This window comes from Ranitomeya variabilis, chromosome 5 (assembly GCF_051348905.1).
Source record: "Ranitomeya variabilis isolate aRanVar5 chromosome 5, aRanVar5.hap1, whole genome shotgun sequence".
Taxonomy (NCBI): Eukaryota; Metazoa; Chordata; class Amphibia; order Anura; family Dendrobatidae; genus Ranitomeya; species Ranitomeya variabilis.
In genome coordinates, this window is record NC_135236.1 from 583820475 (window position 1) to 583892563 (window position 72089).

General features: G+C 45.2%; 1 protein-coding gene and 1 long non-coding RNA gene across 2 annotated transcripts; one reads left to right on the forward strand and one right to left on the reverse strand.

The window, feature by feature from the left end:
- Positions 1-8135: 8135 nt before the first annotated feature.
- Positions 8136-13307, forward strand: LOC143773862 (uncharacterized). Its single transcript, XR_013215410.1, has 3 exons — positions 8136-8341; positions 10074-10202; positions 13109-13307. It is a non-coding gene; the product is annotated as an uncharacterized LOC143773862 (long non-coding RNA).
- A 38268-nt stretch (positions 13308-51575) lies between these two features.
- LOC143776529 (protein NYNRIN-like) lies at positions 51576-55796 on the reverse strand. Its single transcript, XM_077265988.1, has 2 exons — positions 52932-55796; positions 51576-52567 (listed from the first exon to the last, which is right to left on the reverse strand). The coding sequence occupies exons 1-2, from the start codon at positions 55662-55664 to the stop codon at positions 52433-52435; spliced, it is 2868 nt and encodes a 955-aa protein (XP_077122103.1). The 5' UTR covers positions 55665-55796; the 3' UTR covers positions 51576-52432.
- Positions 55797-72089: the final 16293 nt, after the last annotated feature.

A 72089-nucleotide genomic window follows, 5' to 3' on the forward strand; every position in this document is an offset into this window, starting at 1 on the left:
GGGGTCAGCGATGCTTCTGCAGTGTAACCATAGAGGTCCTTGAGACCTCTATGGTTACTGATCCTCGGCGCCCGGCGCCCAGAGCACACCTGCATTTCTGCTGCATGGAGGCTATTGAAGCATGGCAAAAGTAAAAAAAAAAAAAAAAAGTAAAAACAAATGTGAAAAAAATAAAAAAAGTATAAAAGCTTAAATCACCCCCCTTTCGCCCCAATCAAAATAAATCAATAAAAAAAAAATCAAACCTACACATATTTGGTATCGCCGCGTTCAGAATCACCCGATCTATCAATTAAAAAAAGGATTAACCTGATCGCTAAACGGCGTAGCGAGAAAAAAATTAGAAACGCCAGAATTACGTTTTTTTGGTCGCCATGACATTGCATTAAAATGCAATAACGGGCGATCAAAAGAACGTATCTGCACCGAAATGGTAGCATTAAAAACGCCAGCTCGGCACCCAAAAAAAAAGCCCTCACCTGACCCCAGATCATGAACTATGGAGACGCTACGGGTATCGGAAAATGGCACAATTTTTTTTTTTTTTAGCAAAGTTTGGAATTTTTTTTCACCACTTAGATAAAATATAACCTAGACATGTTAGGTGTCTATGAACTCGTACTGACCTGGAAAATCATAATGGCAGGTCAGATTTAGCTTTTAGTGAACCTAGCAAAAAAGCCGAGCAAAAAACAAGTGTGGAATTGCACTTTTTTTCCAATTTCACCGCACTTGGAATTTTTTTCCCGATTTCTAGTACTCGACATGGTAAAACCAATGATGTCGTTCAAAAGTACAACTCGTCCCGCAAATAATAAGCCCTCACATGGCTATATTAACGGAAAAATAAAAAAGTTATGGCTCTGGGAAGGAGGGGAGCGAAAAACGAACACGGAAAAATGGAAAATCCCAAGGTCATGAAGTATGAAACTATGAAATACAGGACAGAGAACTATCATTCCTGGACGTATTGATTACGAAGTCTTCAAATGGTGACAGTCTGGAGACCACGGTCTATAAGTAACCTACCACCACCAACTCACTGTTGAGGTGGGTGAGTCACCATCCTTACCCTCTCAAGAGGGGTAAACTGAATGGGCCAATATCTCAGGCTGAGACAGAACTGTTCAGATGACATGGATTTCAAAATTAAGGTGGATGATCTCAGACAGAGATTTCTGTCAAGAGGATATCCTGACCGGGTGCTGAGGGAGGCATACCAACATGCTGATGGGCAATCTAGATCTACCTTATTAATACCTCGTGAAAGGGAAGCCGATCCCTTTAAATACTAGCCCTGCAGTCCTGAAAATTATACCCAGAGGGTTGCGTGTACAACTTTTTCACACTTTTCACTTGAGAGATGATAATTTGATCAAAAGACAGTCAAATGCAGCCACATCCTGCTCTCTTGAATTCCTTAAAATAATTATTGAAAGCAATGTACAGGCAATATCTGCAATTGAAAGTGACTTGGAAAAACTTGAGGAAGCTATGAAAAAGGAAAGCAAAAATGAGCTCCTTGAAATGTGGTCTAATGATCTCAATAGTGATATGGAAAAATGGGAAAATGAAATATGTCAGAACAAAATGAAAACATTTCAGAGGGATCTATCGGACTATGATGAAAATAAAATCTATAAATGGCAATGGAGGAAAAGTAATAAAAATTCAACTAGACAACTGCAATCATCATTTAGTTCCATGTCATCTACCGCGGAAGCCAGTGTATCTGTAAATAAACGGGGATCCAACATGTCAACAAGGTTTGGAGCATGAAAAAATGACCCCAGAAAACAGGCAGATATTTTTTCCAAAGCATCTAAACATAGAGAGGACAAGTTTAAGGTAATCAATCTTTCTGACCATCATCTCACAGAGACTCAGCATATGATTTTGACAAAGGGACTAACTTTTTCTCCCTCCCAATATTTAGATCCATTCATAGCCATCAAGGACCTCCTGTTGTGAATTAGACTTTTTGGCTCCCTCTTGTGGTTGCTAGTGATATGACTGGGATTGTCTTTCCTCAGTTTGGCTCCCACCTGGGCCGTTAGTCCAGGGGTGTTGCTATATAAACTTCCTGGATCCTTAGTCCAGTGCCTGGCATCGTTGTAATCAGATCCTTCTGTTTGCTCCTGTCTGCTGGTCCTGGTTTGTGCAAAATTAAGCTAAGTCTTGCTTCATTGTTTTTTGGTTAATTGCTTTGCTCTTATTTTTGTCCAGCTTGTACTAAATGTGATTCCTGACTTTGCTGGAAGCTCTAGGGGGCTGGTGTTCTCCCCCCGGGCCGTTAGACGGTTCGGGGGTTCTTGAATATCCAGCGTGGATATTTTGATAGGGTTTTTGCTGACCATATAAGTCATCTTACTATATTCTGCTATTAGCTAGTGGGCCTCTCTTTGCTAAATACCTAGCTCATTCTTACGTTTGTCTTTTCCTCTTACCTCACCGTTATTATTTGTTGGGGGCTTGTATCCTACTTTCGGGGTCTTTTCTCTGGAGGCAAGAAAGGTCTTTCTTTTCCCTTCTAGGGTTAGTTAGTTCTCCGGCTGGCGCGAGACGTCTAGAACCAACGTAGGCACGTTCCCCGGCTGCTGCTATTTGTGGTGCTAGGATTAGATATATGGTCAGCTCAGTTACCACTGCCCTATGAGCTGGTTTTTTGTGTTTGCAGACTTAGTAATTATTTCTGAGACCCTCTGCCATTGGGGTCATAACAGTATGCCAGGCCAACATTGAATGTTTAATGCATTGCAGAAGTGGGATTATAAGAAAGGAAATTCTGAGTTTTTTTTTTTTTTCCTCTCTTCCTCCCCTTTACCTCTGAGTGGCTTGTGCTTGCTGCAGACATGAATGTCCAGACCTTGATTACAAGTGTAGACCAGCTTGCTGCTCGTGTGCAGGGTATACAAGATTTTGTTACCAGTAGTCCTATGTCTGAACCTAAAATACGTATTCCTGAACTGTTTTCTGGAGACCGATTTAAGTTTAGGAATTTCAGGAATAATTGTAAATTGTTTCTATCTCTGAGACCCCGTTCATCTGGAGACTCAGCTCAGCAAGTTAAAATTGTTATCTCTTTTTTACGGGGCGACCCTCAGGATTGGGCTTTCTCGCTAGCGCCAGGAGATCCGGCATTGGCAAATATTGATGCGTTTTTTCTGGCGCTCGGATTGCTTTACGAGGAACCCAATCTTGAAGTTCAGGCAGAAAAAGCCTTGCTGGCTATTTCTCAGGGCCAGGATGAAGCTGAAGTGTATTGCCAAAAATTTCGGAAATGGTCCGTGCTTACTCAGTGGAATGAGTGTGCTCTGGCCGCAAATTTCAGAAATGGCCTTTCTGAAGCCATTAAGAATGTGATGGTGGGTTTCCCCATTCCTACAAGTCTGAATGATTCCATGGCGCTGGCTATTCAAATTGACCGGCGTTTGCGGGAGCGCAAAACCGCTAATCCCCTGGTGGTGTTGTCTGAACAAACACCTGATTTAATGCAATGTGATAGAATTCAGACTAGAAATGAGCGGAAGAATTATAGACGTCAGAATGGGTTGTGTTTTTACTGTGGTGATTCTACACATGTTATATCAGCATGCTCTAAACGCCTAACAAGGGTTGTTAGTCCTGTCGCCATTGGTAATTTGCAACCTAAATTTATTTTGTCCGTGACTTTAATTTGCTCATTGTCTTCTTACCCTGTTATGGCATTTGTGGATTCAGGTGCTGCCCTGAGTCTTATGGATCTCTCATTTGCCAAGCGCTGTGGTTTTGTTCTTGAGCCGTTGGTAAATCCTATTCCTCTTAGAGGTATTGATGCTACGCCATTGGCGGAAAATAAACCGCAGTTTTGGACGCAGGTAACCATGTGCATGACTCCTGAACATCGGGAGGTGATTCGTTTTCTTGTTCTGCATAAAATGCATGATTTGGTCGTTTTGGGTCTGCCATGGTTACAGACCCACAATCCAGTCTTGGATTGGAAGGCAATGTCTGTGTCAAGTTGGGGCTGTCAGGGAATTCATGCTGATTCCCCGCCGGTGTCTATTGCTTCCTCTACTCCTTCGGAAGTTCCTGAGTATTTGTCTGATTATCAGGATGTATTCAGCGAGTCCAGGTCCAGTGCGCTGCCTCCTCATAGGGACTGTGACTGTGCCATAGATTTGATTCCAGGTAGTAAATTTCCTAAGGGAAGACTATTTAATCTGTCTGTACCTGAGCATGCCGCAATGCGTTCGTATATCAAGGAGTCTCTGGAGAAGGGGCATATCCGTCCATCCTCTTCCCCTCTTGGTGCGGGATTCTTTTTTGTGGCCAAGAAGGACGGATCTTTGAGACCTTGTATTGACTATCACCTTCTGAATAAAATCACTGTTAAATTTCAGTATCCTTTGCCTCTGTTGTCGGACTTGTTTGCCCGGATTAAAGGTGCCAAGTGGTTCACCAAGATAGATCTTCGTGGTGCGTACAACCTTGTGCGCATTAAGCAAGGAGATGAATGGAAGACAGCATTTAATACGCCCGAAGGTCATTTTGAGTACTTGGTGATGCCTTTTGGGCTCTCTAATGCTCCCTCAGTGTTTCAGTCCTTTATGCATGATATTTTCCGGAAGTATCTGGATAAATTTATGATTGTTTATCTGGATGATATTCTGGTTTTCTCTGAAGATTGGGACTCACATGTGGAGCAGGTCAGGATGGTGTTTCAGGTTTTGCGTGAGAATGCTTTGTTTGTTAAGGGCTCAAAGTGTCTCTTTGGAGTACAGAAGGTTCCCTTTTTGGGGTTTATTTTTTCCCCTTCTGCTGTGGAGATGGATCCAGTCAAGGTCCGAGCTATTCATGATTGGACTCAACCCACATCAGTTAAGAGTCTTCAGAAGTTCTTGGGTTTTGCTAACTTCTACCATCGTTTTATCGCTAATTTTTCTAGCGTTGTTAAACCTTTGACGGATATGACCAAGAAAGGTTCTGATGTTGCTAACTGGGCTCCTGCAGCCGTGGAGGCGTTCCAAGAGTTGAAGCGCCGGTTTACTTCGGCGCCTGTTTTGTGCCAGCCTGATGTCTCACTTCCCTTTCAGGTCGAAGTGGATGCTTCTGAGATTGGGGCAGGGGCCGTTTTGTCGCAGAGAGGCCCTGGTTGCTCGGTAATGAGACCATGTGCTTTCTTCTCTAGGAAGTTTTTGCCTGCTGAGCGGAATTATGATGTTGGCAATCGGGAGTTGCTGGCCATGAAGTGGGCATTTGAGGAGTGGCGTCATTGGCTCGAGGGTGCTAAGCATCGTGTGGTGGTCTTGACTGATCACAAAAATTTGATGTATCTCGAATCTGCTAAACGCCTGAATCCTAGACAGGCCCGCTGGTCATTGTTTTTCTCCCGTTTTGACTTTGTGGTCTCGTATTTACCAGGTTCAAAGAATGTGAAGGCTGATGCTCTTTCAAGGAGCTTTGTGCCTGACTCTCCTGGAGTCGCAGAACCAGTTGGTATTCTTAAAGAGGGAGTTATCTTGTCGGCCATTTCTCCTGATTTGCGACGTGTGTTGCAGAGATTTCAGGCTAGTAGACCTGACTCTTGTCCACCTGACAGACTGTTTGTTCCTGATAAGTGGACCAGCAGAGTCATTTCCGAGGTTCATTCCTCGGTGTTGGCAGGGCATCCGGGAATTTTTGGCACCAGAGATCTGGTGGCTAGGTCCTTTTTTGTGGCCTTCCTTGTCACGGGATGTGCGGTCATTTGTGCAGTCCTGTGGGACTTGTGCTCGAGCTAAGCCTTGCTGTTCTCGTGCCAGCGGGTTGCTCTTGCCCTTGCCTGTCCCAAAGAGGCCTTGGACACACATTTCCATGGATTTCATTTCAGATCTCCCGGTGTCTCAGGGCATGTCTGTCATCTGGGTGGTATGTGATCGCTTTTCTAAAATGGTCCATTTGGTGCCTTTGCCTAAGCTGCCTTCCTCTTCCGATCTGGTTCCTGTGTTCTTTCAGAATGTGGTTTGTTTGCACGGCATTCCTGAGAATATTGTGTCTGACAGAGGTTCCCAGTTTGTTTCCAGGTTCTGGCGATCCTTTTGTGCTAGGATGGGCATTGATTTGTCGTTTTCGTCTGCCTTTCATCCTCAGACTAATGGACAAACGGAGCGAACTAATCAGACTCTGGAGGCTTATTTGAGGTGTTTTGTTTCGGCAGATCAGGATGATTGGGTGACCTTCTTGCCGTTGGCTGAGTTTGCCCTTAATAATCGGGCTAGTTCCGCTACTTTGGTTTCGCCATTTTTCTGCAACTCTGGTTTCCATCCTCGTTTTTCCTCGGGACATGTGGAGCCTTCTGACTGTCCTGGGGTAGATTCTGTGGTGGATAGGTTGCAGCAGATCTGGAATCATGTGGTGGACAACTTAAAGTTGTCACAGGAGAAGGCTCAGCGTTTTGCCAACCGCCGCCGCGGTGTGGGTCCCCGACTTCGTGTTGGGGATTTGGTATGGCTGTCTTCTCGATTTGTTCCTATGAAGGTCTCCTCTCCTAAATTTAAGCCTCGCTTCATCGGTCCTTACAAGATATTGGAAATCCTTAATCCTGTGTCCTTTCGCTTGGATCTTCCGGTGTCGTTTGCCATTCACAACGTGTTCCATAGGTCTTTGTTGCGGCGGTACGTTGTACCTGTGGTTCCTTCTGTTGAGCCTCCTGCTCCGGTGTTGGTTGAGGGCGAGTTGGAGTACGTGGTGGAGAAGATCTTGGATTCTCGTCTCTCCAGACGGAGGCTTCAGTATCTGGTCAAGTGGAAGGGCTATGGTCAGGAGGATAATTCCTGGGTGGTTGCTTCTGATGTGCATGCGGCCGATTTAGTTCGTGCCTTTCACGCTGCTCATCCTGATCGCCCTGGTGGTCTTGGTGAGGGTTCGGTGACCCCTCCTTAAGGGGGGGGTACTGTTGTGATTTAGACTTTTTGGCTCCCTCTTGTGGTTGCTAGTGATATGACTCTGGGATTGTCTTTCCTCAGTTTGGGTCCCACCTGGGCCGTTAGTCCAGGGGTGTTGCTATATAAACTTCCTGGATCCTTAGTCCAGTGCCTGGCATCGTTGTAATCAGATCCTTCTGTTTGCTCCTGTCTGCTGGTCCTGGTTTGTGCAAAATTAAGCTAAGTCTTGCTTCATTGTTTTTTGGTTAATTGCTTTGCTCTTATTTTTGTCCAGCTTGTACTAAATGTGATTCCTGACTTTGCTGGAAGCTCTAGGGGGCTGGTGTTCTCCCCCCGGGCCGTTAGACGGTTCGGGGGTTCTTGAATATCCAGCGTGGATATTTTGATAGGGTTTTTGCTGACCATATAAGTCATCTTACTATATTCTGCTATTAGCTAGTGGGCCTCTCTTTGCTAAATACCTAGCTCATTCTTACGTTTGTCTTTTCCTCTTACCTCACCGTTATTATTTGTTGGGGGCTTGTATCCTACTTTCGGGGTCTTTTCTCTGGAGGCAAGAAAGGTCTTTCTTTTCCCTTCTAGGGTTAGTTAGTTCTCCGGCTGGCGCGAGACGTCTAGAACCAACGTAGGCACGTTCCCCGGCTGCTGCTATTTGTGGTGCTAGGATTAGATATATGGTCAGCTCAGTTACCACTGCCCTATGAGCTGGTTTTTTGTGTTTGCAGACTTAGTAATTATTTCTGAGACCCTCTGCCATTGGGGTCATAACAACCTCCACCTTGTTTTTTTTTTCCAGAAAAATGATTTTAAAAAGAATACATGATAAATCAGAGTTGGATGATCTTTTTCCATCTACTCAGGAGAAGGAAGCTTTGGCCAATTTGGAAGCCTTTCAGAGGAAGGTAATACCACATCGGTAAGCCAAAAATTTCCTATGTCTTTAATAAGAAAATCAAGAAATTTCCCTCTCTCAATCTCTGTCCTGCTATTGATGTTTTCACCAAGCTTGTTACTGCAGATATTGAGAAGTTGTGCCAGAATGGATTTGGGGGATCTAATTGCAGCAGGGCAGAGGGAGAAGCAATTGACACTTTGGCTAGGGTGGAAATATAGTCATCTGGCCAAATGAGATGTATGAGAGACAAGCATTAAAATTACTTAATGATAAGAATTGCTATCGTAAATTGACAAGTAATCCAATGCATTCATTTCAGGGAGAACTAGCTAGAACATTGGAAGATGCTTTTGTCAATGGGAATATTCCCCCAAAATTTGTGGAAATCATCAAGTAAATGCATCCACGCCTTCCAACCTTATATTTGATACCCAAGATCCACAAGAATCCTTTGGATCCTCCCAGGAGACAAATAATTTCTGGCAATGGAAGTCTATGTGAAGTGGTTACCAGAATCATTGACAACTATCTGAAGCCCTTGGTAAGTGAACTACCATCCTACATAAAATATACAAATTCAGCCCTACGTAGAATTGATAATATCCATTTGAGTGATATTGCAGTAATGGTAACCGCTGATGTAGGAGCGCTCCATAGTTCCATTCGACATAAAGACGGACTTCAAGTGGCACAGTGGTTTTTGAGTTCCAGCAATATGGACAAGGATATGGTTGAGCTGTTGGTACAATTATTGGAATATTCTCTAACACACAATATCTTTACATTTAAGAATAGCACATACTTACAAGTACAGGGTACGGCAATGGGGGCCAGTTGTGTCCCCTCTGATGCCAACCTATTCTTTGGGACATGGGAAATTAGAGATTTTTGTATGTGAACCGGTACCTCGGTCCAGCCTGCTCACGGGCTGGATGAGGTACATAGATGACATTTAGTTCATATGGGAGGGATCTAATGAAGATCTGAGTTTATTTATGGATAATCTGAACAACAATGATTTAAATATCAAGCTCACTTTCAAATTTGGAAGAGATATTGAATTTTTAGATCTCGCCATTGGTGTGGATGCAAATGGATATCTATACACCAATCTGAATAGGAAACCCACTGCCACAAACTCCTTTTTGCATGCAACATCATCCCACCCACCAGTCACTATTAGGGGTATTCCCATGGGGTAATTTCTGAGGACAAAAAGGACATGCACCAAGTCTGAGGACTTTGAATTTCAATCTAGGGATCTTATTGATCGGTTTCCGGAAAGGGGCTATAGTAGGAAGAACATCAGAAGAGGATATCAGAGGGCAGTGAGAAGTTCCAGAGATGAATTACTGTATGTGGGAATGAAAAAATCTGTAATTAAAGCCAATGACCTTGAACAGATTAGAATGATCACTACCTACTATAACAAATGGCATCAATTCAGAGAAGTAATTAATAGACACTGGAATATACTCTTCACTGACCCCATTCTAAAAAAGATCTTGCCACAAAAACCACAGATCACGGCAAGGAGATCAAGGAATTTGTCTGATACGCTGGTGCATAGCCTCTATGTCCCAACACAATCAAATAGGAAATCTACTGATGCCCTTAATGCTGTCTTTTTTCCATGTGGTCTGTGCAAGGCTTGTTTCAATACAATCAAAGCAAAAACTTTTGTTAATTTTGACAATACAAAGAAATATAATATCAGGAAATATATCTCATGTTCAACCCGATGGGTCATATATCATGCTACTTGCCCGTGTGGCAAAATATATATAGGCCTAACCACACGTGAATTAAAAGTTCAAATAAGAGAACATTGTAGAGATATTGAGAAAGCAAAAACGGTGGAAGATGAAACCACCTTAAAAACCCTGCCCAGACATTTTTGGAAGTACCATGGATACAGGACTGCAGGCCTGGTAGTTAAAGGGATCGACTCTATATCTATGGGGATACGTGGTGGAGATATGGGTAAGGTTCTGGCTCAACTAGAAAGCCGATGGATATACAGATTGGGAACGTTGGCCTCCCAAGGACTGAACAAAAGTTTCGGATTGGGGGCCTTTTTGTAAAAGGGATCTGGTTCAAGTGCATACTTGTTTGATATGGTTTTATCGGTATTGGGTTTGAGTCTTGTTTTGTTTGTTTTAATTTGTTTTATCTTATTTTGTTAGACACCGCGATAATGATAGCTTCCAGCTGATTGATTTAACCATGTGCCATTGTTTTTTTGAAATGTGGATATGTTTTTGTGCCCAAAGGATTGTACTGTAGAGAAGACCATGACGTGACCACCTTCTCTGGACTAATTTAATGAAAAATGAACAAATATCCCCAATTGAAATATGGATTTTTAACTAAAGGACGAACAGAAAACCTTTGGATGTTGGGTATTGTATTCTCTCTTTTTTCATATATGGACATTGATTAAGAGTTTTAAATTCTAATATTATATTATTTTTTTGATATGTCTGGTAGAGGGTTTAATCCATTTTGTCATATAGTTTATTTGTTACAAGCTAAACTGTTTGATTGTATCACAGGTTCAACTTTTTATATGTTCACAAAGTGACATAATCACTCTTCCTAACTTGTTTTTTAACTTATTAATTTTAGTAATTTATTCTAGACCTTATTCATCACGGTCTAACTTACACTTATTATGACTTTATCACTTATTGTGCGATGACTTCACATGATAGTTTCACAGTTATATGTATTATATTTGATTGATGTCATGTCTGATTTGCACTTTATGGTTCTATAGTACAGCCTTGGTCTGTCTCTAGAAGGATATCTCTAAAAGGATAACAGCAAATATTATAGCAGAAATATGCCAGAAAAATAACCCCCTGCTATAGATGCTTCATTTTTATTTTTATTTTTGCTGTGCTTTGTTATTGCTATCAATCTGACAAGTTATCTGCTTCATCCTCAGGTATGTCCGCTGGCTGCTACCCCAATCCCCTCACCATCACCCAACTTTCCTGATCTTCCTCACCCTGCTATTTCTTCCTGGTATGTCTGCTGGCTGCTACCCCATCACCATCACCCAACTTTCCTGATCTTCCTCACCCTGCTATTTCTTCCTGGTATGTCCGGTGGCTGCTACCCCTATCCCATCACCATCACTCAACTTTCCTGATCTTCCTCACCCTGCTATTTCTTCCTGGTATGTCCGCTGGCTGCTACCCCAATCCCATCACCATCACCCAACTTTCCTGATCTTCCTCACCCTGCTATTTCTTCCTGGTATGTCTGCTGGCTGCTATGACTGTTTTTTTTCCCCTTCCCCTGCATGTTTTCTCATTTTAATTCCTTGATGCCAATACACATTTTGGCTTTATCTTTCCATTTGGATCTATTTCCCCTTGCATTTTCCCTTCTGACTTGTAATTAATCCCCTCCAGTGTCTGTGACCAGCCTTCCTGCTGCCCCTCCCTCCCGATCACACCTGGCCTATTTCCTGAGCCCTTAGCCTGTTATAAATTCAGAGACACAGGTCTGTCTGGACCTTGGTCTGTCTCTAGAAGGATGGCTCTAAAAGGATAACAGCAAATATTATAGCAGAAATATTCCAGAAAAATAACCCCCTGCTATAGATGCTTCATTTTTATTTTTATTTTTGCTGTGCTTTGTTATTGCTATCAATCTGACAAGTTATCTGCTTCATCCTCAGGTATGTCCGCTGGCTGCTACCCCAATCCCATCACCATCACCCAACTTTCCTGATCTTCCTCACCCTGCTATTTATTCCTGGTATGTCCGCTGGCTGCTACCCCATCACCATCACCCAACTTTCCTGATCTTCCTCACCCTGCTATTTCTTCCTGGTATGTCCGCTGGCTGCTACCCCAATCCCATCACCATCACCCAACTTTCCTGATCTTCCTCACCCTGCTATTTCTTCTTGGTATGTCCGCTGGCTGCTACCCCAATCCCATCACCATCACCCAACTTTCCTGATCTTCCTCACCCTGCTATTTCTTCCTGGTATGTCCGCTGGCTGATACCCCAATCCCATCACCATCACCCAACTTTCCTGATCTTCCTCACCCTGCTATTTCTTCCTGGTATGCCCGCTGGCTGCTACCCCAATCCCATCACCATCACCCAACTTTCCTGATCTTCCTCACCCTGCTATTTCTTCCTGGTATGTCCGCTGGCTGATACCCCAATCCCATCACCATCGCCCAACTTTCCTGATCTTCCTCACCTTGTTATTTCTTCCTGGTATGTCTGCTGGCTGCTATGACTGTTTTTTTTTTTTCCCTTCCCCTGCATGTTTTCTCATTTTAATTCCTTGATGCCAATACAGTTTAATTTCATCTTTCCATTTGGATCTACTTCCCCTTGCATTTTCCCTTCTGACTTCTAATTAATCCCCTCCAGTGTCTGTGACCAGTCTTCCTGCTGCCCCTCACTCCTGATCACACCTGGCCTATTTCATGAGCACTTAGCCTGTTATAAATTCAGAGACACAGGTCTGTCTGGACCTTGGTCTGTCTCTAGAAGGATGTCTCTAAAAGGATAACCGCAAATATTATAGCAGAACTATGCCAGAAATGAGCCAGAAGTGAACAGAAGGTAAGACTAACCACTGTTAATAAATGTACTAAATTTCATTCCCTTTCCGGCACACTTATTCTCATCATGCTGACATATGCTCTAACAGTTTTGGCTCCCTTACTCCTCACTCTCCTTCGCTATCCTCAAACCCCAGCACCCCCTAACCAAGTAATAATCTCTCCTTCCCTCCTGCTTCCCCACCTGACCTCCTCTGCTGACCTGCTCCTCAACCTCAGATGTCTCCTAATAAAACACAAAACAAACCGCTCACTCTCCTTCTCCCACCTGCTCTGTCTCTCTCTGCTTCTCCTCACTGCTGGCGCCATATCTCCCAACCCTGGGCCCCCACAGCTCATACCTCCTATTACCACTCCCTCCTATCGCTCCCAACCCAATATAAACACCCAAAATCTTGCCCACCTCAAATCCGTGCCCATGACGCCCACCCCCATGCACCCTCTCTCTGGATCACTATGGAATGCCCGTTCCATCTGCAATAAACTTCACGTGATTCACGACCTCTTTACCTCTCATAATCTTTTCTTTATGGGCATCACCGAAACATGGCTGACACCCTCTGTCTCAGGACTCTGAAATTTTTTTACCTTTTGTGCATTACTGCCCTTTTCCAAGATGGTGTCTTTTGTCTCATGTGCACTGTGTCTTCCTGCTATAAAACTCCACCCCAGCCTTCAGTCTGTGCTAGAGTATTCTGCCTTGCTTCCAGCTCCTGACCTCTGATTACTCCCTGGCTATATACCTGCTCCTGTGAACCTGTGTGGTGATCCTGCTACTCTGCTCTGAGTTCCTGCTGCATACACCAGTTCCAGTAATCCTCCTTCATCTGCTGCTCGTATTTACTTCCATCTGCATTTGCTGGACATGTAAGCGTTTGCTGCTCTGCAAAAACCTGAGACTATTACCCAGGCCTCCCTGGTTGAGGTAAGATATTATTTGAACTGCCTTATAAGCTTATCTATCTGTGTTTGGACTAAGACAAGGATTTATTCGTGTCAAGTTTCCTCAAGAATAACAGTGCTTCATAGACTTTCTGCTTGATTGCATTTTCCTCTGAAGTTTCCTATAGACTGCTAAGCTGCGTTTAATATTTACACCAAGTGTGGACTTGAGTTTCTCTCTGCACCTGTTTGAATCACCGTGTGATAATATAGACTTTACCACTTATAAAACTGTGTCCTGTAGTTGTCTTGTTCCACGCAAAGAGTCTCCTGAGTTATCCCCTATAATTATTACAGGATACTCTAGCCATGAAAAAAAGGAGACTGTTGGAACAAGGACTGCAGAAAGCAGACTAGAGCAGGTGTTTTTCATAATTAGATCACTGCAGAAAGATGTGGAAGGTCTGCAAAAGAAGTTTGGAAGCTTTGAACACAATCAACAAGTGTTTGGACAAGCTTTGCAGGACTTAAGCAACCGCACGGCAGCCCAGGAAAACAAACTTGCTGGCATAGAGTCCCAGTATGGACGGGCTTTTCAGGACATAAGCACGCAAATAGCTGCACAAGTGACTTTACCCTCTGGGCAACAGCCACCAGCTAGCCCACCTAAGTTGCCCCATTCAGATTTAATGGTGATTGCGACAAATTTCGTGGCTTTGTGAATCAATGTATGCTATATTTTGATGTGCATGCTGACCGTTTTCCTACTGATAGATCCAAAGTATTGTGTGTAATAATGCTACTGACCTCACGAGCGCTCGCCTGGGCAAATCCGATGATTGAGTCTCGTGACCCACGGTTAAATAACTTGGATGATTTCTTGGCCGCTATGGCATTAATGTTTGATGACCCTAATCGCCATGCAACTGCTGAATCTGCTTTGTTGTCTTTACGCCAGGCTAAACGTTCTGTTATTGAGTATGCCACTGAATTCAGGAGATTAAACAGTGGATGGGTCACCTTTAATCTCTGGGCCTGTGGATCAGGAGACCATACCCCTTGAAATTGTGTTGGAGCCTAATCATCAGGAGCAACTTTCTTTCTTGCTAATTTCTTCTCATTTTCCTGTGATTTTAGGCATTCGTTGGTTGCGTTCTCAGAACCCAATTATCAACTGGGAGACTAAGGAGATTACCTTTCCAACAAAGAGCAACTCAGCGTTAACAGAAGCTGTCCCGGAGTCCACGGCTACGGAACCACATGTACTGGTATTTTCTTTACATCCAGCATATAAAGAGTTCTCTGACATCTGTGATGAGAAGAATGCAGATCAGCTTCCTCCACACAAGCATTATGACTGTCCCATTGAGCTGCTTCCTGGGGCAGCTATTCCTTTTGGTAACGTATACCCTTTGGCAGCACCTGAGCTTCAAGCCTTAAAGGAGTATATTGATGAAAATCTGGCCAAAGGCTTCATACGTCCTTCTTCCTCACTAGCAGGGGCACCTATATTTTTTGTAAAAAAGAAGGATGGGACCATGAGACCCTGTGTTGACTATCGGGAACTCAATAAGGTAACCGTATGAAACGTTTACCCTTTGCCTCTGATTCCCAAATTACTGGAAAGAGTCCGCCATGCTAAGGTGTTCTCTAAACTGGATCTTCGTGGGGCTTATAATTTGGTGCGTATTCGTCCAGGGGATGAGTGGAAGACAGCATTCAGATGCCGGTATGGACACTTTGAATCTCTTGTGATGCCCTTCGGGCTTTGTAACGCCCCTGCAACATTTCAACACCTTGCTAATGACATTTTCAGAGATTTGTTGGACCAGCTTGTGGTGATCTATTTGGACGATATACCAATCTTTTCTGACTCTCTACAGGAACATGAGGAACATGTCAAAACTGTTTTAAGATGTCTGAAAGAGAACCATCTGTATATTAAGCCAGAGAAATGTGAGTTCCATCATTCTGAGATACAGTTCTTAGGTTATATCATCTCTCCTCAGGGGCTGAACATGGAATCTGGTAAGATTCAGGCTATCCTTGACTGGCCGGTACCCAAGAATGTTAAGGAGGTCCAACGTTTTATTGGTTTTGCAAATTTCTACCGACACTTCATTCGAAATTTTTCTGATATTGTCCGTCCCATTACTTCCTTGACAAAGAAGGAAAAGCCCTTTAAGTGGTCATCACAGGCTCAAGAAGCTTTTGATCGGCTTAAGATCTGTTTCACATCAGCACCGCTGTTGATACACCCAGATGCAACACTTTCATTCATTGTGGAGGTGGACGCTTCTGATAATGCTTTGGGGACTATTCTCTCCCAAAGAACTGGAGAGAAGGGTCTGCTACATCCTTGTGCTTTCTTTTCCCGTAGACTAACCTCAGCAGAGAAGAATTACGACGTGGGAGACAAGGAATTGCTGGTTATTATTGCGGCTTTCAAAGAATGGAGGCATCATCTGCAAGGAGCTGCACAACAGATCATAGTGCTAACTGACCATCGCAATTTAGAGTTCCTTAAATCCGCTAGATGTCTTTCTCCTCATCAGGCTTGTTGGAACTTATTTTTAAATCAATTTAACTTTGTTATCTCGTACCGTCCAGGTCCTTATAATGGGAAGGCTGATACTTTATCCCAAATCCATGCTGCGGATTCCGTACCTGGAGCCCCGTCCAAGACCATTCTATCTGATGCCAATTAAATCGGAGTTATCCACGATCAGTACTTGTGGAAGGAGTGCAGGGAGGCCTATGACGGTGATGTATTTCTGGCCAACCCACCTGTGGATATTAATCTTGTCTTTAAGGGTGGCATGTGGTTCAGAGATCGACGTATCTACGTCCCTGAGGTCGTCCGTCTGCAGACCCACAAGTTGGTACATGACTCCAAGTTAGCTGGTCACAGGGGGGTACAGAAGACACAAGAGTTCCTGAGCCGATTCTTCTGGTGGCCAACTTGCCTGAAGGATACCAAGGACTATGTTCTCTCTTGCGAGGTATGTGCCCATTAAAAGACTCCTCATGTGGCACCTACGGGTCTTCTACAACCATTACCTGTTCCGTCCCGCCCTTGGGGGTCTATATCAATGGACTTTATTGTGGAGCTGCCTACATCGGGGGGCATGAATACAATCATGGTGGTAATTGATCGCCTGACTAAAGCTGCCCATTTTGTTCCATGCACCGGTCTCCCCTCAGCTAAAGATACAGTGAACTTGGTTATACAGAATGTCTTTCAGTTGCATGGGGTTCCGGATGAGATCATCTCTGACCGTGGAGTACAGTTCACTTCAAGATTCTGGAAGGGGTTTTGCTCTGCACTCAATATTAACCCCTTCACCCCCAAGGGTGGTTTGCACGTTATGGACCGGGCCAATTTTTACAATTCTGACCACTGTCCCTTTATGAGGTTATAACTCTGGGACGCTTCAACGGATCCTGGTGATTCTGACACTCTTTTCTCGTGACATATTGTACTTCATGATAGTGGTAAAAATTCTGTGATAGTACCTGCGTTTATTTGTGAAAAAAACGGAAATTTGGCGAAAATTTTGAACATTTCGCAATTTTCCAACTTTGAATTTTTATGCAATTAAATCACAGAGATATGTCACACAAAATACTTAATAAGTAACATTTCCCACATGTCTACTTTTCATCAGCACAATTTTGGAACCAAAATTTTTTTTTGTTAGGGAGTTATAAGGGTTAAAAGTTGACCAGCAATTTCTCATTTTTACAACACCATTTTTTTTTAGGGACCACATCTCATTTGAAGTCATTTTGAGGGGTCTATATGATAGAAAATACCCAAGTGTGACACCATTCTAAAAACTGCACCCCTCAAGGTGCTCACAACCATATTCAAGAAGTTTATTAACCCTTCTGGTGCTTCACAGGAATTTTTGGAATGTTTAAATAAAAATGAACATTTAACTTTTTTTCACAAAAAATTTACTTCAGCTCCAATTTGTTTTATTTTACCAAGGGTAACAGGAGAAAATGGACCCCAAAAGTTGTTGTACAATTTGTCCTGAGTACGCCGATACCCCATATGTAGGGGTAAACCACTGTTTGGGCGCATGACAGAGCTCGGAAGCGAAGGAGCGCCATTTGACTTTTCAATGCAAAATTGACTGGAATTGAGATGGGACGCCATGTTGCGTTTGGGGAGCCCCTGATGTGCCTAAACATTGAAACCCCCCACAAGTGACACCATTTTGGAAAGTAGACCCCCTAAGGAACTTATATAGAGGTGTGGTGAGCACTTTGACCCACCAAGTGCTTCACAGAAGTTTATAATGCAGAACCGTAAAAATAAAAAATCATATTTTTTCTCAAAAATTATCTTTTCACCCCCAATTTTTTATTTTCCCAAGGGTAAGAGAAGAAATTGGACCCCAAAAGTTGTTGTACAATTTGTCCTGAGTACGCTGATACCCCATATGTGGGGGTAAACCACTGTTTGGGCGCATGGGAGACCTCGGAAGGGAAGGAGCGCCGTTTGACTTTTCAATGCAAAATTGACAGGAATTGAGATGGGACGCCATGTTGCGTTTGGAGAGCCACTGATGTGCCTAAACATTGAAACCCCCCACAAGTGACACCATTTTGGAAAGTAGACCCCCTAAGGAACTTATCTATATGTGTTTTAAGCGCTTTGACCCACCAAGGGCTTCACAGAAGTTTATAATGCAGAGCCGTAAAAATAAAACAAAAATTTTTTCCCACAAAAATTATTTTTTTAGCCCCCAGTTTTGTATTTTCCCGAGGGTAACAGGAGAAATTGGACCCCTAAAGTTGTTGTCCAATTTGTCCTGAGTGCGCTGATACCCCATATGTGGGGGGGAACCACCGTTTGGACGCATGGAAGGGCTCGGAAGGGAAGGAGCGCCATTTGGAATGCAGACTTAGATGGAATGGTCTGCAGGCGTCACATTGCGTTTGCAGAGCCCCTAATGTACCTAAACAGTAGAAACCCCCCACAAGTGACACCATGTTGGAAAGTAGACCCCTAAGGAACTTATCTAGATGTGTGGTGAGCGCTTTGACCCACCAAGGGCTTCACAGAAGTTTATAATGCAGAGCCGTAAAAATAAAACAAAAATTTTTTCCCACAAAAATTATTTTTTAGCCCCCAGTTTTGTATTTTCCCGAGGGTAACAGGAGAAATTGGACCCCAAAAGTTGTTGTCCAATTTGTCCTGAGTGCGCTGATACCCCATATGTGGGGGGGAACCACCGTTTGGACGCATGGAAGGGCTCGGAAGGGAAGGAGCGCCATTTGGAATGCAGACTTAGATGGAATGGTCTGCAGGCGTCACATTGCGTTTGCAGAGCCCCTAATGTACCTAAACAGTAGAAACCCCCCACAAGTGACACCATGTTGGAAAGTAGACCCCCTAAGGAACTTATCTAGATGTGTGGTGAGCGCTTTGACCCACCAAGGGCTTCACAGAAGTTTATAATGCAGAGCCGTAAAAATAAAACAAAAATTTTTTCCCACAAAAATTATTTTTTAGCCCCCAGTTTTGTATTTTCCCGAGAGTAACAGGAGAAATTGGACCCCAAAAGTTGTTGTCCAATTTGTCCTGAGTGCGCTGATACCCCATATGTGGGGGGGAACCACCGTTTGGACGCATGGAAGGGCTCGGAAGGGAAGGAGCGCCATTTGGAATGCAGACTTAGATGGAATGGTCTGCAGGCGTCACATTGCGTTTGCAGAGCCCCTAATGTACCTAAACAGTAGAAGCCCCGCACAAGTGACCCCATTTTGGAAACTAGACCCCCCAAGGAACTTATCTAGATGTGTTGTAAGAACTTTGAACCCCCAAGTGTTTCACTACAGTTTATAACGCAGAGCCGTGAAAATAAAAAATCTTTTTTTTTTCCCCCACAAAAATTATTTTTTAGCCCCGTTTTGTATTTTCCCAGGGGTAACAGGAGAAATTGGACCCCAAAGGTTGTTGTCCTATTTGTCCTGAATACGCTGATACCCCATATGTTGGGGTAAACCCCTGTTTGGGCACACGGGAGAGCTCGGAAGGGAAGGAGCACTGTTTTACTTTTTCAATGCAGAATTGGCTGGAATTGAGATCGGACGCCATGTCGCGTTTGGAGAGCCCCTGATGTGCCGAAACAGTGGAAAACCCCCAATTATAACTGAAACCCTAATCCAAACACACCCCTAACCCTAATCCCAACAGTAACCCTAACCACACCTCTAACCTTGACACACCCCTAACCCTAATCCCAACCCTATTCCCAACCGTAAATGTAATCTAAACCCTAACCGTAACTTTAGCCCCAACCCTAACCCTAACTTTAGCCCCAACCCTAACTGTAGCCTTAACCCTAGCCCCAACCCTTGCCCTAACCCTAGCCCTAATGGGAAAATGGAAATAAATACATTTTTTTTATTTTTCCCTAACTAAGGGGGTGATGAAGGGGGGTTTGATTTACTTTTATAGCGAGTTTTTTAGCAGATTTTTATGATAGGCAGCCGTCACACACTGAAAGACGCTTTTTATTGCAAAAAATATTTTTTGCGTTACCACATTTTGAGAGATATAAATTTTTTCATATTTTGGTCCACAGAGTCATGTGAGGTCTTGTTTTTTGCGGGACGAGTTGACGTTTTTATTGGTAACATTTTTGGGCACGTCACATTTTTTGATCGCTTTTTATTCCGATTTTTGTGAGGCAGAATGACCAAAAACCAGCTATTCATGAATTTCTTTTGGGGGAGGCGTTTATACCGTTCCGCATTTGGTAAAATTGATAAAGCAGTTTTATTCTTCGGGTCAGTACGATTACAGCGATACCTCATTTATATTATTTTTTTATGTTTTGGCGCTTTTATACGATAAAAACTATTTTATGGAAAAAATAATTATTTTTGCATCGCTTTATTCTCAGGACTATAACTTTTTTACTTTTTTGCTGATCATGCTGTATGGTGGCTCGTTATTTGCGGGACAAGATGACGCTTTCAGCGGTACCATGGTTATTTATATCTGTCTTTTTGATCGCGTGTTATTCCACTTTTTGTTCGGCGGTATGATAATAAAGCGTTGTTTTTTGCCTCGTTTTTTTTTTTTTTTTTTTCTTACGGTGTTTACTGAAGGGGTTAACTAGTGGGCCAGTTTTATAGGTCGGGTCGTTACGGACGCGGCGATACTAAATATGTGTACTTTTATTGTTTTTTTTATTATTTAGATAAAGAAATGTATTTATGGGAATAATATATATTTTTTTTTTCATTATTTTGGAATATTTTTTTTTATTTTTTTTTACACATTTGGAAATTTTTTTTTTTACTTTTTTACTTTGCCCCAGGGGGGGACAATACAGATCGGTGATCTGCCAGTTTGCATAGCACTCTGACAGATCACCGATCTGAGAGAAGTGCAGGCTGCTTCACAGTGCCTGCTCTGAGCAGGCTTCTGTGAAGCTACCTCCCTCCCTGCAGGACCCGGATCCGCGGCCATCTTAGATCCGGGTCTGGAGCAGGCAGGGAGGGAGGTAAGACCCTCGCAGCAACGCGATCACATCGCGTTGCTGCGGGGGGCTCAGGGAAGCCCGCAGGGAGCCCCCTCCCTGCGCGATGCTTCCCTGCACCGCCGCCACATCGCGATCATGTTTGATCGCGGTGTGCCAGGGGTTAATGTGCCGGGAGCGGTCTGTGACCGCTCCTGGCACATAGTGCCGGATGTCAGCTGCAATAGTCAGCTGACACCCGGCCGCGATCGGCCGTGCTCCCCCCGTGAGCGCGGCCGATCGTGCTGGACGTACTATTCCGTCCTTGGGAAGTAGGGCCCACCCCACATGGACGGAATAGTACGTCTAATGACAGAAAGGGGTTAATGTCTGTCTCTCTTCCGCTTACCATCCCCAGACAAATGGTCAGACTGAGCGTACCAACCAGACGCTGGAACAATATCTAAGATGCTATGTCAGCCATCTCCAGGATGATTGGTTGGAGTTGCTGCCGTTAGCCGAATTTTCATATAATAATTCTCAGAGCGCCTCCACTAAATTTACACCTTTCTTTGCCAATCTGGGTTATCATCCGTGTATTTTACCTAGGTCTCCAATTAATTCTCCGGTTCCTGCAGTGGAGGAAAGGCTGACTGCGATGAGACAAAATCTGGAGGTTCTGAAGGAATCCCTGACCACAGCTCAAGAACGTTACAAGAGATCGGCTGATAGATTCCGTAAACCTGTACCCATGTTCAAGGTAGGAGATTCCGTGTGGTTAGCAACTAAGAATCTGAAGTTAAACGTTCCTTCACAAAAACTTGGACAGAAATTCATTGGCCCTTTCAAGATCAACGGTATTGTGAGCTCTGTGGCCTGCTGGCTGAAGCTGCCTAGGACTATGAAGGTACACCCAGTTTTTCATGTATCTTTACTAAAGCCTGTATCTCCTAATACCTTCCAGGGATGTGTTGTTCCACCTCCGCAGCCTGTGGTGATTGATGGGCAAGAACAATTTGTGGTGGAGGAAATTATTGATTCCAGGATTCGCAGGAATCGGCTCCAATATCTGATAAGATGGCAGGGATATCTCCCTGAGGAAGACTCTTGGGAACCTGTGGAAAACATCAATGCCCAACAGAAGATTTCTCGTTTTCATCAGAGATTCCCTGAGAAACCAGGTCCAGGATCATCCTGAGGCCGCTTCTAAGGAGGGAGTAATGTCAGGACTCTGAACATTTTTTACCTTTTGTGCATTACTGCCCTTTTCCAAGATGGCGTCTTTGGTCTCATGTGCACTGTGTCTTCCTGCTATAAAACTCCACCCCAGCCTTCAGTCTGTGCTAGAGTATTCTGCCTTGCATCCAGCTCCTGACCTCGGATTACTCCCTGGCTATATACCTGCTCCTGTGAACCTGTGTGGTGATCCTGCTACTCTGCTCTGAGTTCCTGCTGTATACACCAGTTCCAGTAATCCTCCTTCATCTGCTGCTCGTATTTACTTCCATCTGCATTTGCTGGACATGTAAGCGTTTGCTGCTCTGCAAAAACCTGAGACTATTAACCAGGCCTCCCTGGTTGAGCTAAGATATTATTTGAACTGCCTTATAAGCTTATCTATCTGTGTTTGGACTAAGACAAGGATTTATTCGTGTCAAGTTTCCTCAAGAATAACTGTGCTTCATAGACTTTCTGCTTGATTGCATTTTCCTCTGAAGTTTCCTATAGACTGCTAAGCTGCGTTTAATATTTACACCAAGTGTGGACTTGAGTTTCTCTCTGCACCTGTTTGAATCACCGTGTGATAATATAGACTTTACCACTTATAAAACTGTGTCCTGTAGTTGTCTTATTCCATGCAAAGAGTCTCCTGAGTTATCCCCTATAATTATTACACTCTGACACAGCGTCCCCTGCTGCAATATGTTACGGTGGCCTCCACTTCACCCACACGCCTCGCCCTGGCAACAAACATGGTGGAGGAGTGGGCCTTCTCCTTTCTTCCAACTGTACCTTTAACCCAATCCCACCTCTACCCTCCCTTATCCTCCCCTCTTTTGAAGTCCACTCTGTCCACATCTACTCCCCCTATAACCTCCAAATGGCCATCATATACCGACCTCCGGGCCCGACCACTGCCTTTATTGACCAATTCTTCACCTGGCTCCATCACTTTCTGTCTGCTGACATTTCCACCATCATCATGGGTGACTTCAACATCCCCATTGACACCCACCACCAGTCAGCAGCCTCCAAACTCCTGTCCCTTACTTCATTCTTTGGACTTACTCAGTGGTCCTCCTCAGCCACACAGACGGACACACATTAGACCTGGTATTCACCCGTTTATGCTCCCTATCTAACTTCACAACCTCCCCTCTCCCTCTATCTGACCACCATCTACTCTTTCTCATCCCTGTCCTCCTCACCTGTCACCCATGTCCAGCAACATGCGCACCCACGCAGGAACCTCGTGCACCTAGACACCCACACACTCTATGACTCTATCCTATCACTGTCCTCTATATCCTCACTCCACGACACAGACACTGCCACTGCTTTCTACAATGCCACTCTTGCATCAGCTATTGACACGGTCGCCCCTGTCATGCATAGCAGAGTGCGACGAACCAATAGACAACCCTGGCACAATAGCATCACTAAAAAGCATCGGTAAGTATCGAGATTTGCAGAACGGCGTTGGAAGAAAATGCATTCACAAGATGATTTCACTGCACTCAAACAAGCAACACTGGCATTCAAATCAGCTCTCACCTCTGCTAAACAGGCCTACGTCACAACCCTCATATCTTCCTTATCCCACAACACCAAACAGTTGTTCAACAATTTTAACTCCCTCTCCGCCCACCACTGCCCCCTCCGAGTTCCCTAATCGTTGCTGAGGACTTTGCCATACACTTCAAAGATAAGATAGACCAAACAAGGCAAGTCTTTGTTGTCAAACCACCACAACCCTTTTGTATGAGAGACCAATGCCCAAACCCCATAACTTCACTCTCCAAAATCTCTGAAGGGGAGTTTGCTCATCTTCTCTCCAAATCACACCTCACCACCACTTGTGCACTTGACCCCATCCCATCCCACCTCCTCCCCAACCTCACCACCACACTAATCCCATCCCTAATCCATCTCTTCAACCTTTCACAAACTTCTGGTACCTTCCCCTCTGCCTTCAAACATGCCACAATCACACCTATCCTCAAAAAGCCATCCCTTGACCCAACCGCTATGTCCAGCTATCGCCCCATATCTTTGCTCCCATTTGCTTCCAAACTCCTTGAGCAGCACGTCCATGCTGAACTTTCCTCTCACTTTTCATCTAACTCTCTCTTCGACAACCTACAATCTGGCTTCCGTCCCCACCATTCCACTGAGACTGCCCTGACCAAAATTACTAACGACTTACTTACAGCCAAAGCTAACAGACAATTCTCTATACTCCTCCTCCTAGACCTGTCCTCTGCCTTCGACACAGTTGACCACTGCCTCCTACTACAGATCCTCTCTTCCTTTGGCGTCAAAGACCTTGCCCTATCTTGGATCTCCTCATACCTTGCAACCGCACATTTAGCGTTTCCTACTCCCTTACTACCACTTCATCTCGCCCCCTCTCTGTTGGAGTCCCCCAATGCTCTGTCCTAGGACCCTTACTCTTCTCAATCTATACACTCGGCCTGGGACAACTCATAAGGTCCTATGGCTTCCAGTACCACCTATATGCCGATGACACTCAGATCTACCTTTCTGGCCCAGATGTCACCTCTCTGCTGTCCAGAATCCCAGAGTGTCTATCAGCCATATCCTCCTTCTCCTCTCGCTTCCTCAAGCTCAATGTGGACAAATCTGAACTCATTCTCTTTCCTCCATCACGCATATCTTCCCTACCTGATCTGTCTATCAAAATAAATGAAATCACACTTTCCCCTGTCCCCAAAATCCGCTGCCTCGGAGTAACCCTTGACTCTGCCCTGTCCTTCAAACCGCACATCCAAGCTCTCGCCACCTCCTGTCGCTTCCAGCTCAAAAATATTTCCAGAATCAGTCCTTTCCTCAACCCACACTCTACCAAAATGCTCGTGCATGCCCTAATCATCTCCCGCCTCGACTACTGCAACATACCCCTCTGTGGCCTACCTTCTAACACTCTCGCACCCCTCCAGTCCATCCTTAACTCTGCTGCCCGACTAATTAACCTCTCTCCTCACTACACTCCTGCTTCCCCTCTTTGCAAATCCCTTCACTGACTCCCAATTTCCCAGCGTATCCAGTTTAAATGACTAACACTGACCTACAAAGCCATCCATAATCTTTCTCCTCCGTATATTTCCACACTAATGTATCAATATCTTCCCTCACGTGCTCTCCGGTCCTCCCAAGACCTCCTCCTCTCCTCCACGCTTATTCGCTCCTCACCCAATCGCCTCCAAGACTTCTCCCGAATATCACCCATCCTCTGGAACTCAGTGCCCCAACACATCCGGTTATCCACTACTTTTGGATCCTTCAAAAGAAACCTGAAAACCCACCTCTTCAAAGAAGCTTACAGCCTGTAAAGGCCACACGGCTACCTCAACACCATTGGAGCTACTGCAACCCTAGACCTACTGTTTCCTTCCCCATAATCCTGTAGAATGTAAGCCCGCAAGGGCAGGGTCCTCTTCCCTCTGTACCAGTGTGTCATTGTTAGTTTTGTTTACTGTAAGTGATATTTGTATTTTTATGTAACCCCTTCTCATGCACAGCACCATGGAATTTATGGTGCTATATAAATAAATAATAATAATAATAAAAATAATACAGCCTTACATGTATTTAGGTCAGTGTCAACCACACAATTTTAAATAGATGTTAATAGATTTATAGACACCATTGGCACCTTGATGTGCGCATGCGCCTTGTAGTCGTGGCCGGACTCTCCTACCCGTGGCAAAGATTGGGCTCGTGACTTCCGGCTGGCCTAAGCTGGGTTGAATATGCAGGTTCTGTCACTGCCGGGGGTGGGCTCCACTGGCTACAGCGCCGAGGACGCATGCGCCGTTTTTTCTTGATGTCACGTGGTGAACACAGGACCCAGTGGTCAATCTAATAGAGCCGCCCAGTGTTCCATTGAGTAGGGTGGCTCAGATCATGCGCACTTACCAAATGAGCCCCAGAACTTAGTTGTTTATTATCATTTAGGCAGTTTATGGAAATCGGAATTCCTTTAAGTGTAGAGAGATTATCGATATGATCTACATTATGACATTTGCATGGATACGATTTTAGCTGTGCCTCTCTGATCACATGACCAGATAGTTCACAAGGCATGTGATATTATGGGGAGTATAGGTAGTCCCAATTTTTGCGACGTTTGGCCGTGTGCACCATGATTGGTCCGGTTGTCTGACCCATATAGGTGCTAAATTGATTTATTTATATAAACTAATCATAAGTAGAAATGGGCATTTTATGGATTGATTTGAGTGGGTCGGACTGCCGGGCGGATCTGGGCGTTCATGACCTTGTGGAGCGCAGTGCGTTTCACTGTTGTCATTTCCAGGCATATGGGTTGAGACTGCCCGTAATGACCGGTTTGGGCCTTTTGCATTGATGGCAGGAGGAGCACATTGCGTTCCACAGCTATCATTTCCGGTCATGCACCTTGGTAGTATTCCAATTGACCGGGTAATCTCCAGGGTATTTGTCAGTACATGGAGCGCAATGCGTTCCACTTCTGTCACTTCCGGACCTGCGCATTGGAGTTGAGTGCAGTTATCAGACCGGATTAGCCATTCTTCTATAATAATCAGCTGGCATTTGTGGATAGCGATTGGCTGGGAGGGCGGTTAAATACACTCCCATTCTCCCCTTCTAACATACACAGAAAAATCAATTGAAACACACATTGGGGTTTACGCAGCTCTCGTGTGGTCCCACTGAGGTAATTATGTTTGGATAATTATGCTATTGTGGTAATAAAGTCAGCAATGATTATATGCATTTGAGCACTGTGTTGGGGTTTCTCTACAGGTCACTTTGTCCGGGATATTATCCATGACTTTTATGGTAATATCATTAGAAACATTACTGAATGCATAGTTGCTGCTTGCTACATAATATATATATATTTTTTTACTGCTTGTGGAACGATATCTGATCTGCTTTAGATAGGAGGAATTATTATAATAATTTTGTGTATTTAAAATAAGTTTTCATTTTTTATATAAATAAAATATATTTTTTAAAAACAATACATTCTGTAGCCTGTCCAGTATGTGGGAGGTTTTTGGTGGTAGATTATATTACAGGAGTTAATGCAGTGAGGAGGATAATGAGGTCCAGGATTACACTATATTACAGGAGTTACTGCATTGAGGGGGATAATGAGGCCCAGGAATACATTATATTACAGGAGTTATTGCAATGAGAAGAATAATAAGGCCCAGGAATAAATTATATTACAGTAGTTACTACAGTGAGGGGATAATGAGACCTAGGAATACATTATATTACAGGAGTTACTGCAGTAAGGGGGATAATGAGGCAAAGGCGTACATTATATTACAGGAGTTAATGCAGTGAGGAGGATAATGAGGCCCAGGAATACGTTATATTACAGGAGTTACTGCAGTGAGAAGGATAATATTCCAAAGACATACTGATAGGGATTTTAGATTGTGAACCCCATCGGGGACAGTGATGACAATGTGTGCAAACTGTAAAGCACTGCAGAATATTTTAGAGCTATATAAAAAAAATAAAAGATTACACAGGTCTGCGACTAAAAAGCTGTTTGATTATTTTCATCTAATTTCCATGTATTTTGGTGTGCTTGTACTGAAAACGAAAAAAATATTGAAAAAAATCCTGGACGTCAGGATTAGCCACAAAATGCAAAATTCTCTTCAAATTTAGTATATTTTTCTCAATTTTTGGTATTTTTTTTATCTTAGGGTTTTGAAAGTCAAAATTACTGTTAGTTAATTCACATCAATGCATTGAAGATATACAATGCCAAAAAAATATAACTTTAAAAGAAAAGAACTTTCAGAGTGAGCTAATGAAACCTGCATCAACATGTTGCAAGCTGAACGAGCAGGCTCTGACATGCCCGGGCTTGATTCAATTGTTTTATCTTGGTTCTCACCTGTTCACACTTTTTCATCTCAGTTTGTGTTAGCTCTTCATATTCAACCATGTTTCCCAAAATTAGCATTATGGCTCAGCGGAAGTGTATTAATTCGCCTGACAGTTTCTCTTACATTTGTGGTGAATATACAGTGTTGAAGCAACAGCTGAATATTACAAATTTTGTGAAAAAAGTATACTTCGCTTATTTCAGACTAAAGCTTGGAGATCAAGATAAAGCTTGGGCGCCTCATAAAGTGTGCAAACGGTGTGTTGAGGACCTCCGAATTTGGTTCAAGGGTAAGAAAAAAGCTTTTCGTTATGGGATTCCTATGGTATGGCGAGAGCAAAAGAATCATAGTGACGATTGTTACTTTTGTTCATGCGATGTGAAAGGGTATAATTCAAAATGGAAGAATTCCATTTCATACCCCAATATTCACTCAGCATTTCGTCCCATCCCCCATGGCAAAGATATACCAGTACCCAAGGCTCCTGCTACCTTGGAAGAGATAACTAGCTCCGATGAAGGTGGAGTCATACCTGAACCAGATGATGAATCAAGTTCTGACTTTGAAGATGATACAAGACCAAAATTGTTTTCCCAGGAGGAGATGAATGATTTGGTAAGAGACTTGAATCTTCCCAAAGATGCCGCTGTGTTACTCGGATCAAGGCTCAAAAGCAAGAATTTATTGTTGCCAGGAGTGTCTTTTTCATGGTTCAGACATCATGAAAACAAGTTTGTTCCTTATTTTGCCCAGGAAGATAAGTTGGTTTATTGCACCGATGTCGAAGGTTTGATGGGTCAATTCAAAATCCAATATGATTCAGCGCAATGGCGTCTTTTTATAGATTCTTCAAAAAGAAGTCTGAAAGCAGTTTTACTCCACAACGGTGCTTTTTATGCTTCCATCCCTGTAGGTCATTCTGTACACCTCAAGGAAACCTACGAGAACTTGGAATTGGTTCTTCGTAAACTTAAATATGAAGACCACGGTTAGCAAGTGTGCGGGGATTTGAAAGTCTTGTGCATGCTGCTCGGGCAACAAGCTGGGTATACCAAATACCCTTGTTTTCTCTGTCTATGGGACCGACAAAATCACTGGACCAAGAAGAATTGGCAGGCGAGGGTGCTCACAGTTGGTGAAAAAAATGTCCTCCGAGAAACTTTGGTTCTTCCCCATAAAGTTCTTCTACCACCTCTCCACATTAAATTGGGATTGATGAAGCAATTCGCAAAATCACTTCCAAAGGATGGAGAATGCTTCAAATACTTGGTCACCAAGTTTCCAGGCCTCTCGGAGGCAAAATTGAAGGAAGGTATGTTCGTCGGACCAGACATTAGAAGGCTTATAGCTGGTCAAGAGTTTATCAATACCATGACGCATCCTCAAAAAGAAGGGTGGTTTGCATTTAAAAAGGTCGTAAATACATTTTTAGGCAATAACAAAGACCCGGACTACAAAAAAATCATCGGACAAATGCTGAAAGCATTTCAAGCTTTAGGTTGCCTCATGAGTTTGAAAGTGCATTTCCTCCATTCCCACCATGACAACTTTCCTGAAAATTTGGGAGCTGTGAGTGAAGAGCAAGGTGAATGATTCCACCAGGACATTAAAGAGATGGAAAGAAGATACCAGGGAAGATGAAGCATTATAATGATGGCAGACTACTGTTGGATGCTTCAGATAGACATTCCAGATGCTACTCACAAGCGTAAATGTACCAAGAGAAGCCTCACAGGGAAGAAGAATCGATTTTAGTGTGTGTTAGTGAGCTCATTGCAGTTAAAAAATGATTTTCATGAAACATTTGTAATAAAAAATTAATTTTATGAGTCTATTTTCATTTATTTTGAGGTATTGTCTTATTTAACATAGTTACTTAAATTGTCAGAAAACGTGATGTCCTATGACAAAACGGAGGTCATTTTCGGATTCAGCGCACTTAAAAACAAAGATTACGTGGAATAACCAAAACAGCTCTTGAGAAAAATTTTTTTGCCGACCTGTGTTATTATTATAGCTATAATGAAACCTAGGAATACATTATATTACAGGAGTTAGTACAATGAGGATGATAATAAGGCCTAGGAATACATTATATCACAGGAGTTACTGCAGTGAGAGGATAACAAGACACAGGAATACATTAGATTAGACCTCACCACCACTTGTGCACTTGACCCCATCCCATCCCACCTCCTCCCCAACCTCACCACCACACTAACTCCATCCCTAACCCATCTCCTCAACCTTTCACTAACTTCTGGTACCTTCCCCTCTGCCTTCAAACATGCCACAATCACACCTATCCTCAAAAAACCATCCCTTGACCTAAGCGCTATGTCCAGCTATCGCCCCATATCTTTGCTCCCATTTGCTTCCAAACTCCTTGAGCAGCACGTCCATGCTGAACTTTCCTCTCACTTTTCATCTAACTCTCTCTTCGACAACCTACAATCTGGCTTCCGTCCCCACCATTCCACTGAGACTGCCCTGACCAAAATTACTAACGACTTACTTACAGCCAAAGCTAACAGACAATTCTCTATACTCCTCCTCCTAGACCTGTCCTCTGCCTTCGACACAGTTGACCACTGCCTCCTACTACAGATCCTCTCTTCCTTTGGCGTCAAAGACCTTGCCCTATCTTGGATCTCCTCATACCTTGCAACCGCACATTTAGCGTTTCCCACTCCCATACTACCACTTCATCTCGCCCCCTCTCTGTTGGAGTCCCCCAATGCTCTGTCCTAGGACCCTTACTCTTCTCAATCTATACACTCGGCCTGGGACAACTCATAAGGTCCTATGGCTTCCAGTACCACCTATATGCCGATGACACTCAGATCTACCTTTCTGGCCCAGATGTCACCTCTCTGCTGTCCAGAATCCCAGAGTGTCTATCAGCCATATCCTCCTTCTCCTCTCGCTTCCTCAAGCTCAATGTGGACAAATCTGAACTCATTCTCTTTCCTCCATCACGCATATCTTCCCTACCTGATCTGTCTATCAAAATAAATGAAATCACACTTTCCCCTGTCCCCAAAATCCGCTGCCTCGGAGTAACCCTTGACTCTGCCCTGTCCTTCAAACCGCACATCCAAGCTCTCGCCACCTCCTGTTGCTTCCAGCTCAAAAATATTTCCAGAATCAGTCCTTTCCTCAACCCACACTCTACCAAAATGCTCGTGCATGCCCTAATCATCTCCCGCCCCGACTACTGCAACATACCCCTCTGTGGCCTACCTTCTAACACTCTCGCACCCCTCCAGTCCATCCTTAAATCTGCTGCCTGACTAATTAACCTCTCTCCTCACTACACTCCTGCTTCCCCTCTTTGCAAATCCCTTCACTGACTCCCAATTTCCCAGCATATCCAGTTTAAATGACTAACACTGACCTACAAAGCCATCCATAATTTTTCTCCTCCGTATATTTCCACACTAATGTCTCAATATCTTCCCTCACGTCCTCTCCGGTCTTCCCAAGACCTCCTCCTCTCCTCCACGCTTATTCGCTCCTCACCCAATCGCCTCCAAGACTTCTACCGAATATCACCCATCCTCTGGAACTCAGTGCCCCAACACATCCGGTTATCCACTACTTTTGGATCCTTCAAAAGAAACCTGAAAACCCACCTCTTCAAAGAAGCTTACAGCCTGTAAAGACCACACGGCCACCTCAACACCATTGGAGCTACTGCAACCCTAGACCTACTGTTTCCTTCCCCATAATCCTGTAGAATGTAAGCCCGCAAGGGCAGGGTCCTCTTCCCTCTGTACCAGTCTGTCATTTGTTAGTTTTGTTTACTGTAAGTGATATTTGTATTTTGATGTAACTCCTTCTCATGCACAGCACCATGGAATTAATGGTGCTATATAAATAAATAATAATAATAAAAATAATACAGCCTTAGGCCGGCGTCACACTTGGCGTAAGACAATACGCCACGTATTATACGTCCGTACTACGGCCGTAATACGGAGAAATGTTCCCAAAATTTTGATCCGTAGTCAGGGTGTATCAGCGTATTTTGCGCATGGCATCCTCCGTATGTAATCCGTATGGCATCCGTACTGCGAGATTTTCGCGCAGGCTTGCAAAACCGACATCTAATGGATTTATGTGCTCAAATGTTCGTGAAAACATATATACAGTATATATATATATACAGTGGGGCAAAAAAGTATTTAGTCAGTCAGCAATAGTGCAAGTTCCACCACTTAAAAAGATGAGAGGCGTCTGTAATTTACATCATAGGTAGACCTCAACTATGGGAGACAAACTGAGAAAAAAAAATCCAGAAAATCACATTGTCTGTTTTTTTATCATTTTATTTGCATATTATGGTGGAAAATAAGTATTTGGTCAGAAACAAACAATCCAGATTTCTGGCTCTCACAGACCTGTAACTTCTTCTTTAAAAGTCTCCTCTTTCCTCCACTCATTACCTGTAGTAATGGCACCTGTTTAATCTTGTTATCAGTATAAAAAGACACCTGTGCACACCCTCAAACAGTCTGACTCCAAACTCCACTATGGTGAAGACCAAAGAGCTGTCAAAGGACACCAGAAACAAAATTGTAGCCCTGCACCAGGCTGGGAAGACTGAATCTGCAATAGCCAACCAGCTTGGAGTGAAGAAATCAACAGTGGGAGCAATAATTAGAAAATGGAAGACATTCAAGACCACTGATAATCTCCCTCGATCTGGGGCTCCACGCAAAATCCCACCCCGTGGGGTCAGAATGATCACAAGAACGGTGAGCAAAAATCCCAGAACCACGCGGGGGGGACCTAGTGAATGAACTGCAGAGAGCTGGGACCAATGTAACAAGGCCTACCATAAGTAACACACTACACCACCATGGACTCAGATCCTGCAGTGCCAGACGTGTCCCACTGCTTAAGCCTGTACATGTACGGGCCCGTCTGAAGTTTGCTAGAGAGCATTTGGATGACCCAGAGGAGTTTTGGGAGAATGTCCTATGGTCTGATGAAACCAAACTGGAACTGTTTGGTAGAAACACAACTTGTCGTGTTTGGAGGAAAAAGAATACTGAGTTGCATCCATCAAACACCATACCTTCTGTAAAGCATGGTGGTGGAAACATCATGCTTTGGAGCTGTTTCTCTGCAAAAGGGCCAGGACGACTGATCCGGGTACATGAAAGAATGAATTGGCCATGTATCGTGAGATTTTGAGTGCAAAACTCCTTCCATCAGCAAGGGCATTGAAGATGAAACGTGGCTGGGTCTTTCAACATGACAATGATCCAAAGCACACCGCCAGGGCAACGAAGGAGTGGCTTCGTAAGAAGCATTTCAAGGTCCTGGAGTGGCCTAGCCAGTCTCCAGATCTCAACCCTATAGAAAACCTTTGGAGGGAGTTGAAAGTCCGTGTTGCCAAGCGAAAAGCCAAAAACATCACTGCTCTAGAGGAGATCTGCATGGAGGAATGGGCCAACATACCAACAACAGTGTGTGGCAACCTTGTGAAGACTTACAGAAAACGTTTAACCTCTGTCATTGCCAACAAAGGATATATTACAAAGTATTGAGATGAAATTTTGTTTCTGACCAAATACTTATTTTCCACCATAATATGAAAATAAAATGATAAAAAAACAGACAATGTGATTTTCTGGATTTTTTTTTCTCAGTTTGTCTCCCATTGTTGAGGTCTACCTATGATGTAAATTACAGACGCCTCTCATCTTTTTAAGTGGTGGAACTTGCACTATTGCTGACTGACTAAATACTTTTTTGCCCCACTGTATATATATATATATATATATATATATATGTATGTCATTGAGACACATATATATATATATTCTGTATTTAGATTTCATTCAGCGCGATATCTGGGACAAGCCGGTAATTCAATTGCCGGCTTCTCATTTCTCCTGAACAAACCCGACATGATATGACTGGTTTACATATAGTAAACCATCTCATATCCCCATTTTTTTTGCATGTTCCACACTACTAATGTTAGTAGAGTGTATGTGCAAAATTTCAGCGCTGTAGCTGCTAAAATAAAGGGTTAAATGGTGGAAAAAATTGGCGTGGGCTCCCGCGCAATTTTCTCCGCCAGAATGGTAAAGCCAGTGACCGAGGGCAGATATTAATAGCCAGGAGAGGGTCCATGGTTATTGGCCCCCCCCCTGGCTACAAACATCTGCCCCCAGCCACCCCAGAAAAGGCATATCTGGAAGATGCGCCTATTCTGGCACTTGGCCACTCTCTTCCCACTCCCTGTAGCAGTGGGATATGGGGTAATGAATGGTTAATGCCACCTTGCTATTGTAAGGTGACATTAAGCCAGATTAATAATGGAGAGGCGTCAATTATGACACCTATCCATTATTAATCCAATTGTTTGAAAGGGTTAAAAAACACACACACACATGATTTAAAAGTATTTTAATGAAATAAACACAGCGGTTGTTTTAATATTTTATTGCTCTCTCAATCCATTTGCAGGCCCTCGCTTGGCAAAATAATAAATGCACAAGATACATACCTTCTGATGTCCGATCATGTCCCACGAGGTAATCCATCTGAAGGGGTTAACTAATATTACAGGCACGAGCTGCGATAAACCACTCGCTCGTGCCTGTAATCCCCCGGGTGCTGAAAGGAAAGCTGGATCTGTACTTACATTGAGTCGCGGTGATGCGCCCCTGCTGGATGTTCTCATGAACTGCAGCCTGGGAACTTTTTCCCACGCTCCAGGTCATATGAGGACATCCACCAGGGGGCGCATCACCGCGACTGAAGGAAATGTAGGTCAATGACCTACATTTCATTCATTCGCCGGGGAATTACAAGCACGAGCACACAGCTGCATTAGCAGGGCTCCTGCTTGTAAATTATTTTAACCCCTTCAGATGGATTACATCGTGGGACGTGACGGTTCAGCTGAGGGTATGTATCTTGTGCATTTATTATTTTGCCAAGCGAGGGCCTGCAAATGGATTGAGAGAGCAATAAAATATTAAAACAACCGCTGTATTTATTTCATTAAAATACTTTTAAATCATGTGTGTGTGTGTTTTTTAACCCTTTCAAACAATTGGATTAATAATGGATAGGTGTCATAATTGACGCCTCTCCATTATTAATCTGGCTTAATGTCACCTTACAATAGCAAGGTGACATTAACCCTTCATTACCCCATATCCCACCGCTACACGGGAGTGGGAAGAGAGTGGCCAAGTGCCAGAATAGGCGCATCTTCCAGATGTGCCTTTTCTGGGGTGGCTGGGGGCAGATGTTTTTAGCCACGGGGGGGCCAATAACCATGGACCCTCTCCTGGCTATTAATATCTGCCCTCAGTCACTGGCTTTACCATTCTGGCGGAGAAAATTGCGCGGGAGCCCACGCCAATTTTTTCCGCCATTTAACCCTTTATTTTAGCAGCTACAGCGCTGAAATTGTGCACATACACACTACTAACATTAGTAGTGTGGAATATGCAAAAAAAAAGGGGATATGAGATGGTTTACTATATGTAAACCATGTCTCATATCCTGTCGGGTTTGTGCAGGAGAAATGAAAAGCCGGCAATTGAATTACCGACTTTTCACTAACACCGCTGCGTATTTCTCACAAGTCACACTGCTGGTCCGTGTGGAATCCGTATTCTTCTCACCCCCATAGACTTTCATTGGCGATTTTTTTGCGCAATGCGCTGACAAACGCAGCATGCTGCGATTTTGTACGGCCGTAGAAAGCCGTATAATACTGAACCGTAATATACGGCTGATAGGAGCAGCCCCATTGAGAATAATTGTGCCGTTTATTTTGCGAGTTTTATGGACGTAATTTCTGCGCTCTTACGTCCGTAAAACTCGCCAGTGTGACGCCGGCCTTACACGTATTTAGGTCAGTGTCAACCACACAATTTTATATAGATGTTATTTAATAGATTTATAGACACCATTGGCACCTTGATGTGCGCATGCGCCTTGTATTCGCGGCCGGACTCTCCTACCCGTGGCAAAGATTGGGCTCGTGACTTCCGGCTGGCCTAAGCTGGGTTGAATATGCAGGTTCTGTCACTGCCGGGGGTGGGCTCCACTGGCTACAGCGCCGAGGACGCATGCGCTGTTTTTTCTTGATGTCACGTGGTGAACACAGGACCCAGTGGTCACTCTAATAGAGCCGCCCAGTGTTCCATCGAGTAGGGTGGCTCAGATCATGCGCACTTACAACATACAGCTATGTGACCAAATGAGCCCCAGAACTTAGTTGTTTATTATCATTTAGGCAGTTTATGGAAATCGGTATTCCTTTAAGTGTAGAGAGATTATCGATATGATCTACATTATGACAAATGCATGGATACGATTTTAGGTGTGCGTCTCTGATCACATGACCAGATAGATCACAAGGCATGTAATATTATGGGGAGTATAGGGCGTCCCAATTTTTGTGACGTTTGGCCGTGTGCACCGTGATTGGTCTGGTTGTCTGACCCATATAGGTGCTAAATTGATTTATTTATATAAACTAATCATAAGTAGAAATGGGCATTTTATGGATTGATTTGAAAGATTTGTATATGCTGTGATATGGGACAGTTAAATGCCCTATGACCTTTTGTAACTTGTGTGGGTCGGCCTGCCGGGCGGATCTGGGTGTTCATGACCTTGTGGAGCGCAGTGCGTTTCACTGTTGTCATTTCCACGCATATGGGTTGAAACTGCCCGTAATGACCGGTTTGGGCCTTTTGCATTAATGGCAGGAGGAGCACATTGCGTTCCACAGCTATCATTTCCGGTCATGCACCTTGGTAGTATTCCAATTGACCGGGTAATCTCCAGGGCGTTTGTCAGTACATGGAGCGCAATGTGTTCCACCTCTGTCACTTCCGGACCTGCGCATTGGAGTTGAGTGCAGTTATCAGACCGGATTAGCCCAATATCCATTCTTCTATAATAATCAGCTGGCATTTGTGGATAGCGATTGGCTGGGAGGGCGGTTAAATACACTCCCATTCTCCCCTTCTAACATACACAGAAAAATCAATTGAAACACACATTGGGGTTTACGCAGCTCTCGTGTGGTCCCACTGAGGTAATTATGTTTGGATAATTATGCTATTGTGGTAATAAAGTCAGCAATGATTACATGCATTTGAGCACTGTGTTGGGGTTTCTCTACAGGTCACTTTGTCCGGGATATTATCCATGACTTTTATGGTAATATCATTAGAAACATTACTGAATGCATAGTTGCTGCTTGCTATATAATATATATTTTTTTTACTGCTTGTGGAACCACATCTGATCTGCTTTAGATAGGAGGAATTATTACAATAATTTTGTGTATTTAAAATAAGTTTTCATTTTTTTATATAAATAAAATATATTTTTTAAAACAATACATTCTGTAGCCTGTCCAGTATGTGGGAGGTTTTTGGTGGTAGATTATATTACAGGAGTTAATGCAGTGAGGAGGATAATGAGGTCCAGGATTACACTATATTACAGGAGTTACTGCATTGAGGGGGATAATGAGGCCCAGGAATACATTATATTACAGGAGTTATTGCAATGAGAAGAATAATAAGGCCCAGGAATAAATTATATTACAGTAGTTACTACAGTGAGGGGATAATGAGACCTAGGAATACATTATATTACAGGAGTTACTGCAGTAAGGGGGATAATGAGGCAAAGGCGTACATTATATTACAGGAGTTAATGCAGTGAGGAGGATAATGAGGCCCAGGAATACGTTATATTACAGAAGTCACTGCAGTGAGAAGGATAATATTCCAAAGACATACTGATAGGGAACTTAGATTGTGAACCCCATCGGGGACAGTGATGACAATGTGTGCAAACTGTAAAGTACTGCAGAATATTTTAGAGCTATATAGAAAAAATAAAAGATTACACAGGTCTGCGACTAAAACTAAAAAGCTGTTTGATTATTTTCATCTAATTTCCATGTATTTTGGTGTGCTTGTACTGAAAACGAAAGAAATATTGAAAAAAATCCTGGACGTCAGGATTAGCCACAAAATGCAAAATTCTCTTCAAATTTAGTATATTTTTCTCAATTTTTGGTATTTTTTTTATCTTAGGGTTTTGAAAGTCAAAATTACTATTAGTTAATTCACATCAATGCATTGAAGATATACAATGCCAAAAAAATATAACTTTCAAAGAAAAGAACTTTCAGAGTGAGCTAATGAAACCAGCATCAACATGTTGCAAGCTGAACGAGCAGGCTCTGACATGCCCGGGCTTGATTCAATTGTTTTATCTTGGTTCTCGCCTGTTCACACTTTTTCATCTCAGTTCGTGTTAGCTCTTCATATTCAACCGTGTTTCCCAAAATTAGCATTATGGCTCAGCGGAAGTGTATTAATTCGCCTGACAGTTTCTCTTACATTTGTGGTGAATATACAGTGTTGAAGCAACAGCTGAATATTACAAACTTTGTGAAAAAAGTATACTTCGCTTATTTCGGACTAAAGCTTGGAGATCAAGATAAAGCTTGGGCGCCTCATAAAGTGTGCAAACGGTGTGTTGAGGACCTCCGAAATTGGTTCAAGGGTAAGAAAAAAGCTTTTCGTTATGGGATTCCTATGGTATGGCGAGAGCAAAAGAATCATAGTGACGATTGTTACTTTTGTTCATGCGATGTGAAAGGGTATAATTCAAAATGGAAGAATTCCATTTCATACCCCAATATTCACTCAGCATTTCGTCCCATCCCCTATGGCACAGATATACCAGTACCCAAGGCTCCTGCTACCTTGGAAGAGATAACTAGCTCCGATGAAGGTGGAGTCATACCTGAACCAGATGATGAATCAAGTTCTGACTTTGAAGATGATACAAGACCAAAATTGTTTTCCCAGGAGGAGATGAATGATTTGGTAAGAGACTTGAATCTTCCCAAAGATGCCGCTGTGTTACTCGGATCAAGGCTCAAAAGCAAGAATTTAGTGTTGCCAGGAGTGTCTTTTTCATGGCTCAGAAATCGTGAAAACAAGTTTGTTCCTTACTTTGCCCAGGAAGATAGGTTGGTTTATTGCACCGATGTCGAAGGTTTGATGGGTCAATTCAAAATCCAATATGATTCAGCGCAATGGCGTCTTTTTATAGATTCTTCAAAAAGAAGTCTGAAAGCAGTTTTACTCCACAATGGTGCTTTTTATGCTTCCATCCCTGTAGGTCATTCTGTACACCTCAAGGAAACCTACGAGAATTTGGAATTGGTTCTTCGTAAACCTAAATATGAAGACCACGGTTGGCAAGTGTGCGGGGATTTGAAAGTCTTGTGCATGCTGCTCGGGCAACAAGCTGGGTATACCAAATACCCTTGTTTTCTCTGTCTATGGGACCGTCACTGGACCAAGAAGAACTGGCAGCCGAGGGTGCTCACAGTTCGTGAAAAAAATGTCCTCCGAGAAACTTTGGTTCCTCCCCATAAAGTTCTTCTACCACCTCTCCACATTAAATTGGGATTGATGAAGCAATTCGCAAAATCACTTCCAAAAGATGGAGAATGCTTCATATACTTGGTCACCAAGTTTCCAGGCCTCTCGGAGGCAAAATTGAAGGAAGGTATGTTCGTCGGACCAGACATTAGGAGGCTTATAGCTGATCAAGAGTTTATCAATACCATGACGCATCCTCAAAAAGAAGGGTGGTTTGCATTTAAAGAGGTCGTAGATACATTTTTAGGCAATAATAAAGACCCTGACTACAAAAAAATCGTCGGACAAATGCTGAAAGCATTTTAAGCTTTAGATTGCCTCATGAGTTTGAAAGTGCATTTCCTCCATTCCCACCTTGACAACTTTCCTGAAAATTTGGGAGCTGTGAGTGAAGAGCAAGGTGAACGATTCCACCAGGACATTAAAGAGATGGAAAGAAGATACCAGGGAAGATGAAGCATTATAATGATGTCAGACTACAGTTGGATGCTTCAGAGAGACATTCCAGATGCTACTCACAAGCGTAAATGTACCAAGAGAAGCCTCACAGGGAAGAAGAATCGATTTTAGTGTGTGTTAGTGAGCTCATTGCAGTTAAAAAATGATTTTCATGAAATATTTGTAATAAAAAATTAATTTTATGAGTCTATTTTCATTTATTTTGAGGTATTGTCTTATTTAACATAGTTACTTAAATTGTCAGAAAACGTTATGTCCTATGACAAAACGGAGGTCATTTTCAGATTCAGCGCACTTAAAAACAAAGATTACGTGGAATAACCAAAACAGCTCTTGAAAAAATTTTTTTTGCAGACCTGTGTTATTATTATTGCTATAATGAAACCTAGGAATACATTATATTACAGGAGTTAGTACAGTGAGGATGATAATAAGGCCTAGGAATACATTATATCACAGGAGTTACTGCAGTGAGAGGATAACAAGACACAGGAATACATTAGATTACAGGAGTTATTACAGTAAGGAGGATAATGAGGCCCAGGAATGCATTATATTATAGGAGTTTCTTCAGTGAGGAGGATAATGAGGCCAAGGAACACATTATATTATAGGAGTTATAACAGTGAGGGGATAATGAGGCCCAGGAATTCATTATATTACAGAAGTTACTGCAGTGATGAGGATAATGAAACCTAGGAATACATTATATCACAGGATCTACTGCAGTGAGGAGGATAATGAGGCCCAAGAATGTATTATATTACAGGAGTTTTTGGAGTGAGGGGTTAATGAGGTCCAGGAATACATTATATTACTGGAATTACTACAGTGAGGAGGATAATAAGGCCCAGGAATATATTATACTAGATGGAGGCCCGATGCTAACGCATCGGGAGGGCAGTAATGTTACGATGGGGGCATGCATGCGACACTGTTGTTGCCTAATAGCATTCTGTGATAATCTAATGACTTTTGCATCAGGGGACTCATGTGCTTGACGCCTACGCTTATATGCATTGTTTTTGTCCCAGCGATGCTGTTGCTCTTCAAGAGTCTCATTTGCCCTTTGATGCTTTCCTTTCATTATCATTGGCGGACTTTTTATGAGGAGCCATGTTGGCATTGATATTTGCTTTTTAAAGGAGTTTTCACATGAACAAAAGTTCATTTCAAAAATTGTCTGTGTCTGACCGTGTACCGAACATGCCACAGCTCCTAGGTAGGGGAGGAAGTAAAAGACAATACTGACATTACAACAGGAGATTGCAGAGGATACATTTTGTGAGGTAAAATATTTTTAAAAACAGTCAGTGAAATATTTTACCTCATAAAATGAATCCACTGTGATCCCCTGCTGTAAACTTAGTATTGTCTTTTGCTTCCTCCCCTGCCCAGGAGATGTGGTATGCTCTGTACACAGTCAGACACACTCACCCTATTTTCTGACCATGTACAGAACATACCACAGCTCCTGGGCAGGGGAGGAAGCAAAAGACAATACTGACATTACAGCAGGAGATCGCAGAGGATACATTTTGTGAGGTAGAATATTTTTAAAAACAGTTAGTGAAATATTTTACCTCACAAAATGTATACTGTAATGTCAGTATTGTCTTTTGCTTCCTCCCCTGCCCAGGAGCTGTGGGATGCTCCGTACACGATCAGACACAGTCAATTTTTACAATGAACTTTTGTTCGTTGGAAAACCCTTTTAATGTGACCGGCTTCCTCTGCCTATAGACATGTCGCACATCTGCCGCTGGGATCAGCTGAATAATTCACTGCACCTGCACATAATTTGCACAGGTGCAGAAAATCAGACCGCCACCATCTTTGTGCAGACAGATAGCGGCAGTCACATTAAAACTGCCCATGCGCTCCTCCTTTACAAAGATGGCAGCAGTCATTGAATCTTTCGGCTGATCCTGACGGTGTTGTGTTCGTGATGGTGTTCCGCTGGTGGTACCGCACAAGAGGCTGTGTGAGTGTGTGAGTGAGTGTGAGTGAGTGTGTGTATGAAGGTGAGTGTGTGTGTGTGTGGTGCATACATGTACAGTGTGTGTGGTGCGATGGTGTTCTGCTGGTGGTATTCCACAATAGGTTGGCACCAGCAGTACTTTCCATATGGAGACACCCATCACTTGGGTGTCCCAATATGGTGGTCGGTAAACTACCTCTGCTTGGAATTCTGGGATACGGTGACATCTGGACAGAACAGGAAATGAAAACATTGCAATTCAATTATATAAATAGACTAGATGGAGGCCCGATGCTATCGCTTCGGGAGGGCAGTAATGTCATGATGGGGGCAGGCATGCGGCGCTGTTGTTGCCTAATGGCATCCTGTGATAATCTAATGACTTTTGCATCAGGGGACTCATGTGCTTGACGCCTATGCTTATACAGTATGCATTGTTTTTGTCCCAGCAATGCTGTTGCTCTTTAACCCCTTAAGCCCGTATGACGTACTATACCGTCGAGGTGGGGTGGGCCTTAATTCCCGGTGACGGGATAGTACGTCATACGCGATCGGCCGCGCTCACGGGGGGAGCGCGGCCGATCGCGGCCGGGTGTCGGCTGCATATCGCAGCTGACATCCGGCACTATGTGCCAGGAGCAGTCACGGACCGCCCCCGGCACATTAACCCCCGGCACACCGCGATCAAACATGATCGCGGTGTACCGGCGGTACAGGGAAGCATCGCGCAGGGAGGGGGCTCCCTGCGTGCTTCCCTGAGACGATCGGTACAAGGTGATGTACTCACCTCGTACCGAACATCTTCTCCCTGCAGGCCCCGGATCCAAAATGGCCGAGGGGCTGTATCCGGGTCCTGCAGGGAGCACTTCCGGGTCGGAGCAGGCTGCAGATGAAAGCTGCAGCCTGCTCCGATGAAAGTATGATCGCCGATCTGATAGAGTGCTGTGCACACTATCAGATCTGCGATCTGTGATGTCCCCCCCTGGGACAAAGTAAAAAAGTAAAAAAAAAAATTTCCACATGTGTAAAAAAAAAAAAAAAAAAATTCCTAAATAAATAATAATAATAAAAAAAAAATATTATTCCCATAAATACATTTCTTTATCTAAAAAAACCAAACAAAAACAATAACTAGTTAACCCCTTCAGTAAACACCGTAAGAAAAAAAAAAAAAAAACGAGGCAAAAAACAACGCTTTATTACCATACCGCCGAACAAAAAGTGGAATAACACGCGATCAAAAAGACGGATATAAATAACCATGTTACCGCTGAAAACGTCATCTTGTCCCGCAAAAAACGAGCCGCCATACAGCATCATCAGCAAAAAAATAAAAAAGTTATAGTCCTCAGAATAAAGCGATGCCAAAATAATTATTTTTTCTATAAAATAGTTTTTATCGTATAAAAGCGTCAAAACATAAAAAAATGATATAAATGAGGTATCACTGTAATCGTACTGACCCGACGAATAAAACTGCTTTATCAATTTTACCAAGCGCAGAACGGTATAAACGCCTCTCCCAAAAGAAATTCATGAATAGCTGGTTTTTGGTTATTCTGCCTCACAAAAATCGGAATAAAAAGTGATAAAAAATGTCACGTGTCCGAAAATGTTACCAATAAAAACGTCAACTCGTCCCGCAAAAAACAAGACCTCACATGACTCTGTGGACCAAAATGTGGAAAAATTATAGGTCTCAAAATGTGGAGACGCAAAAACTTTTTTGCTATAAAAAGCGTCTTTTAGTCTGGTTTCACACTTGCGTTTTTATCTGCATGCGTTTTTTAAAAAAACCGCATGTGTGAAAAAATGCATGTAAACGCGGTAAAACGCATGCGTTTTTATAGAAAAACACAAGAAAACAAGAAAAAAACAAAAAACCCTAACCCTACCCCTAACCCTACCCCTAACCTGAAATACGTGGCACTGAAATACGTGGCACTGAAATATACGTTTATATACGTATATACGTATATAAGTGCCACAATATTTCAGTGGCCACGTATATAAGTGCCACGTATTTAAGTGCCACGTATTTAAGTGCCACGTATTTAAGTGCCACGTATTTCAGTGCCACGTATTTCAGTGCCACGTATTTACGTGCCACGTATTTACGTGCCACGTATTTTTCAGTGCCTGAAATACGTGGCACTGAAATACGTGGCACTGAAATATCGTGGCACTGAAATATCGTGGCACTGAAATACGTGGCTCTTAAATACGTGGCACTTATATACGTGGCACTTATATACGTGGCACTTATATACGTGGCACTTATGACTGTCAGAAAATGTTCAGTAAACGGTTAGGGGTGAGGTTAGGGGTAGGGTTTCAGGTAGAATTGGGGAGTTTCCACTGTTCAGGCACATCAGGGGCTCTCCAAACGCGACATGGCGTCCAATCTCAATTCCAGCCAATTCTGCGTTGAAAAAGTAAAACAGTGCTCCTTCCCTTCCGAGCTCTCCCGTGCGTCCAAAAAGGGGTTTACCCCAACATATGGGGTATCAGCGTACTAGGGACAAATTGAACAACAACTTCTGGGGTCCAAGTTCTCTTGTTATCCTTGGGAAAATAAAAATTTGGGGGGCTAAAAATCATTTTTGTGGGAAAAAAATATGTTTTATTTTCACGGCTCTGCGTTGTAAACTGTAGTGAAACACTTGGGGGTTCAAAGTTCTCACAACACATCTAGATAAGTTCCTTGGGAGGTCTAGTTTCCAATATGGGGTCACTTGTGGGGGGTTTGTACTATTTGGGTACATCAGGGGCTCTGCAAATGCAACGTGACGCCTGCAGACCAATCCATTTAAGTCTGCATTCCAAATGGCGCTCCTTCCCTTCCGAGCTCTGTCATGCGCCCAAACAGTGGTTCCCCCCCACATAGGGGGTATCAGCGTACTCAGGACAAATGGGACAACAACTTTTAGGGTCCAATTTATCCTGATACCCTTGTGAAAATACAAAACTGGGGGCTAAAAAATCAGTTTTGTGAAAAAAAAATAATAATTTTTATTTTCACGGCTCTGCGTTATAAACTGTAGTGAAACACTTGGGTGTTCAAAGTTCTCACAACACATCTAGATAAGTTCCTTGGGGGGTCTAGTTTCCAATATGGGGTCACTTGTGGGGGGTTTGTTCTGTTTGGGTACATCAGGGGCTCTGCAAATGCAACGTGACGCCTGCAGACCAATCCATTTAAGTCTGCATTCCAAATGGCGCTCCTTCCCTTCCGAGCTCTGTCATGCGCCCAAACAGTGGTCCCCCCCCACAAATGGGGTATCAGCGTACTCCAGACAAATTGGACAACAACTTTTGGGGTCCAATTTATCCTGATACCCTTGTGAAAATACAAAACTGGGGGCTAAAAAATCATTTTTGTGAAAAAAAAAAAATAATTTTTATTTTCACGGCTCTGCGTTATAAACTGTAGTGAAACACTTGGGGGTTCAAAGCTTTCAAAACACATCTAGATAAGTTCCTTAGGGGGTCTACTTTCCAAAATGGTGTCACTTGTGGGGGGGTTTAATGTTTAGGCACATCAGGGGCTCTCCAAACGCAACATGGCATCCCATCTTAATTCCAGTCAATTTTGCATTGAAAAGTCAAATGGCGCTCCTTCCCTTCCGAGCTCTGCCCTGCGCCCAAACAATGGTTTACACCCACATATGGGGTATCAGCGTACTCAGGACAAATTGCACAACAATTTTTGGGGTCCAATTTCTTCTCTCACCCTTGGGAAAATAAAAAATTGGGGGTGAAAAGATCATTTTTGTGAAAAAATATGATTTTTTATTTTTACGGCTCTGCATTATAAACTTCTGTAAAGCACTTGTTGGGTCAAAGTGCTCACCACACATCTAGATAAGTTCCTTAGGGGGTCTACTTTCCAAAATGGTGTCACTTGTTAGGGGTTTCAATGTTTAGGCACATCAGGGGCTCTCCAAATGCAACATGGCGTCCCATCTCAATTCCAGTCAATTTTGCATTGAAAAGTCAAATGGCGCTCCTTTGCTTCCAAGCTCTGCCATGCGCCCAAACTGTGGTTTACCCCCACATATGGGGTATCAGCGTACTCAGGACAAATTGTACAACAACTTTTGGGGTCTATTTTCTCCTGTTACCCTTGGTAAAATAAAACAAATTGGAGCTGAAATAAATTTTGTGTGAAAAAAAGTTAAATGTTCATTTTTGTTTAAACATTCCAAAAATTCCTGTGAAACACCTGAAGGGTTAATAAACTTCTTGAAAGTGGTTTTGAGTACCTTGAGGGGTGCAGTTTTTAGAATGGTGTCACACTTGGGTATTTTCTATCATATAGACCCGTCAAAATGACTTCAAATGAGATGTGGTCCCTAAAAAAAAATGGTGTTGTAAAAATGAGAAATTGCTGGTCAACTTTTAACCCTTATAACTCCATCACAAAAAAAAATTTTGGTTCCAAAATTGTGCTGATGTAAAGTAGACATGTGGGAAATGTTATTTATTAAGTATTTTGTGTGACATATGTCTGTGATTTAAGGGCATAAAAATTCAAAGTTGGAAAATTGCAAAATTTTCAAAATTTTCGCCAAATATTCGTTTTTTTCACAAATAAATGCAAGTTATATCGAAGAAATTTTACCACTAACATGAAGTACAATATGTCACGAGAAAACAATGTCAGAATCGCCAAGATCCGTTGAAGCGTTCCAGAGTTATAACCTCATAAAGGGACAGTGGTCAGAATTGTAAAAATTGGCCTGGTCATTAACGTGCAAACCACCCTCGGGGCTTAAGGGGTTAAGAGTCTCATCGGCCCTTTGTTCCCTTCGACGTTGGGCCTTTGCTGCTTTCGTTTCATTGTCATTGGTGGACTTTTTATGAGGAGCCATGTTGGCATTGATATTTGCTTTTTAAAGGGTTTTTCCCACGAACAAAAGTTTGTGGGAAGGGGTTTTCCCACTGTTTGGGCGCATGGCAGAGCTCGGAAGGGAAGGAGCATGTTTTGACTTTTCAATTCAAAATTGGCTGGAATTGAGATCGGATGCCATATCGCGTTTGGAGAGCCCCTAATGTGCCTAAACAGTAGAAACCCCCAACAAGTGACACCATTTTGTAAAGTATACCCCCTTAGGAACTTATCTAGATTTATGGTGAGGATTTTGAACCCCCAAGTGCTTCACAGAAGCTTATAATGTAGAGACGTAAAAATAAAAAATCATGTTTTTTTTCACAAAAATGATTTTTTTGCCACCCAATTTTTTATTTTCCCAAGGGTAGCAGGAGAAATTAGACCCCAAAAGTTGTGCAATTTGTCCTGAGTATGCTGATACCCCATATGTGGGGGTAAAACACTCTTTGGACACATGGCAGAGCTCAGAAGGGAAGGAGCACCATTTGACTTATTCAACGCAGAATTGGCTGGAATTGAGATCGAATGCCATGTTGCGTTTGGAGACCCACTGTTGTGCCTAAACAGAGGAAACCCCCCAATTTTAACTTCAACCCTAACCCCAACACACCCCTAACCCTAAGCCCAGCCCTAACCACACCCCTAACACAAACACATCCCTAACCCTAATCACAAACCTAACAACTCTAAGCCCAACACACCCCTAACCCTAATCCCAACCCTAACCATAACCCTGACCACACCCCTAATCCCAAACGTAAACATAATCCCAACCCTAACCCTAATCCAAACCCTAAACCTAACTTTAGCCCCAACCCTAACACTGACTTTAGCCCCAACCCTAACCCTAACTTTAGCCCAAACCATAATCCTAACTTTAGCTCTAACCCTAATGGGAAAATGGAAATAAATACATTTTTTTATTTTATTATTTTTCCCTAACTAAGGGAGGTTTGATTTACTATTTATAGCGGGTTTTTATATCAGGTTTTTATGTTTGGCAGTTGTCACACGCTTAACGATGCTTTTTATTGCAAAAAATAGTTTTGGCATCGCCACATTTTGAGAGCTATAATTTTTCCATATTTTGGTCCACAGAGTCATGTGAGGTCTTGTTTTTTGCGGGACAAGTTGACATTTTTATCGGTACCATTTTCGGGCACATGACTTTTTTGATTGCTTTTTATTATGATTTTTGGGAGGCAGAATGAACAAAAACCATCAATTCATTAATTTCTTTTGGGTGGGGTGTTTATACCATTCTGCATGTGGTAAAATTGGTAAGGCAGTTTTATTCTTCGGGTCAGTACGATTACAGCGATACCTCATTTATATCATTTTTTTATGTTTTTGCACTTTTATGCAATAAAAACTATGTTATATAAAAATTAATTGTTTTTGTATCACATGCGCCAATTAAGATCATTACTTATGGGATGAATAAGACACTAGGGACATTCACAGTACATCGGCCCCCCGAGGAAGCTGTATCGAAATGCGCGTAGAGGCACGTTTTTCCATCTATGGACACTGACATGGGTGAGATCTGATGATTGAAATATTAATTCTCTAACTACGTATAACAATCTAGTGGTCACTGACTCTTAAAATTTATGATACCCTTACTATTTCTTGTATGTAGTATTAGGGATTTGGTACCCCATATCATGCAACATTGCATTGCCACTTAATATGGCACTATATATATATATATATTTTTTTAAAGGGGTTTCTTATATCTTTGCGATTACAATGCCATGATGTTCTCAACGTGACACTTTTTGGGTGTACCGGAACCTTATTTGATTTTTTCTGTTTTCTGACAATTGCTCTGTGATCAATGTCATTGTTTTGTACATTTTTTAACTATTGCGCCATGAGAAAAACTTTTTTATGAATTAATTGGTGGTTGTTTAGCTTCATATTTTTTGTATTTTATTCTGAGAGCTCTAACTTTTTTATTTTTTCGCTGATGATGCTGTATGGCAAATCCTTTTTTGCAGGACAAGATGACGTTTTCAGCGGTACCATGTTTATATCCGTTTTTATGTTCAGCGGTATGATGATAAAGCATTGTTTTTTGCCTTGTTTTTTATTTATTTTTTACGGTGTTCACTGAAGGGGTTAACTAGTGGGACAGTTTTATATGTCGGGTCGTTATGGACGCGGTGGTAAATATGTATATTTTTATTGTTTTTTTTATTTACATAAAGAAATGTATTTATTGGAACAATATTTTTTTTCTTTATTTAGAAATATTTTAAAAAAATATTTTTACACAGTATGATATTTTTTAAAAAACTTTAAAAAATCTGACACTTTGCACAGCACTTTCAGATCAGCGATCTGACAGGCAGTGAAGGAGGCTTGCCGGTGCCTGCTCTCAGCAGACACAGAGAAGCCACCTCCCTGCAGGACCCGGAAGGACCCCACGGCCATCTTGGATCTGGGGGTCTCCATGGAGACCCTCAGGACAATGCAATCACATTGCGTTGTTCTGAGGGTCTGAGGGAAGCCCCCTCCCAGCGTGATGCTTCTCTATGCTACCGGAACTCTGCAATCTTGTTTGCTCTCAGTGTTCCGGGGGTTAAAGTGCCGAGAACGGTCCGTGAACTCTCCTGTCACTTAGTGCCGGGTGTCAGCTGTGACAATCAGCTGACACCCGACCCTGATCAACCGCACGTCACCCATGTGCATGGCCGATCGGCTTCGATGTACTATCCCGTCCATGGTCATACAGGCCCAGCCCACATGGATGGGATAGTACGTCGGATGTCAGAAAGGGGTTAAAATCATTTTTCCAACTGGTATTATAAAGTATTCTAATTTACTGAGATAACAACCTTGGAGTTTTCATTATCTGTAAGCCATAATCAACAACATTAAAGGGAACCTGTCACCTCCCCTTAGTCATTTGTAACTAAAAGAGCCACCTTGTGCAGCACAAATGCTGCATTCTGACAAGGTGGCTCTTTTAGTTATGCTGCCTGCACACGCTGAAATAAACGCTTATAAAATGCGTCCCTCATACCCTGAAATCGTCCCGGGGGCGGGTCTTTCCTTCCTAACCAAGCTGCAGCACAGCCGTCACTCCGGGCCAGTGGGCGCCGGCTCCTCTTGCTTCATTATCGTCCCCGGCGCCTGTGCTGTAAGTACGAAGGGCAGCGCAACTGCGCATGCCCGGAAAAAACTTACTGCACAGGCGCCGGGGACGATAATGAAGCAAGAGGAGCCTGAGGGGGGTGACAGGTTCCCTTTAACAGAAATAAACATTTAAAATAGATCCCTCTGTTTGTAATGACTCTATATAATCTATGAGTTCCTCTTTTTGAAGTGAAGTAAATTACGGTAAGTTTTTGATGATATTCTAATTTAGTGAGAAGCACTTGTACATGCACACCGGTGTATACACACACCAGTGTATATACACAAACACACACCAGTGTATATACACACAAACACATATCAGTGTGTATACACACACACCAGTGTACATATACCTCAGTGTATACACACACACATACACCAGTGTATAAAGACACACATCAGTGTTTATACATACACCCACACATCAGTGTATATACACACCCACACACCGATTTATATATTTAGATTGTGAGCCCCAATGGGGACAGCGATGATAATGTGTGCAAATTGTAAGCGCTGGGGAATATGCTAGCGCTATATAAACATAAAGATTATTATTTATTATTTACTAGCTGAAGAGCCCGGCGTTGCCTGGGCATAGTAAATATCTGTGGTTAGTTATAGCACCTCACTTCTCTTATTTTCCCATCACGCCTCTCATTTTCTCCCTCACACCTCTCATTTTCCCCCTCACTCCTCTCATTCCCCCCCTCACTCCTCTCATTCCCCCCTCACACTTGTCATTTCGACCTCACATCTGTCATTTTCCGATCACTCCACTATTTTCCCTCACTCCTCTCATTTTGCACTCACACCTTTTCATTTTCACCTCGCACCTCTCATTTTCCCCTCAGTATATACATGTTTGTCATCTCTCTTATATATAGTATACACCTGTATGTCATCTCCTGTATATAGTATATACCTGTATGTCATCTCCCCTGTGTATAGTATATACCTGCTGTATGTCATCTCCTCCTGTATATTGTATATACCTATGTGTCATCTCCTCCTGTATATAGTATATACCTGTATGTCATCTCTTCTGTATATAGTACATACCTGTATGTCATCTCCCCTGTATATAGTATATACCTGCTGTGTCATCTCCTCCTCTATATACCTATGAGTCATCTCCTCTTTTATATAGTATATACCTGATGTATGTCATCTCCTCCTGTATATAGTATATGCGTGTGTCATCTCCTCCTGTATATACCTGTATGTCATCTCCTCCTATATATAGTATATACCTGTATGTCATCTCCTTTTGTATATAGTATATACCTGTAAGTCATCTTCTCCTGTATATAGTATATACCTGTGAGTCATCTGCTCCTGTATATAGTATATACCTGTGTGTCATCTCCCCTGTATATAGTATATACCTGCTGTATGTCTTCTCCTCTTCTATATACCTATGAGTCATCTCCTCTTTTATATAGTATATACCTGATGTATGTCATCTTCTCCTGTATATAGTATATGTGTGTCATCTCCTCCTGTATATAGTATATACCTGTATGTCATCTCCTCCTGTATATAGTATATACCTGTGAGTCATCTGCTCCTGTATGTCATCTCCCCTGTATATAGTATATACCTGCTGTGTCATCTCCTCCTCTATATACTGTTGGGGTGGTCTGCAAGTCAGACCAGTCAGGAATATTGGATGGCTGCCAAATGAGTCGATTCTCCGGAGAAAGTGATGGACATAGACAGATGTGGTATCTGAACATTGCCATATTTATTACAGGAAGGGCATCCAGTTATATACACGTTTGAGTAGGCGTATGCATTATGTCCACCAATCAGCTGTTTATTACATATGAAATCGTCCTATAATTTATCAGGTCTAATTCCTAATAAGGACATCTCTGAGCAGGTGACTATGACATAAGGGGTAACTCAGGTTTATCCATGTCAGGTGCTAAGGGTCTAAGTCTTATCTTTATTAGACCTAGCTCTGGTCAACAACTTTAATCAGAAGTCAGCAGGTATGACTTAGCAAAGCCTCAGACATGTCAAGACATATTCTGTCAGCCTAAGAACCCCATATGTGAATTATAGGCCACATTAAGGTGGTCCCTGATTTCCCTATCAGTCCCCCCTTTTGAGATTAGATATGATTCTACCCCTTACCCATAGGTGCTGTCACCGGCCTAGTGCCAATGTCGGACTTTCTTGTCAATTCTTCAGCCGAATCCCCCATAGGCTGGGGAGATCATATCCTATTCTCAATTACAGAATTTCATATATTCATTAGTGTCAAATTTTATGTGTGTGATTTAACTGATGGCATCTTTATTTGTCTGTGGAGTGATTTACCAGGTTTGTCAGTGCTTCCCTAGTATATTTTAGAAATCTTTGTCGATTATAACAAATGTAATGTATCCAGTCCATATTTTTCACAAAGTCAAGTCTAAGTGGGGCTATTTTATTATCAGCGTCGCACTGGCTTGTCCGAGCCGTTTGTCTTCTCTGGGGAAGGGTCATCAGCATCATCAGGAGCAGGATGGTCACTCTTCCGTTCCAGGATCTTGCAGTGGCTTGCATGGATCCAGGTGGGCTTCCCCTCAAGCTTTACTGATGTGGCTGTGGTGAGGAGGACTTGGAAGGGTCCGTCAAACCTCGGCTCCAGAGGCTTCCTTGTGTGTCTTTTGACCACCACCCAATCTCCAGGCTGTAGAGAGTGGGTTCCCTCTCGGCTCTCTGGGTCTGGAATAGAATCAAACACTTGTTTATGCACGAATGAGAGCCTCTTTTGAAGGCTCTGGACATAGCTGGTGAGGCTGTCACACTGAAGCTGCAGTGTCTGTGGGAAGTACAGGCCTAGTCTTGGTGCTGACCCAAACAAAACCTCAAAGGGGGACACCTTTGTCTTCCTGTTAGGCGTGTACCTGATGGAGAACAGAGCTAAAGGCAAACACTCTGTCCATGGTTTCCCCAGTTCCTCACTCGCTTTCTGGATTTTTAGCTTAAGTGTACCATTTAGCCGTTCTACCTTGCCACTAGCTTGTGGTCTGTAGGGGGTGTGAAACGCCTGTGTAACCCCTAACATTTGCATGACATTTTGCATTACCTCTCCAGTGAAGTGGGTACCTCTGTCAGATTCTATGGTTTCAGGCAGTCCGAATCTACAGAAGACTTCTGACATCAATTTCTTTGCAGTGGCTCGTGCAGTAGCTTTTGGCATCGGGAAAGCTTCCGGCCACCCTGAGAAGAGGTCAACACACACAAGACAATATTCATACGTTCCTACCTTGGGAAGCTGTATGAAGTCAATCTGCAGTCGTTGAAACGGGTAGAGGGGCTTAGGTGTGTGTTTTTGTGGTACTTTCACTACACTGCCTGGATTGTGTTGTGCACATGTGAGACATGCCTGTGTAAACCTAGTAGCAACCATTGTGAAACCAGGTGCGACCCATTGCTTCTCCACCAGAGCACACATGCCGTTCTTAGACAGGTGCGTTGGACCGTGGGCCGCTTGGGCCATTGCAGGATACAGAGATCTTGGCAGACACACCCGCTGTCCCACCTTCCACAAACCTCCGTGCTCCTGAGCTCCAGCCTTCGACCAGACCTTTTTCTCTTCCCCGGTTGCTTGCCGAGTCAGAGCCTGTAAGATACTCAAGTCCAACTGGTTACACTCAGTGCTTACCATGATCAGTGGGGTGGCCGCAGGGGTCTCGTGTCGCCGTGGTTTCCTTGCAGCTTCCTTGGCTGCTCTGTCTGCTTTGTCGTTGCCTCGTGCTTCGTTGGTCGCAAGCCTGGTGTGTGCCTTTACCTTAACTATGGCAACCTCCTTTGGAAGTAGTAGTGCATCCATTAGCTGCTTGATGAGGTGCCCATGCTTAATAGGAGTACCTGTTGATGTAAGAAAGTCTCTTGCCCTCCATATGGGGCCGTAGTCATGTGCGACTCCAAAACCGTACCTGGAGTCTGTGTAAATGGTGTAGCGTTTACCTTCAGCCCCTTTAAGCGCTTCAATGAGTGCCGTCAGCTCCGCCTCCTGCGCCGACATATGAGGAGGGAGTGGTTCAGCTTTTACTACCTCATGCTGTGTGACCACTGCATACCCAGTGTAGAACCGGCCATCCTCTCCGATGCTCCTTGAACCATCTACAAAAAGCTCAACATCTGGATTAGTGAGAGGTACATCAGAAACATGTGAAAACCCTGCAGTTTCTTGAGCCATAAGGGCTATACAGTCATGCTCATGGTATGCATCAAATAGCTCTTCTTCTGTCAAATTTTGCAAAAACAGTGGTTTTCCTTGGCCTATCTCCTTTTCCCCCCCTTTTGAATCCACTACATCAATTGGAATGAGAGTAGCTGGGTTCAAAGTCATACATCTTTTTAAGGTGACATTGGGAGGCATTAGGAGTGCACATTGTAGTCTGAGGTGTCTGGCTACAGCAATGTGCTTAGGTTGGACCTGGCTGAGTATGCTGTGTAGATCATGTGGAGTGTAGACAGTGACTTGATAGTCAAGCACAATCTCTGATGCCTTGTCTAGCAGAAGTGAGACTGCCGCTACTGCTCGAACACATGATGGGGCTCCTCTAGCAACAGGATCTAACCGGGCAGAGTAGTATGCAACAGGCCTGTTCTGCTGGCCATGTTTCTGAGCTAGGACACCTGTAGCATGTCCCTGCATTTCTGTGCAGTACAAAAGAAAAAGTTTCGCATAATCTGGGGTGCCTAGGGCTGGAGCAGAGACAATTGCTAGTTTTAGTGAGTAGAAACTGTCTAAGGCTTCCTGACTGAGGAGAAAAGGCTGTGTGGGCAGACAATCATAGAGTGGCTGCATGAGAATGGATGCAGAGCGAATCCAAGGCCTACAATATGATGCCAGACCCAAAAAGGTGCGGAGATGTTGGACACCTGTGGGAGGCGTCAACAGTTGGATTGCCTTTTTCCTGTCCTCAGTCAGGTGGCGTGCTCCCTGTGATATGCAATGTCCCAGAAATACAACCTTTAACTGACAAAACTGTAGCTTTTCTCTCGAAGCTTTACACCCTTTGGAAGCAAGGTGCAGAAGCAGTGAGATTGTAGCTTCACAGCATACATCTCTGTTTGGGGCACAAAGGAGAAGGTCATCCACATACTGGAGTAAGACGACCTCAGCATGTGGAACGATCCAATCCTGCAAAACAAGTTGCAAAGCAGCCGTATACAAGGTTGGAGAGTTGTGAGCCCCCTGCGGTAGCACCATCCAAGTATACTGCTGGCCCCTGAAAGTGAAAGCAAAAAGATATTGACAGTCCTGGTGTAAAGGCACAGAAAAGTAAGCATTTGCAAGGTCAATGCAGGAGAAACAAGCTGCAGTTGTCGGGATTTGTGACATGATGGTGTGTGGGTTCGGTACCACTGGTGTGAGTAATTCAGTGACTGCATTTATGGCTCTAAGGTCATGGACCATTCTGTAGGTGACCGGCTCCCCTTTTCTACCCTTTTTCTTTACTGGGAATAAGGGGGTGTTTGCTACAGACTTTGTAGGTTTTATGGCCCCAGAAGCAATTAGATCTGTGATATTCTTCCCTATTGCTTCTTCCTGAGCAGAACTTAGAGGATACTGCCTAACTTGCGGAGGCTGCGCCCCTGGCTTCAAGTTAATCATTACCGGAGGAACAGGCATATGTCCGATATCAGTCTTGGACTTTGCCCACAGCACGTCTGGGACCTGTGCCAGTGATTCGTCTGCTTCAGGAGGGGAGAGGGAGTCTGTCACATGCAGGCACGCTAGCACTGTACACAGTGCGGATTCCGGGATCCCAGCTGTCAACTTAACAGTACCGTCAGGTTCGTACATGATGTGTGCTTGTATTGCCTGTAGTACGTCAGAGCCTAGCAGATTGACAGGTGACTTGTCACTGATCAGTAGTCTGGCAAGGCAAGTGTGGTCAACTAAACGGAGGGGCAGTGGTTTAGTCAGTTTGCATTCTTGGATCAATCCCTCAAAGCCTTGAGTGTAGAGGGTGTCATCTGATATGTCTGATGATGTGACATGTTCCTGGCGGATTACTGTTTTGGCTGCCCCCGTATCTACCAGGAATGGGATTTTTCTACCATCTGGGAGATGTACTGGGACTACCCCTTGTGGGCTTGTCTGTGTGCGTGCCCTGAGGGGGTAGATGGCTACGGGGTTGCCTGTTTCCTATTGTGGGTTCTGATCTGGGGCGTCTGTCTTGGGCTGAGTCTCTTTCCTAGGTGCCCTACACTGACGGCTAATGTGCCCCCTCTTCCCACAGTTGTAGCACGTCATTTGTCGTCGGTCCTTTCTGCTAGAACTTGTCCCATCCCCTTGAACGTTATTGGAAGCATAATGTATCTGTACTGGCTTCGCCTTCTGATCTAATTCCACCCCTTTTGCCACCCGCACCAACTCCTCAATCTGACAAATTCTCCAGTCGGGCTTAGCTGCCTGGACCTTCTGCCTGAGCTGTGGCTTAAGCCCTGCCATGAATGCTCCATGGAAAAGTTTCCTACCTGCCTCCCCCATGCTTTCATAACCTAAATCTGCATGTCGCAGTTTCAAGTTCCCCCAGAAGTGTTCCACTGTGTCATTTGGACCTTGTACTATGTCTAGCAGAGAAATTGTGGATTCCCCCACCCGTGCCTGACACCATGCATGTAGTCCGTGTAGAAAGTGCAGCCCTGATTCCACAGTCCTGACATACTGTGCTCCCAAGCGTCTTTCTGAAATGTATCCTCTCCCTGCCCTATTTATTGCATCCAGAACTGACTCCATTCTAGCGTCCCCAATTTTCCCTCTTAGGATGGACTCTAAATCCACCCAAGTACATGTGTAGGTATTGTTCAGTCCTACCATCCATCTGTAGAAGGCCATGGGCAAGTCATATGGGTCTGGTGCGTCTTTGACCAGTGTCATGTGGTCTTTTGGGCCCCATGGTTTGTAATGGGAGACAGTTGTCATCATGGGTGCAGTTGTGCGTCTGGGGGTAGATGTTGTTGCCGCAGTGCCAGTTGCATCCATAGTCTGGAGAGTTGGGGGTTGATACTCTCCCTCATCTATTGTGAGTATGGTTTCTTCTGGTTTTACTGTCACATTGTACCCAGGTTCTTGTGCTCTAGTCTGGGTGTGTAGGACAGGATACAGTCCTGTCACCCCGTAGGGTCTCGGTCTCCCGCAGGCAGAACATTGTTCACGCCAGTCGGGGTTTTGCTGTCCACACACACAAACCCACCCTTCCGGACCTGGCAGAGCAGGAGCCGTAAGATGAGGTTGATATGGCGGAGGCGTTTTTGTTTTCTGTCTGTATCTCATTCCTTGCGGTGTTTCTACCTTCACCCAACTTCCTTCTCTCTTTAACTCGTTTGCTACATCTGTCCACACCCTTGCCTGTACTAGCAACTTGTTATCTGTAAGCCACCCTTGACTCCCTTTTAGGGCTTCGTTCCAAAGGAAAGAATCTAACGGGTCATTCTTCATGCCCAAACCTTTCAACAACTTTCTAGAGTCTTTCACAGCAGCTTTGCCTTTCCTCTTCTTTACTATCTCATAGGCGCTGCACCCCTCCTTGTGCTCTTTGCTGTCTATATTTCCCATTTCTGCCTGCTCTTTCCCTGCGTTCTCTGGTCTTCCTGACTGATACTGATATCTCACTGTTCTAATGTGTAGCCTCTTTTTGTGCCCACTCCTCACGGCCTCTTCTCTATGGTGCAAGCACCCTATCTACACTTTCTAACCTATCCCGTTTCTCACAGGTAAGGTGTGTAGAAACGCAATTCCCCCCTTTACCGCTCCTTTCGTAACCTATGCCGAAAACTCAGCCACTAGGTTTGTGGGGGTTTTAAACGATTAGTGTTTTGGCCCTATGTGACCGCCGCAGCGTCACACACTAATCCTCCTCAGGCCTTCTAAGGGCACTCCCTTCAGACTTATTATGGCATACACAGAAACCCTATATACTAACCAGAGAACAAAACTAGCTAACAGCAGGCAGATGACTGCAACTAAAATTCTCTCTCTACCTACCAGCACCATCTAGGGAGGGGCAGCTTGTGCGTGCAAGGACAGACGGACACAAACAGACGTACAGACGTGATCTCTGACCCAGGATGCCCCAAAGAGTCACCGGAGGGAACTGCAGAGACCCTGACCCGATTCAACCGGCTTTTACACCGTATCTCTATCACCCCTCTTCCCAAGAGGACGTGTCCTCAAGGGCAAATTCACACACTCAGTCAATCTTCAGTCACAACCTAGACATATAACAGCACATAAAATTTACCAATCCAATATGCCTTTTAAGTATCACTAGGATATTCTACGGTTCTTTGCCAAATTGGACGGCCTTAGGTGGATCCAAATTATAACATGCCCAGAAGTCGGCTGTAGAGTATGAGACAGGTGGGAGACACAGAGAGATTTGTAAGAAACTAAGGTTCTTACCTTCACCGGTGATGTTTGTCTGTGTGTCCTGGTCTCAGGTCTACGAAATGCCGGCCTCAAGGTATTGTTGGTCCACCGTTGTGGCCGCCCGCCCAAGGGACGCCAAATATGTTGGGGTGGTCTGCAAGTCAGACCAGTCAGGAATATTGGATGGCTGCCAAATGAGTCGATTCTCCGGAGAAAGTGATGGACATAGACAGATGTGGTATCTGAACATTGCCATATTTATTACAGGAAGGGCATCCAGTTATATACACGTTTGAGTAGGCGTATGCATTATGTCCACCAATCAGCTGTTTATTACATATGAAATCGTCCTATAATTTATCAGGTCTAATTCCTAATAAGGACATCTCTGAGCAGGTGACTATGACATAAGGGGTAACTCAGGTTTATCCATGTCAGGTGCTAAGGGTCTAAGTCTTATCTTTATTAGACCTAGCTCTGGTCAACAACTTTAATCAGAAGTCAGCAGGTATGACTTAGCAAAGCCTCAGACATGTCAAGACATATTCTGTCAGCCTAAGAACCCCATATGTGAATTATAGGCCACATTAAGGTGGTCCCTGATTTCCCTATCAATACCTATGAGTCATCTCCTCTTTTATATAGTATATACCTGATGTATGTCATCTCCTCCTGTATATAGTATATGCGTGTGTCATCTCCTCCTGTATATACCTGTATGTCATCTCCTCCTATATATAGTATATACCTGTATGTCATCTCCTTTTGTATATAGTATATACCTGTAAGTCATCTTCTCCTGTATATAGTATATACCTGTGAGTCATCTGCTCCTGTATATAGTATATACCTGTGTGTCATCTCCCCTGTATATAGTATATACCTGCTGTATGTCTTCTCCTCTTCTATATACCTATGAGTCATCTCCTCTTTTATATAGTATATACCTGATGTATGTCATCTTCTCCTGTATATAGTATATGTGTGTCATCTCCTCCTGTATATAGTATATACCTGTATGTCATCTCCTCCTGTATATAGTATATACCTGTGAGTCATCTGCTCCTGTATGTCATCTCCCCTGTATATAGTATGTACCTGTATGTCATCTCCTCCTGTATTAGACCTCGTTCACACATTATTTGGTCATTATTTTTACCTCAGTATTTGTAAGCTAAATTTGCAGCCAGATAAATCCCCAGCCTACAGGATGTTAGGGGTCGAGTTCCCGCCTCTGCATAGGGGGAATCTCGGGCCATCTCCTCTGCGGTCTCCCATTCTTCTCCTGCCACAGTGGAGCCTGCTCAGCGGAGACGTCAGTCCCAGCGTCTCGCTCAGTCTGACTCTGTACAAAGGGTTACTGCTGCTTTTCCAGCTTCTGCCATTGAAGTCAGTGCTGGACAGCGGCGAGCAGACGCTTCTGGGACTAAGTCCTGCTTTTCTCGTTCTGATCTTGCCCAGAGTAAGATCTCTCAGTGGAGATCGAGGGTAACATGTTCAGATACTGCAGCTAAATCCATTGGTCCTCCAGGAAGGTCCTGAAGGTGCTCAGGCTCTGTGGCAGCCTCTCATTGGTCCGTCTAGGAAGGTCCTGTACTTTGCAGCTATTTAAGGCTCTCATGACCGCATGGCCATGCGCTAGTATTGAATCTGTTATGTGCATGCGCCAGTGTGGTCATTTATGTGTGTTCAGGGACTCAGCTGAAATAAGCCCCTAGAATGCCGGCACCTCCGGCGAGGAGATTGTGTGCGTGGATTTAGGGCCCTTGCTGAAATAAGCCCCTAAAATACCGGCTCCTCCGGTGAGGAGATTGTGTGTTTGCATGACCACTGACTGCTCTCTGATGGGCAGTTAACCTGTGCTCCTGTGAAGTCTAACAGGGCGCAGAGCTTTCCTTTCTTGGCTACTCTGTGAGGTAACAGAGCTAGTCTATACCGCCAAATAGTGCCACCATTTACTAGCAGCAGGTTCCCCTGCACGGTGGACCCCGGGCTGCGAACGCATCAATAATAATAAACATCTATATTTACTCGGTGCGTTCCGCTAGCCCTAACAGAATACTAGCGCCAGGGTCTGGCTAGTAAATGGCGGACATACAGCAGTCCTTGCGGTACATCCAGCAGCTGGAGGGTAGGTTGGCGGCTCTTGAGAGCACAACCTCAGCTGTGGATGTTACCGCAGTTGCTGTACAGGCTGCTAGCGTGGCTGCAGCAACGTTGTCCATTGCCACCCCTGTTCCGACATTATCTCGCCTCCCGCTGCCAGAAAAATTTTCTTGAGGTAGTAAATCTTGTAGGGGCTTCGTGAGTCAGTGCTCTATATACCTTGAGCTCCTGGCTGCACGTTTTCCCACAGAGCGGGCAAAGGTGGGATTTATTGTGTCTCTCTTGTCGGACAGGGCGCTGGAATGGGCTACGCCGCTGTGGGAGCGTGGCGATCATGTGGTGCAGAGTGCTCCGCTGTTCCTGAGCACTCTGAAACAGGTCTTTTTAGGACCTCGAGTCACCCATGACATGGCGCTCCAACTGCTGGCATTGACTCAGGGTTCGTCCTTGGTCAGCCATTTTGCCGTCCACTTCCGTACTCTAGCATCTGAGCTGGAGTGGTCGGATAAAGCCCTTATCCCCATATTTTGGAGGGGGCTGGCTGACCACGTGAAGGACGCTCTGGCCACTAGGGAGATTCCTGCCAGACTGGAGGAGCTAATAGCTGTGTCTACTCGCATTGACCTCCATTTTAACGAGCGGAGGTTAGAGCGAGCCCAGTGTAGGCAGAGGTTTCGGCTGGCTCCCACCTTCGCCAACCTCTGGAATCTCCGGTCCTGGTGCCTGAGTCACATGAGGCCATGGAAGTGTCACGAGCGGGATCTAAGTCCCAGACCTCTTGTGCACTCAAGGTCTGTCATGTTTGCCAGCAGTCAGGACATCTTGGCACCAGATGTTCCCAGCGGTCGAGGAAACATCAGCGTCTAGTGGTAGTAGGTGGAGGTACACTAGACACGGCGACGTTTGCCTCCAAATTGTCCGTAAAGGGGACAATTACTATAGGCTCATCCACCCACTCGGTGGAGCTCTGCGTGGATTCTGGGGCAGAGGGCAATTTTATGTCTTCTGCCTTCTCCCAACGTCACGCAATACCACTGGTGATGCTAGCTCAGCCAGTGACAGTGCGAGTGGTGAATGGGTCGACACTGCCCTCACAGATAACACACCAGACCATCCCTTTTACTCTGTCCATGTCGCCATCCCATCAGGAGATTATATCTCTGCTCGTTATTCCTGAGGGAATTGATCAGGTCCTGTTGGGGATACCTTGGCTACGGTACCACTCTCCTCATATCGAGTGGTCCTCAGGCAGAATTCTGGGATGGGGTAAATCTTGTGGGGGTAGGTGTCAGAGGGAATGCGTTCAGGTTGCTACAACTGAGGTACCCGCAGATCTATCCTCTCTCCCCAAGCAATATTGGCCCTATGCGGACGTGTTCTCCAAAAAGGCGGCGGAGACCCTTCCGCCCCCACCGCCCCTATGACTGTCCTATTGATCTCTTGCTTGGTGCTGAGCCTCCCCGGGGTCGAGTCTATCCATTATCTCTCCCAGAGATGGAGGCAATGTCTCAGTACATTCAAGAGAATCTGGCAAGAGGGTTCACCAGGAAGTCAGTGCCACCAGCAGGGGCTGGGTTCTTCTTCGTGCAGAAGAAGAACGGGGAACTACGTCGATGCATAGATTACAGGGGTCTTAACGCCATCACCGTTAAGAATAAGTATCCTCTGCCCCTGATATCGGAGCTCTTTGATAGGATTCGGGGAGCAAGGGTATTCACAAAATTAGATCTGCGGGGTGCTTACAACCTGATTTGCATCCGTGAGGGGGACGAATGGAAGATGGCTTTTAACACCAGGGATGGGCACTATGAGTATCTGGTGATGCCCTTCGGGCTCTGTAATACCCCAGCCGTTTTCCAAGACTTTGTTAACGATATCTTCCGGGATATGCTCTCCACTTCGGTCGTTGTCTATCTGGATGATATTCTCATCTACTCTCCAGATATTGACTCCCACCGGAGAGATGTTGGCAGAGTCTTTGACCTCTTACGGGCAAATTCCCTCTATGCAAAGTTGGAGAAGTGTATGTTTGAGCAGGAGTCTTTACCTTTCCTGGGCTATATCATCTCCGCCCAGGGATTGGCTATGGATCCTGCCAAACTACAGGCTGTGATGGACTGGCAAGAACGCCATTCTCTTAAAGCAGTGCAGCGCTTTATGGGGTTCATTAATTACTATCGCCAGTTCATTCCCCACTTCTCCACTTTGGTAGCTCCCTTGGTAGCCCTCACCAAGAAGGGAGCAAATCCCAAATTGTGGTCTGAAGAGGTCTCCAAGGCCTTATCTTCTACTAAGTCACATTTTGCTAGCGCTCCCATCCTACATAGCCCCGATGTAGATAAGCCATTTATCATGGAGGTGGATGCCTCATCCGTTGGTGCTGGAGCAGTCCTTTTCCAAAAGGATGCTCAAGGTCGGAAGCATCCTTGCTTCTTCTTCTCCAAGACCTTCACACCAGCGGAGAGGAATTATTCCATCAGGGACAGGGAGTTGCTAGCCATGAAGTTGGCTTTCTCTGAGTGGAGATATCTCTTGGAGGGGGCTCGCTTTCCCTTTCAAGTATTCACAGACCACAAGAATTTGGTTTATTTACAGACCGCCCAGCGGCTAAATTCTCGCCAGGCCAGGTCCTTGTTCTTCTCTCGGTTTCATTTCACCCTCCATTTTCTTTCCGGGGAGAAGAACATTCGTGCCGACTCTCTCTTTCGCTCCGTGGTATCATCTGAGGAGGAGGAAGAGGAGCCTCGGCTTATTGTCCCTTCCGAGAGCCTGAGAACTGTGGCCCCGGTTTCGTTAGAGTCTGTGCCTCCGGGCAAGACTTTTGTACCATCCAGTTTGTGTCCGGAGGTTTTCTCTTGGGCTCACTCGTCTAGGGTGGGTGGACATTTCGGGACCAAAAGGACATCTGAGTTACTGGCGAGGACATATTGGTGGCCTCATATGGTCCGTGACGTCGCAGATTATGTTCGGGCATGTGTCTCCTGCGCCAAGAACAAGTCTCCTCGTCAACGGCCAGCTGGGTTGCTTTACCCTCTGCCGGTGTCAGATAGGCCCTGGGAGATGGTCAGGATGGATTTTGTGGTGGGCTTACCCAAATCTCGTAGCTGCACCATTATTTGGGTGATCACCGACCATTTTTCCAAAATGGTGCCCTTGGTGCCTCTTCCACGGCTACCTTCTGCACGGGCTCTGGCGGCGTTGTTTCTCAAATATATATTTCGTCTACACGGTATGCCGAACAAAATTGTCAGTGACCGGGGTCCCCAGCTTGCATCTCGATTCTGGAGAGAGCTTTGTCGTCTACTCAGCATTGAGTTGAATCTCTCCTCAGCATATCATCCCGAGACGAATGGGTTGGTAGAGAGGGCCAACCAGACCCTGGTCACATATCTGTGACATTTTGTCTCTGCCAGGCAGGATGACTGGGCATCCTTGCTACCGTGGGCGGAGTTTGCGCTTAACAATGCTGTAGCCGACTCCACCGGTCAAACTCCTTTCCTCCTTAATTATGGCCAGCATCCGCGGGTTCCTGTGCCTATGCCCATGTCTTCTGCTGACTCCAGGGTGGCAGACTGGGCAGTGGAGGCACGGGACATTTGGGACCGCACTCAGGATGCTATCCGGGCCTCCAAGGAGAGAATGAGGTCCTCCGCTGATGCACATCGGCGCCCTGCTCCGACCTTTGCTCCTGGCGACTTAGTATGGCTCTCCGCCCGTAACATCAGGCTGCGTGTTGAGTCCACTAAGTTTGCACCTCGCTACTTGGGTCCCTTCAAGGTCCTCGAACAGGTTAACCCTGTGGACTACCGTCTGGCCCTTCCTCCACGCCTAGGTATTGTCACCACCTCGCGGCCCGGGGCACCTACTATCTCTTCCCCGCCTGTTCTTACCTCCTCCGGTCCTGTCCTGAGCCAGCAGGGTCACGCTCCGGTCGTCCGCTGGCACTCCGGGGTCCATCCCTGCAGACATGCTGCCCGGGTCCTTGCTCCCATGTCTGCTGCACTTCCTCGTTCCTCTCCCTCTCCTAGGGAGTGCATAGGGGGCGGGCAGGCCAGCTCTCTGGCTTCTTAAAGGGCCAGCCCGTTCCTACTCACTGCCCCTCCTCCCGGCCTATTACCTGCAGGCTGGAGGGATAAAAGGATCTCAGTCACTCCTGGACTCCGCCTGGGCAACTTCTATTATCCTGAAGTTGCTGCTCCAGGTCTGGTCCTGCTATGCTTACCAATCCAGTTTGCCTGCCTTACTCTGTGTTCCTTTTTCCCTAGGATCATGTCTGGCCTTCTCGGCATCCTGAGTCCTGGATCCTGTACGGTTCCCTGCAGTCTTCAGCCTGCTTCCTAGTTCCACGTTCTGCCCTGTTTTTTCAGTTCATTTCTTCCCAGCCTCCTAGGTCGGTTTAACACAGGTGTCTGCTTCATCGGACCCTCTATTGGTGGTCAAGGGGAAATCCCTGTATAGGGGTCACTCCAAGCCTTGGACTCCTTAGAGGCACCCTGGTGTTGTGGTCCTGTGGCCCTCCTTTGGGGTGTCTCCCCTAGTATTTGTATTACTTTACAATAAAGCGTTTGAACCTGCTTTCTTGGTCTGGCTCTCCCTTCCTGGTATCAGCAACCGCTGTATTTGCGGTCCAGAGGGTCCACCCGATAGACCCATCTGTAGGGCGTGACAGATTTTGCCCAGGCCATGGACCCCGCTGATGCCAGGTTCGATGCTCAGAGGGAGCTTGCTAGTCTCCGCCAGAGCCAGGAACAGGTTGTTGCGTTCATGCGGACCCTTGAGGCCCGTCTAGGTTCCCCTCAGGGGGTGGATGCATCTTACTCCTCTCATCTTGCAGATCTACATCAAGAGCTGGATCAACAAGGACGGATACAGACCCAGATGCTGGAGTACATGACGTCTGTGGACGGGCGGCTCTCGAATCTGCAGCGGTCTCCTGCCCCGGTTGCTGCACCCGTGTTGGATCCCGGTGCCGTAGGAGGCGTCTTCTCTTCCCCTCGTCTCTGCAAACCCACCAGGTACTCTGGGGATCCAAAAATGTGCAGGGGTTTCATCAACCAATGCCAGCTGCATTTCAGGCTTCTCCCTCATCAATACCCTACGGATGTGGCGAAAGTGGCCTTTCTGGCATCACACCTGGAGGGCGAGGCCTTGGCCTGCTTCAACCCACTACTGGAGAGAGAGGACCCCATTTTATCCGATCTGCGGTCCTTCTTGGACACCTTCCGGAAGATCTTTGATGAGCCAGGTCGAGTGGCTTCGGCCACGGAGGAGTTGTTCAGCTTACAGCAAGGTACTCTGTCGGTTGGCCAATACGCCATACAGTTTCGCACTTTGGCTTCGGAGCTTCGCTGGTCTGACGAGCCCCTGATCGGTGTCTTCCGGAGAGGGTTATCCAGTCGCCTGAAGGACGAGCTTGCCGTACGAGACCTTCCCGGTACCCTGGACGAATACATTTCCCTTGCCGTCCGGATGGACCGCCGCCTACAAGAACGCACCAAGGAGAGAACCCAGGAGAGAAGACCACCTCGATTGGCGCCCTCTTTTCAGAGGCCCCTGTTACCAGGTAACGCCTCGTCTGCCGAAGCACCCGAACCCATGGAGGTGGATCGTCTCTGGCTGAGTCCCCGGGAGTGTGAGGAGAGAGTCGCCCGGAGGTTGTGTCTCTATTGTGGTGGCTCCAACCACTTCCGCCGGCAATGTCCCAGAAGACCGGAAAACTCCTCCACCTAGGACAGGTAAGAGAGGCCATCCTAGGTGAGAGTGATACCTCTCTACCGTTAACTGTTTCCATACAGGTGAAAATCGGTGACAGGCGGTTCTCAGAGTTGGCATATTTGGACTCGGGATCTGCAGGTAACTTTATTCAGCGAGACAGGGCTCTCCGCCTCGGCATCCCTATACACCCCCTGCAGCATCCCCGCACCATCACCTCCATTGACGGGAGACCCCTACAAGACTCCGTTGAGGGCATTACCAGTGAGGTGGAGATTCAGATCGGAGCTCTCCATACTGAGAGGATTGCCTTTTACGTGCTACCCACTCTCTCCCCACCTTTCTTGCTCGGTCTGCCATGGCTGCGTATGCATGAGCCAGTCATAGACTGGCGAAGTGGGGAGATACAGCGTTGGGGTTCAGCCTGCCATAGCCATTGCCTGCTGTCCGTCCGGCCTATCCGTTTGCCTCCCTCACCTACGTCCTTGCCTGGACTTCCGGAGGCCTACTGGGCATATGCGGACGTCTTCGATAAACGAGAAGCAGAGGTCTTGCCCCCGCACAGGCCTTATGATTGTCCCATCGATTTGGTTCCAGGTGCTTCTTTTCCTACAGGACGAATCTACCCACTGTCCCCTGCTGAGACTCAGGCGATGTCAGAATACGTCACAGACAGCTTGGCCCAGGGATTCATCCAGAGGTCCACATCCCCTGTTGGAGCCGGGTTCTTCTACGTGAAAAAGAAGGACGGGTCTTTGCGTCCTTGCATTGACTACCGTGGATTAAACGCCATCACGGTAAAGAATAAGTACCCTCTGCCTCTTATTCCAGAACTCTTCGATCGGCTCCGGGGAGCCCGGATGTTCACCAAGCTGGACCTGCGAGGGGCTTACAACCTTGTCCGTATCCGGGCCGGTGACGAGTGGAAAACCGCCTTCAACACCCGTGATGGTCACTTCGAATACCGGGTGATGCCCTTCGGACTGTGCAATGCACCAGCCGTTTTCCAGGAGTTCGTGAACGACGTCTTCCGTGACTTGCTGTACGTATGTGTTGTGGTATACCTAGATGACATCTTGGTTTTCTCCCCAGACCTACCCACACACAGAAGAGACGTCCGACGAGTTCTCCTTCGATTATGGGAGAACCGCTTGTACGCCAAGTATGAGAAATGCCTCTTCGAGCGGTCTTCTCTGCCGTTCCTTGGATACATCGTCTCTGACTCTGGGCTGGAGATGGATCCTGATAAAGTGTCGGCCATCATGAACTGGCCTCGGCCGGTCGGGATCAAAGCCATCCAGCGCTTCTTGGGATTCGCCAACTACTACCGGCAGTTTATCCCGCACTTCTCGGATCTGGTCAAGCCTCTCACTGCACTCACACGCAAGGGAACACCTGCTAATGGATGGGCCCCAGAGGTCGAGTGCTCCTTCCAGGCACTCAAACGGGCCTTCTCCTCCGCACCAGCCCTGCACAGGCCCGTCGCTGAGAAGCAGTTTTTTCTGGAGGTGGACGCATCCTCCACAGGTGCCGGGGCCGTCCTCACGCAGAGAGCCGCCTCCGGACGTAAGGTCTCTTGCGGCTTCTTTTCGAAGGCCTTTTCCCCCTGTGAGTGGAATTACTCCATTGGTGACCGTGAGTTGCTTGCCATCAAAATGGCCTTGGAGGAGTGGCGTTACCTCCTAGAGGGAGCGGTGCACCCGGTGGTGATCTACACCGACCACAAGAACTTGGCCTATCTCCACTCTGCCCAGAGGCTCAATCCTCGCCAGGCCCGTTGGTCTTTATTCTTTGCTCGGTTTGACTACCGTCTTCATTTTCGTCCCGCAGATAAGAATGTCAAGGCTGATGCCCTCTCCCGGTCTTTTCTTACTGACGATCATGAGGAGGAACCTCGTCCCATCATCGATCCATCCAAGATGATCATGGTTGCACCGCTCCGACTGTCGCAGGTACCCCCAGGGAAGACGCTGGTGCCTGAACCTAATCGAGAACGCATCCTTCGCTGGGGACATTCCTCCTTACTAGCCGGGCACGCGGGTCTGACTAAGACCCTACAGTTGATCGGCCGGTACTACTGGTGGCCTGGGATGCGTCAAGAGGTGACAGACTACGTCTCTGCCTGTTCTTCCTGTGCCCGCAACAAGACCCCCAAACGGCTTCCCGCCGGTCAACTCTTGCCCTTGCCTATACCATCAAAACCATGGCAACACATTGCGATGGACTTCATCACGGATCTTCCTGCATCCTCCGGGAATACTGTCATCTGGGTCGTGGTGGACAGATTTTCCAAGATGGGTCACTTCGTTTCTCTGCCTGGTCTTCCTTCGGCACCCAAGCTGGCCGAGTTGTTTGTTCTACATATCCTCCGGTTGCATGGGTTACCCTCCAACATTGTTTCCGATAGGGGAGTTCAATTCGTGTCCCGATTCTGGCGGTCTCTCTGCAGGAAACTCGATATTACCTTGGACTTCTCTTCGGCTTATCATCCACAGACTAACGGACAGGTGGAACGGGTAAACCAGGTGTTGGCAGGTTATCTACGGCACTTTGTCAACGCACACCACGACAACTGGACGTCCCTACTGCCTTGGGCGGAGTTCTCGTACAATAATCATGTTGGTGAGTCTTCACGTAACACTCCATTTTTTATTGTATATGGGCAGCACCCGAGGATCCCGACCCCCTTGGACATCGCAACTACCAATCCTGCAGCAGAGGCCGTGGCTCGCGACTTCGCCAAAATCTGGAACAAGACTCGTGTAGCTCTTGGGAAAGCATCCCAGCGTATGAAGGACCATGCCGACAAAAGAAGACTTGATGCCCAGATGTTTCAACCGGGTGACAAGGTATGGTTATCAGCCAAGTACGTCCGCCTTAAGGTGCCCTCTTTCAAGCTCGGACCTCGGTACATCAGACCGTTCGAGGTGTCCCGTAGACTCAACGATGTGTGCTATCGGCTACGACTGCCTCCTTCTCTGCGAATACATAATTCTTTCCACCGTTCCCTCCTCAAGCCTGTGATCCTCAACCGCTTCTCCCAGGATCCGGGAGAGCGACCTCCTCCTATCTCGGCCAATGACGAGTATGAGGTCAGTGCCATTCTGGACGTGAAGAAGAGAGGGCGTGCCACATGGTACCTGGTCGACTGGAAGGGGTTTGGTCCTGAAGAGAGGTCCTGGGAACCGGAGGGCAACATCCATGCTCCTCGTCTCCTACGTCGGTTCCTTGCCAGTCGCCGCCCGGGGGGGCCTGGAGGGGGGGGTACTGTCACCACCTCGCGGCCCGGGGCACCTACTATCTCTTCCCCGCCTGTTCTTACCTCCTCCGGTCCTGTCCTGAGCCAGCAGGGTCACGCTCCGGTCGTCCGCCGGCGCTCCGGGGTCCATCCCTGCAGACATGCTGCCCGGGTCCTTGCTCCCATGTCTGCTGCACTTCCTCGTTCCTCTCCCTCTCCTAGGGAGTGCATAGGGGGCGGGAAGGCCAGCTCTCTGGCTTCTTAAAGGGCCAGCCCGTTCCTACTCACTGCCCCTCCTCCCGGCCTATCACCTGCAGGCTGGAGGGATAAAAGGATCTCAGTCACTCCTGGACTCCGCCTGGGCAACTTCTATTATCCTGAAGTTGCTGCTCCAGGTCTGGTCCTGCTATGCTTACCAATCCAGTTTGCCTGCCTTACTCTGTGTTCCTTTTTCCCTAGGATCGTGTCTGGCCTTCTCGGCATCCTGAGTCCTGGATCCTGTACGGTTCCCTGCAGTCTTCAGCCTGCTTCCTAGTTCCACGTTCTGCCCTGTTTTTTCAGTTCATTTCTTCCCAGCCTCCTAGGTCGGTTTAACACAGGTGTCTGCTTCATCGGACCCTCTATTGGTGGTCAAGGGGAAATCCCTGTATAGGGGTCACTCCAAGCCTTGGACTCCTTAGAGGCACCCTGGTGTTGTGGTCCTGTGGCCATCCTTTGGGGTGTCTCCCCTAGTATTTGTATTACTTTACAATAAAGCGTTTGAACCTGCTTTCTTGGTCTGGCTCTCCCTTCCTGGTATCAGCAACCGCTGTATTTGCGGTCCAGAGGGTCCACCCGATAGACCCATCTGTAGGGCGTGACAGTTATCACCGACACCTTTCATGTGTCCCTCCTTAAGCCCGTATACATGTCCCGGTTTTCTGAGTCATCTGCCGGGATATCGGGTTCATCTACGGACAATTACGAGGTGAACGCTATTTTGGGGTGCAAGGTGGTACGTGGCAAAACATTTTTTTGGTGGACTGGAAGGGTTATGGTCCTGAGAGCCTGCTGAGCACATTCAGGCTCCGCAGCTCATTGCTGCCTTCGAGCGTAGCGAGGCCCAGGGAGGGGGGGGGGCCCGTTGAGGGTCGAGTTCCCGCCTCTGCACAGAGGGAATCTCGGGCCATCTCCCCTGCGGTCTCCCATTCTTCTCCTGCCGCAGTGGAGCCTGCTCAGCGGAGACGTCAGTCCCAGTGTCTCGCTCAGTCTGACTCTGTACAAAAGGTTACTGCTGCTTTTCCAGCTTCTGACATTGAAGTCAGTGCTGGGCAGCGGCAAGCAGATGCTTCTGGGACTAAGTCCTGCTTTTCTCGTTCTGATCATGCCCAGAGTAAGATCTCTCAGTGGAGATCGAGGGTCACATGTTCAGATACTGCAGCTAAATCCATTGGTCCTCCAGGAAGGTCCTGAAGGTGCTCAGGCTCTGTGGCAGCCTGTCATTGGTCCTTCTAGGACGGTCCTGTACTTGCTGCAGCTATTTAAGGCTCTCATGACCGCACGGCCATGCGCTAGTATTGAATCTGTTACGTGCATGCGCCAGTGTGGTCATTTATGTGTGTTCAGGGACTCGGCTGAAATAAGCACCTAGAATGCCAGCACCTCCGGCGAGGAGATTGTGTGCGTGGATTTAGGGCCCCGGTTGAAACAAGCCCCTAGAATACCAGCTCCTCCGGTGAGGAGATTGTGTGTTTGCATGACCACTGACTGCTCTCTGATGGGCAGTTAACCTGTGCTCCTGTGAAGTCTAACAGGGTGCAGAGCTTTCCTTTCTTGGCTACGCTGTGAGGTAACAGAGCTAGTCTATACCGCCAAATAGTGCCACCATTTACTAGCAGCAGGTTCCCCTGCACGGTGGACCCCGGGCTGTGAACGCATCAATAATAATAAACATCTATATTTACTCTGTGCGTTCCACTAGCCCTAACACAGGATGCCCTCCCCCCCTGGCAGTATATATTAGCTCACACATACACATAATAGACAGGTCATGTGACTGACAGCTGCCGTATTTCCAATATGGTACATTTGTTGCTCTTGTAGTTTGTCTGCTTATTAATCAGATTTTTATTTTTGAAGGATAATACCAGACTTGTGTGTGTTTTAGGGCGAATTTCATGTGTCACGTTGTGTGTGTTGAGTTGCGTGTGGCGACATGCATGTACAGACTTTTGTTAGATGAGTTTTGTGTGGCGACATGTGTGTAGCAACTTTTTGTGTGTCGAGTTGCCTGTGACAGGTTAGTGTAGCAAGTTGTGTGTAGCAAGTTATGTGCAGCAAGTTTTGCGTGTGGCGAGTTTTATGTGTGGTGCGTTTTGAGTATGTGCACGTTTTGTGTGAGGCAACTTTTGCATGTGGCAATTTTTCCACGTGTGCAAGTTTTGCGTGTGGCTAGTTTTCCATGAGGTGAGTTTTGCAGGTGTGGCTAGTTTTGCGTGAGCCTAGTTTTGCATGTGGCGAATTTTGCGTGTGGCGAGTTTTGAGCGGTGACTTTTGTGTTTTGACTTTTATGTGGCGAGGTTGGTGTATGTGTGGTGAAATGTGTGCTGAGGGTGGTATATGTGTTCAAGCACGTGGTAGTGTGTGGCGCATTTTGTGTGTGTCTTCATATCCCTGTGTGTGGTGAGTATCCCATATTGGGGCCCCACCTTAGCAACTGTATGGTATATACTCTTTGGCGCCATCGCTCTCATTCTTTAAGTCCCCCTTGTTTTTACATCTGGCAGCTGTCAATTTGCCTCCAACACTTTTCCTTTCAC

Excerpts from the sequence above, each read along its gene's own strand:
- LOC143776529 (XM_077265988.1), bottom strand. The coding sequence starts at position 55,664 with ATGTACGAACCTGACGGTACTGTTAAGTTGACAGCTGGGATCCCGGAA. Across the intron at positions 52,568-52,931 it reads GTACCCACTTCACTGGAGAG|ACCCAGAGAGCCGAGAGGGA; the intron begins GTAATGCAAAAT and ends ATTCTATTCCAG.